This window comes from Salvia splendens, chromosome 5 (genome assembly GCF_004379255.2).
Source record: "Salvia splendens isolate huo1 chromosome 5, SspV2, whole genome shotgun sequence".
Taxonomy (NCBI): domain Eukaryota; kingdom Viridiplantae; phylum Streptophyta; class Magnoliopsida; order Lamiales; family Lamiaceae; genus Salvia; species Salvia splendens.
The window spans coordinates 3,840,543-3,897,034 of record NC_056036.1 but is presented as its reverse complement, the minus strand read 5'-3'; the positions used below and the strand labels follow the sequence as shown (position 1 = coordinate 3,897,034).

Sequence of the window (56,492 nt, the reverse complement as noted above, 5' to 3'; positions counted from 1 at the left end):
ATATAATCCCGCAAAACATCAATATAATCAACACGTGTCTGTCGACTCTATATTGAATAAAGCAAATTTGAAATTACAAATGAGATTATCTTTCTCCCCGTATTTTGTTTTCTATTTCCATTATTCAATCCAATGCAGATTACTCTGAAGCCAAGGACAACACATACAATACTCTCTCAATGTAAATGTCCATTGCATTTTTGATAGACCCTTGATCTATCAGACTAGAGCACCAACGATTTGTAGTGAAACGAAGAATAAGATAATCCTAGTTGAAGTGCTAGGGGCGATTTCCGCCAGAACCGGGGAATGAGAATAAGTTTTAACTTTATTTCTCAATGAATGAAAATACTATAGAATTCTATTATTTATAGAATTCTACTCTAAAACATATCTTGCTAATCAACCAAGACAATTAAATAAAAGTTCACAAAAGATTTAGAAAATAAATAAAGATAACTAACTAAAATAAAAGATATGCTGGATCAAGAAATATATATTGGAGAGGATCTTGTGCGATATTTGCTAAATCGAGATCGAGGACCCTATCAACTCCCCTGCCGATGAAATTCGCCTTGTCCTCAAGGCAGAGGTAATGAAAATGCTGCAGCAATGCATCCTCTGCGTCTACAAGCTTCAAATGATTTCCGATCTCTGGATAGGTAGTTCTGACTACAATTGATGGTGAAATATTGGCAAGTCGCTGGATCTTGTCACATATTCCATTCTTTTAGTATATTTGGAATGCAATATAGGAGAATCATCATTAGTTGTGGAACCAAAGCTAATCAAATGAGAACTATTCACTTCCATCGGCCTATCATCTCTATTGATTGCACAACAGGTGTAGAGCTGCAGTTGCGGAACCGAAGCAAGAAGTTGAGAATGTGAAGCAGCCACATATGATTCCTCTAAAGCTGGCTCCCTAACACATACGCTTGCCATCTCGATTGATTGAATGTCAAGACATTCCTCTGCTCTCCCAAAAGTAAGTGACAGATTGGCCTCGACACCGGGATTCTCACTTTCATCATCTCTTATTATGCTCGTAGTCTCACATAAGTTTGCTACTACAACAATCCAGTTTCTCCAAATGCTCACGTCATTATCAAACTCATCCAAATCAAGAACAAGGACTTTATGCAACACAACTTGAAGGTCCCCACTGGCCGCTTTTTGTTTCGATACATCGGAGGGGTCAAGAAGAAATATGTCAAGAAGCTTCGTATACAGCTGATTCGGTGAACATGGCAGTGTGAGAGCCTTGTATATTAGCCTCTATGATCAAGAGTCTGCCAACAATTCTCCATAAAATAGAAAGCACTGCATAAATCATCCCAATTGAGTGACAACCTGCTCTATCAGCTAAGTCAATACCAAGTGTGGATATAGACGCCTCCCCAACTGATTCATAGACTTCACCATCAAGAAATTTAGGTAGTGCCATAGGATCTCCGATGCCATCATTATCACACATAAGGTCTGCCATACCATTTTTAACCCATAATCTCCTGACATCAACAAAGTTCTCCTCATAATTATCAAACTCAGACATGTTTTTCTCAATACTTGATGCATTTCCAGCAAAATCTCCACCATTTCCAGCATCATCACTGACTTCCCTTCTTACAGCCAACACATGAATCTCCTTTCTATAGCTCTGCATCAACCGAGATGAACAAGCTGTGAGCAAGGTTGTGATGCAGCGCGCACTAGGTATAGCACGGCAAGATAGCATCTGTCTGAACAAGAGAAAAGGCTCACCATCCTTTCCAAGCTGAGTGAGACAACTGACCCTAGAATTCCATGTCCCAGAGTCGGCTTTTAACCCTCCTCCAGATGTAACAACGATGTACGGAATTCGGATGACTCCGAACCCAACAAAAGCTCCAGGGTCAAATATGCGATCTTCCATGCCATCAACCTGTACGTAGCTTTTACCAAAAATTGCAATAGTTTCAAACTGTTGGATAATGAAAACCCATGCCCAAACATAAGATTGGAGGTCTCTGTTGTTGTAAATCGTCCTGGCTGGAGTGGTTTCTCCGAGATCACCCCTCCCATATATCTTCACTACTCGCTGCCTTTCTTCATCCATCAAGTTCGAGAACATAGTCTTCATCACTCTTGCCTTGGCCATAAAATGAGGCTCAACCTCATGAGGATATGTCTGTCGAACAGGACGTTGTTTCCCATCTTCATGCTTCAAAACAGATGAGTGTTCTTGTCCTAACTCCGGCTCCAATAAGTCATCTAGAGCACAACTCTGCTCGGATATCAAATCCACAGTCACTACAGGTTCGACGGGGACAATACCAACAAGGACATTATCTACAACCAACTCCGTCGCAACAACAAATTCTTTCAAAGGTAGAGCATCTAATGTATTTTCTTCACCTACATCTAAGATCTCCTCGTCTACTTCTAAGATCATCGTACCAACTTTGTCCGTGGGCGGGTTAACACGAGCAGTGGTGGTGGCCGAGGGAACAGCCGGAGATGGAGCTTCTGATAAAGTGAGCAGATCCGAAGTGGAAGAGTGAGGCTTCCGAACAGGAGCAGCATTCATATATATTCGTGCAGCCCCATGTGTTTCTTCACCCATTCCATAGGTAGGGACATGTCGGTCCGAGGTAAGAGATAGATCCACGCCAACGACATCTAAGGAGGACGTCTGTCGCAGGGTTGCAAGTCGCCCTTCATACGGATCGGGGTCAAAGCGCTGCTTGACCGCCAATAGAAAATCATCCCAACCCTTGCCGAAATTATTATCCATCCAGTATGCCAACCAATCTGACGCCGGATAATCGAACAAGTATTGTATAAGATAGAGCCGATCATCTAGCAATGTGTAGTGGTAGTTATAGTACTCTTGGATCTTACAGGTCCAAACTCGGGCGTTCTCTCCATCGAAACGTGGTGGTTCGAGACGGATCCATGGTAGGGATTCGGGCCTGACACCCAAGGGTGCTTTCGTGACCGACGGCGGCAACGACCAACCTTGCGCAGGCGTCGCGACTGGGTCGGGTGGCTCTTTCGCTAGCGCCCCGGTGACCGTGGCTATGAGCTTGGCGAGGCTTTCCTCAATTCTTTTGTGAACAGAATCTTGTCGTCGTGCGAAAGATTCGTGCTCGAATTCCGACGCCATCGGACTGTGGGTGATTATGATTTGAGAGAAAGTGGCGTGAAACCTTTGCGAAAATTTGAGAGGACTTTGGAGGTAATGGTTTGTGGTGGGAGATGAGTAAATCAATGGAAGCACCAGTTGATAGACCCTTGATCTATCGGACTAGAGCACCAACGATTTGTAGTGAAACGAAGAACAAGATAACCCTAGTTGAAGTGCTAGGGGCGATTTCCGCCAGAACCGGGGAATGAGAATAAGTTTTAACTTTATTTCTCAATGAATGAAAATACTGTAGAATTCTATTATTTATATAATTCTAGTCTAAAACATATCTTGCTAATCAAGCAAGACAATTAAATAAAAGTTCACAAAAGATTTAGAAAATAAATAAAGATAACTAACTAAAATAAAAGATATGCTGGATCAAGAAATATATATTGGAGAGGATCTTGTGCGATATTTGCTAAATCGAGATCGAGGACCCTATCAATTTTTAAAATTTAGTTAATTAAAAAATAGACATTGTACGTAAAACATCACTCTTGAGTCTTAATAATACTCCTAGTAATGAGCTAGTGTACAGATTTATGAACAAATACGGATTATTGAATAAATAATTTTTAATTTTATCCTAACAATTAATTAAAAAGAAGATAAAAGTATAATTTAGAAGTATTCATAAAAATTAAAATTTATGTTTTAATAAAAGGAATATAGCCTGAAAAAAAAGAAATTTGATTAAATTCTCCTCATAATTTTAAAAAATGACGTATTTAATCATAATTCTAAATCGTTCCATAGTTAAGCATGGCGTGGACCAAGAGAACATATAACGTGGATGACATGGATTAAACATCCGGATTTATTAGCAGGATTTAAGATTGTGAGAAAGAGTTCTCAAATTCTTGTCTATCAAACACGATTATTCACTAATTTAGAAATGATCTCTTATAAAAAAATAATAAGTTAAATTTCCATGCCACGTCTATATTTTTAATACACATCACCGCCACATCATTAAATAATGACATAAAATTATCAGAGTTTTTATTTAATCGTCAAACTTATTATTATTGATAGGCTATTTTGCTATTTTGAAAGTTATTGGATATACTAGTAGAATTTGATCCAAATTTATAATATTTTTTTTGCTATTGATCCTATAATAAAATAACAGTACAAGTAAACAAATACTTCTCCGTTCCATAATAGTGGAGATATTTCTTTCCAGCATGGAATGAAGATTAAGAAAAATTGTGTTAAATGAGTTAAATAAAGGAAAAAATAAAAAAATGAAAAAAGGTAGAGAGATGAAGAGGGATTGAAGTAAGACTGCAAGACAAAATAAAATAATAGAGAAGAAATGTGTTGACTTTTACTAAAAAGAGAAATGATTTTACTATTATGGAACATGCAAAAATGATAAAATGAATTAACTACTATAGAACGGAAGGAGGAGGAGAACATAAAAATTTTAAATAAAAACCTATAAATCTGAAATAGTTATTTGTGGGAAACAAAATAAAAGTTACAAACAGGAATAGTAAAATATTAAAAACTTATGCAGTAATTGCTCAAAAAGTAGAAACGCAAAGAGTGGAGTAATGTAAACCGAACTACCGAGAGAGAGGGGATCGCTGACTAAAATATGCATACTTTGACTTTTTTTAATTCTTAGTGCGGAATAAGTATTGCATTATCTCATAAATAATGCCAAAAAACTAATTAAAGATTACAAGAATAACCTCTTAAAGTAAATCCTCAGATCATCTCCGAAACTCACCACCGATAATAAAATAGCATATCTTCTTCCTTGATTTTGATTCATTTTACATTTCACACAATTCGTTGCCATTAAATTACATTCTTAATTATATCTATTTAGATGGAATTTATAACACAAATTCACTTTAGATTAGGATGAGAGAGTATTGTGTAATTTTGACCCAACCATAATTGGATATCTTTCTAGTGTTCTATGCTCGACTATTGGCATGTATTCTTATAATTATAGCTGGAAAAATAATGTAATCAAAGTCATAAGAAATACACATCTTCTTCCATTGGGTGGTAAAACTTGCCATTTATATATGACTGAGACTGAATTTATCAGTATTTATTGCAACTCATTTATAGTGTAGCTAGTTAAACCAGATAAGGATTTCATATCCTTCTACCCAACTTCTTCGATCATACATAATATATGTAAATTGATCATTATCTGCTGCCCGTTTGTAAGTAGTAGTATCTTTCAATTGTTTTTTGAGTAAATCAACTTGCGCTAATACAATTTCCTGCGTAATCTCACCATCAATCCTCCTAACCGCGGCATATTTATATTTAGGCAGTTTCACTTGTTCCACGTCTTGTATTAAAGGTTTAGGAAGACCACCATTCTGATACTTGTTAGGCACATACAAATAAACTTTATAAGTTGAATTCACGACATCCATCATCAACAGTGGGCCTGCATTGATAATATTCTCGTTTCGCTCATTCTTGCGATAGAAGTAATCCCACAAACTGTAGACAAAACATAAATTATTAGAAAATGGAACAAAAAGAGTTTTAAATTTTAACATAATTTAATTTGTTACCAATTAAATACTATAAATATAAATATAAATTGAATTTGGTTGTTTAATTTTCAAATAGAACCTACAATTGGTTGACATAAAAATAAAAAAACTAAACTTACATTTTTTCACCTATTCCAATACCACCCATGATTGAGTATTGTACGACGCTCGGAGCTGTTACCCATAAAGCTTGACTGTAATTTCTTATTTCAAATTCCTTTTCACTGTGAATAATAGTAAATGCCGGACATTCAATTTTATTACATTGCACCGGAGGACCATCTCCTCCATATCCTCTTGTTTCATGACTTTTGCATTTTTGTACAATAATGCAAGAAAAAATCACCAATAAACCAAATGTCATTCTTGAAAGAGACATTGGAATAACTTGATTTGATAATGTTTTCCTCTCCTCGATTTAAGAAGTGTATATATAGTCACAGAAAAATCAGATAAACGTAATTATAATTAATTAGTCATTACTCTTGTAATACTAAAACAGTGTGTTGTGTTATAAGAGCTGGAGTTAGAAAATAACTGAATAATTAATTAGTCATTACTCTAGTAATTTATTGTTCAATTAATGCATTGATCACGGCCGTTACATAATTTATTTAGAAAATAAGAAAAGAATGACAATGCCCTAACTCTATTTATTTAATTGACATTTTGACTTAGGGTACAAATCAGATAATCGGAGATTATCCGCGTGATACCCAAAATCATAGGTAAGTCGTATGTTAGTTAGAGAGGTTGGCGAACTACTACGATCTATAGATTGTTAAGGGTAAATCCCTTAACACGAATGTAGAACAAAGTAAGGAAGTCGCAAAAGTAAAGTCCGTCTATCAACAGAGATTGAAATTGTAATTTGATATTTCTTGAATGATTCAAATGAATAACAATGTCCCTATTTATAAAGCTAAATACCCTAATTTAAGAAACAAGAAAATAATTATAAATCAAGAAAATAATTCTGAGCATGTATGACAAGATATGATAAATTATTAATTAACTAAATAATAAGCAATGAGGGATAATCACCTAGATTTGACTGTATCAAAGTTTCCCATCTATACTGTTATCCAATATTTTGGGTATCAATCATAGGTAAGTCAATATCCGATTCCATACCTCCTATCCGATTTTTTCAATATCTAGTACTCCATAATTTTTGGATAGGGTCGGGTATACCCTATATCCAAATTGACAACCATACTAGATGCAATGGGTCCCATTAATGAATTTTCCTTCTAACCGACAATGAATTTATTCCATTATTTCAATCATCGAACAAGAAAATTCGCAATGGGAGTCTTCTAACTTCATTAGGTAACACATCTCACTAAATAGGAGTTGGGTAATTGGAGTGGATTTTGAAAATTTATTATTGAATATTTAATTGATTAGGCCAACCATGTTAGGGGTATTAATAAGGGTGGAATTCAGCGCATTGTTTCTAGAAATGTTTCTAATGGTACAGAAAAACCAAAATATATACGAAAATTTGTGCGATGAACGACATTTGAGAGTGGAGATGTAACTCATAAATATTTTCAACACGTAGTGTTTGTCCATATCAAAAAAAGATACAGTTGAAATTACATTAGTTATATAATCAACGTGTCTGTCAATAGTCAATGACATAGTAGCTACATTGTGGCATGTGGCCATGGTCCCCAACACTTTATATATGTACAAATTAGTATTCCTTCGGTCTTCAATCTATAATTAAATATCTCATATTTGAACTTTACGAATTTTAATAAAATTATTTAATTTTATAAATTAAAGTGGGTGAAAGAAAATTATTGGAACGCGAGATCTGTTTGTACATATTAATTTTATATTAAATTAGACAATATCAATTATGCTATCTCATCATGCAGCAACAGCCAGCCATGCAACTCCATACAACTCCCATACGTCTCACTCACACAAGCTCAGCCATGGATGCGAAGAGGTTGAGTTAGTTAGATAAGAGTTAGTTAATGACAGTTGGATGTTAGTTAGTTAGTTAAATGAGTTAGTTAGATATGCACCGGTTATATAAGGTGTTTTGTACTCATTTTCATTCATTGAATAAGATTTGAATATTCTCTCCAAAATATCTCTTCTCTCGTCTTCTCCAACTCCTTCATGTTTATGGAGTTAATCTTCATAGATTTATTATGGTATCAGTGACAAAAGCTTCCACATTCTCTTTCTAATCTCCTCCAAATCTCAACCTTCTTCGATTTATCATCTCTCTTGTGTGATGGCTAATCGCAATCGTGCTGCTCAGCTACCTACCGATGACACATCCAATCCATACTTCCTTCATCCTAGTGATAATCCGGGGATCATCCTTGTTCCACAACAACTTACTGGATCTAATTACGTCGCATGGAGCAGATCCTTCAGCACTGCTCTGCTCGCCAAAAACAAACTTGTATTTGTTGATGGATCCATCCTTCGTCCAGCTCGTGATGATCTACTCTATCAGCCATGGATTCGTTGCAATAGCATGGTCATTTCATGGTTACGCAACTCTGTATCTCCACAAATATGCTCGAGCATTATGTACCTCGATGATGCATATGCAATCCGGTACGATCTGAAGGAACGTTTCTCCACATGTGATCCAACTCGAATCTATCAACTCATGCAGCAACTCATGTCTCTCTCTCAAGGATCATCTGATGTCAACACTTATTTCACCAATCTCCGCATAGTATAATCTCCGCATAGTATGGGATGAATACAAAAATTCTCAACCTATTTCCTGGACGATCAATTCTTGCTCATACTCAGTCATTCTCAATCCCGAAGTCGGCCAAATCCAGTCTCAGTCCCACTACAATTCATAAATTCGCATTAATTTTAAAATATGCGGCTATCAGCACCGCGCGATGCCACTGATGACGATAAGGTCGAACGGTAGTTCAGGAGTAGTGCATAAGTATACGACGCCTTTTGAATAGTTAAGCGCTAATTTTTCCATTTTATTTTACAAATAATTATACTCTCTGAGATCATCTGAATTTATGAATATATTTTTAGAAAGAAAACAATTGGTTAACCTCGTTTTAGTAGCCGGACTAAATTCATATTTCTAAAATCGTATACGATCTCTTTTTATCATAATAAATTTTAATATCGATTTACAAAAGTGCATATCTATACTACAGTACATAATTATCTCGTTTTAAAGTATTGGAAAAATATACATGTGCATAACTCATGTGCTGAAGCAATATTAACTACAAAATGGCCCCCATATAATGCCCAAATTTGCTAGACGAGTTCAATTCTTTGGCTATGATAAGCTGTCTGTTAGTGTTTGAGCTCATCAAGATCAGATTGAGCTGGTGGAAGAATCAAGTCAGGAAATAGCCGTTGGGAACCAAAACAGGAACTAGCCGTTGGAAACGGTTATAACCGTGTTCGGCAAAGGAAGCTGTTCGGCGGTTTTCTTGATCGATACTTCTTAAGGGAGTTGCGATTCATTCCGGAACCAACAACAACAACAGAAATCAAAAGTGATAGAGAGAGAATTCAAGAGAGGAAGTGTTATCTTTCAGCTGTGCGTTTTTAGCTCTCGAAGCAAGAAGTTTTCGGGCGAGTTGAGGGTTTTCCATCTTGTAAATTCTTGAGAGTTTTGAGTGCTCTTATGTTTGTAATTTCTCGAGTGATCAATAAAGAAACACACCAGATTCTGCCCGTGGATGTAGGCTTACGCCGAACCACGTAATTCGCTTGTGTTCTTCCTTGCATGTTGTCATTTCATTAATTTTGCATTTCGATCATCACAACCGTAGGTTCGTTCTTCACAACGTGGCGCCGTCTGTGGGAAATTCGTCCACTGAATTGATCGAGAAGGCATAAAGTTTTGGGAGTTCTTTCTTTGCTTCCTCAAGAAGGCGCTCAACCTGTTTGAATAATGGCTGCAGCAAGGTTTGATGTTGAAAAGTTCACAGGCCGAAATGATTTTGGCCTATGGAGGCTGAAGATGAAAGCAATCTTGATGCAACAGGGTTTATGGGAAACCCTAAATGGTGGAGGCAGTAATGAGGAGAAGAAGCCCGAGCCTGATGAAAAGGAGAAGGCAAAGGCTCAAGACAGAGAGTACAAGGCATATAGTACCTTGATACTCAACCTCAATGACAGAGTCCTCAGAGAAGTTTCAAAGGAGGAGACAGCGGCTGGAGTTTGGTCCAAGTTGGAGTCATTATACATGGCCAAATCCTTGGCAAATCGGCTGCACCTGAAGCAGAAACTTCTCACTTTCAAGATTGCTGATGGAAAAGGTGTGTTGGAACAGCTCGAAGAATTTGGGAAATGCATCGATGATCTTGAGAACATTGATGAAGAGATTAAAGATGAGGACAAGGCTCTGATGTTGTTGAATTCCTTGCCACCAAGTTATGAGCATTTCAAGGATGCTATACTTCTTGGTAGAGAGTCCAAGATTGGATATGAAGAGGTGTACTCTGCTCTAAAGCTCAAGGAAATCCAGAAATCTAATCCAAAGTCCACTGAAATGGTGTCTGAGAGTCTGAGTGTTGCTGATCACAAGAAGAATGTGAAAAGAAAGTCACAGAAGAAGCCATGGAAAAACAAGACAGCTGACTGGAAAGAGACCAGATCATGCCATCACTGCAAGAAACCAGGCCACATAAAGAAGAATTGTTGGGTTTGGAAGAAGAAGCAGGCCGAGGAAGAGAATGGCAAGAACAATGCTGATATTGCAGAAGAGTTGGTGGTCCCGGAGGCTCTGTGTGTGACTGAGGACATGGAAGAACTTCCATGGATCATGGATTCTGGATGTAGCTTCCACGTGTGTCCAACTAGAAGTCATTTTGAGGAAATCAAGAATGCAGCTGGATCAGTTTTGTTAGGAAATGACCAGATATGCAGAATCAGAGGAATTGGGTCCATCAGGCTTAGACTTCATAATGGCTCCATCAGGTTACTCACTGGTGTGAGGTTTATTCCAGAGATTAAGAGGAATTTGATCTCTATTGGAGTGTTGGATGCAGCAGGATATAATTGCATATTATCTGATGGGATTATGAACATCGTCAAGAATGGTGATGTTGTTATGATGGCTGAGAGAAAGAGAAGTCTATACTATCTAAAGGCAAGTGTGGTTACTGGATCTGTGAATCTGGTGCAGGTATTAGACTTAAGAATGTGGCATCTCAGACTCGGACACTTGGGAGAAACTGGAATTAAAGAATTGGCCAAGAAGGAGCTGATTAAGCTGGAAAATCCCAATGAGCAGTTGGGTTTGTGTGAGCAATGTGTGCTCGGAAAGAGTAAGAAACTGCCCTATGGAAGAGGAATTCACAGCTCAAAGTCACCACTAGACTATGCCCACAGTGACTTGTGGGGCCCAGCTACACCAGCTTCATTGGGTGGAGGTAGATACTTTCTATCCATTATTGATGATTTTTCTAGAAAATTATGGGTGTTTATCTTGAAGGAAAAGTCAGAGACATTCATGAAATTCAAGGAGTGGTGTAGGGAAGTGGAGGTGGAGAAAGGGTGTTCTTTGAAGTGTTTAAGAACTGATAATGGGCTGGAATTTCTGAGTGGGGAGTTTGATTCTTTCTGCAAGCAGAAAGGTATGAAGAGGCATAGGACATCTCCATCTAATCCCCAACAGAATGGAGTTGCTGAGCGCATGAATAGAACCATCCTAGAGCGAGTTAGATGTATGCTCTTTGGCTCTGGAATGGCTAAGAGATTCTGGGGTGAGGCTGTGAGTATGGCAGCAGTTCTCATCAATAGAAGTCCTTCTTCAGCTATAGCTTTTGACACTCCTGATCAGAGATGGTATGGAAAGGCCATGGATTATTCGAATATGAAGATTTTTGGTTGTATGGCTTATGCACACATCAAGCAAGGTAAGTTGGAGCCAAGGGCCTTGAGATGTGTGATGATTGGATACCAAAAGGGAGTGAAGGGCTACAGACTGTGGTGCATAGAGCCAGGAAATCAGAAAGTTATTATCTCTAGAGATGTGCAATTTGAAGAAAGTAGGATGCCATTTCTAGAAAAGGCTCAAGAGAGCCAGAGGCCATCTCATTCTGAGAAAGAACCAGAGCCTGAGAGGATGGTGGAGATGGGTGTTCCAGAACCTGAGGAGGCTGAGGAATCAGTTCAGGTGGAGGTTTCTGGAGCAGATAGAATTGCTGAGCCTGAACAGCAGATGGGAAATCATAGTGAACAAGAAGAAGCAGATGCTGATGTCTTGAACCCTGAAGAAGTGCAGCAGGATTTGGGTGACTATGTTCTAGCCAGAGATAGGGTCAGAAGAATCCCTAAACCATCTACAAGATACAGTGAAGAAGAATACTTGCTATATGCACTATGTGTTGCAGAAAACATAGAGTATGCAGAGCCTTCAAGCTTCAAGGAAGCTATGAGTTCTAAGGAGAGCAAGCAGTGGATGGGGGCTATGATAGATGAGATACAGTCCCTGATCAAGAACAAGACATGGGTGCTTGTGAAGAGACCTTCCACACAAAAACCAGTGAGTTGTAAGTGGATATACAAGAAAAAGTTGGAGGTTGGGAACAAGATTAGGTTCAAGGCTAGGCTTGTAGCTCGGGGGTTCACACAAGAGGAGGGAATAGACTATAATGAAGTATTTTCTCCAGTGGTAAAGCATGCCTCAATCAGAATTTTGCTAGCTATAGTTGCTCAAAGAAGTTGGTTTTTGGACCAACTTGATGTGAAGACAGCCTTTCTTCATGGAGAGCTTGAGGAAACTATATACATGAATCAGCCAGAGGGATTTGTGATACATGGGAGTGAAGATAAGGTTTGTCTACTAAAGAAAAGTCTATACGGTTTGAAGCAAGCAAGTAGACAATGGCATATCAAGTTTGATGAACATATGCAGAGTATGGGATTTATAAATTCCAGATATGATAGTTGTGTCTACTTCAAATCAAAGTCTGAGGGACCTGCTGTGTATTTGCTATTATATGTAGACGACATCTTGCTTGCTGGACCAGATAGACAGGAGCTAGATAGGGTGAAAGCCTTATTGAAAAAGGGATTTGAAATCAAGGATCTGGGGAGTGCTAGCAAGATTTTGGGAATGGATATATTCAGAAATGCAGATAAGAGGGTGTTGTGGTTGTCCCAAGAAGGCTACATTCAGAAAGTACTGCGCAAATATCAGATTGACAAGAGTAGAACAACCTCAGTTCCACTATCACAACAGACTAAGCTGTCCAAATCACAATGTCCCAGAAATCAGCAAGAAGAAAGAGAGATGAGCCAGATACCTTATTCCAACATAGTTGGGAGTGTGATGTATATGATGATATGCACAAGGCCTGATATTTCTCATGCGGTAAGCGTGGTGAGCAGATACATGTCCTGTCCGGGAAGAGAGCACTGGTTGGCTTTGAAAGGGATTCTCAAGTATCTCAAAGGAAGTAGTGATCTGGGAATAATGTTCAAATCAGAGAATGAAGGAGATAAGGATAGCATTATTGGGTTTTGCGATTCAGATTATGCAGCTAACCTTGATAATAGGCGCTCACAATCTGGGTACATATTTACCTTGTTCGGCTCCGCGGTGAGCTGGAAGTCTAATCTCCAATCTGTGGTGGCTCTATCGACGACGGAGGCAGAGTATATAGCTCTTGCTGAGGCAGTAAAGGAAAGCTTCTGGCTTAGGGGTATAGTTGGTGATTTTGGGGTGAAGCAAGAGAATGTTGTGATCAAGTGCGACAGCAATAGCGCGATTTGTCTCTCGAAACATCAGACATATCATGAACGCAGCAAACATATAGACGTGAGGCTGCATTTCATTCGAGATGAGGTTGAGAAGGGTGCGGTGAAGATTGAGAAGGTCAGCACCGAGCACAATGCGGCCGATGCACTTACTAAAGCCCTACCAAGATCCAAGTTCCGACATTGCTTGGATTTGGTTGGGGTGGTCCGAAATTTGTAAGTATGGGAAGGAAGGTGGAACTGGTGGTGATGGATCTTAGATTGCTCAAAGGTGGAGGATTTGTTAGTGTTTGAGCTCATCAAGATCGGATTGAGCTGGTGGAAGAATCAAGTCAGGAAATAGCCGTTGGGAACCAAAACAGGAACTAGCCGTTGGAAACGGTTATAACCGTGTTCGGCAAAAGAAGCTGTTCGGCAATTGGAAGCTGTTCGGCAAAAGGAAGCTGTTCAGCAATTGGAAGCTGTTCGGCAATTGGAAGCTGTTCGGCAAAGGAAGCTGTTCGGCGGTTTTCTTGATCGATACTTCTTAAGGGAGTTGCGATTCATTCCGGAACCAACAACAACAACAGAAATCAAAAGTGATAGAGAGAGAATTCAAGAGAGGAAGTGTTATCTTTCAGCTGTGCGTTTTTAGCTCTCGAAGCAAGAAGTTTTCGGGCGAGTTGAGGGTTTTCCATCTTGTAAATTCTTGAGAGTTTTGAGTGCTCTTATGTTTGTAATTTCTCGAGTGATCAATAAAGAAACACACCAGATTCTGCCCGTGGATGTAGGCTTACGCCGAACCACGTAATTCGCTTGTGTTCTTCCTTGCATGTTGTCATTTCATTAATTTTGCATTTCGATCATCACAACCGTAGGTTCGTTCTTCACACTGTCAATAAACCATACACATAACAATTCATTTAGTTACTAGTAGTAGAGTATTGTATTTATGCTTTTGTTCTGGAACGAAAAATTAGGTACGACTTATATATCAATACAACAAGCAAGCACAACTCTATCTACCAATTTTCATTTATGACAATCATAGTGTCCGGCTCAAAATTGCATATAATATTTTTATTTTTACTTTAATATAAATCTTTAAAATTTAAAATAAAACGATATACTCATATTCTAATTTTTTTGGTTTATTATTTGGTCATCAAACTTAAAATAATCAGCTTGAAAGTTTAAACATATTATAGGTTGGTCTATAAGAAGACCTTTAAGCTGAAAAGCAAAATTGGTCCGACCTTCAAAAAAGCTTTAGAAAAACTTAGAAATTTTGAAAAAGTTGCAAACACAACCCAAACCTAAGGTCAACTAGAACTTAAAGTCACTTTACTTTTATCAATAAAGTCTATGCAATGAAATGTATGTCATTTGTCCAAATGATCATTGAACATGGAAGTAGCCTGCGATTTATCAGTGAAAAATGCACCAGATATATAGCATGACCAAGATTCCTTACGAAGCCAAATACGAACAGCCATCATCGCTGCTTACTTTTACCATGGCAAGTATGTATTAGCATACAAAGGTGTGATGACCATTATATACGCAACTCAATGTGAAGCACATATTTTAATAACTCGACCATTCATCCTCATCGGCATAAAGTACTACATCCTTGGAAAGAGCTACCCTGTCAATGAATGGACCAATCCCACTGGGAGAAGCAATGGCAAAGATTAACAAATTTTATTGCAGCAAGCAGGATACAAGGTCTCCACACAGCACTATTTACTTCATACAAATTCATGTCTGCATTCTGAGGTTCTACATGTAACAACAGTGTTAACGAGGCATGGTTTCTATTAAGCACTAGACAGAAAAAGATCAAGATTTAGTCACTACTACACAACTAGAAAAGATTTCCAACAATTTGTCAGCTGAATAAGGTGAGACATTGGGTGGCAGCGCTCAATCCATGTAGGAAGAGAAAAGAAAAACAGTAAGATGGTAAACAATGTTCAAGTCATTCTACCTTAGCAAAGTCACGAAAAAACCATGTATTCACTTATAAACTGATTAACTCAATACTACATTAAATACACAGAACATAAAAAAATTGTCATAAATTTAGAGCTGGTTTTATTCTATGCTCTATTCAGGGTCATTTTAACAAGCAGGTAGCGAAGACCAGTCCAAAACACTACAAACATTGAAACAATCTGCAGCCAAGCTATGCATTATCTCCTACAAATGATAAGTTATTTAACAATTAAATTTCCACGGCGTATCAACAGACCAATGGATCACAATATCAAACTTCCAAACTAATAATTTAAGCAATAGATAAACAGTTTCAAGAAAAACTAGCGCGATTGAATAAATCAACAAGATCATACAATTGAAACTGATAATTCAGTCCAGACGAGCTATCCAAATGCAGAATAAGCAAATTGACCGTCAATACACCAAACCTTAATAGAAATGCAAATATTCGTTTGGGGCATGAAAATTGGAGGGTATAACTGTTAAAATGATTAATTGGTTATTTTTAAAAGCATAGCTTTATCCTTTCCTTAGTCTCTTTTCAACATAAAAGATTTGTGGGGTGTAGACTGGAATAAATAGTCTGGAGGAGGTCATTTTGTGATAACTTTTAAGATTTGGGGTTCTGACGAAATAAATAAATTAGGTTATGGGGTAAAGAATATGATATCTTAGAGATTGAGGGGGTTATTACTTAAAATGTTTTAATACTTCATGTTTCTTATTTAAAAGACTGATTCAGCTCAACCTAAATTGCATGCCTTTTTTAGTATTTATTGATCATCTATGGTCATTTCTAGTATCCAATAGTTATATAAAACTACAATTGGACAAAATTGACATCACTAAAATCCATTTTATTACTAACAAATTACAATTAACGTTTATAAAAATTTAATTAGTTTTTACATTCTCGTGCGAATTTCAAGTCTTTCTGATAAAATCAATATTTTCAACACTGTCGACTCATCTTCTAGAATAATCCAATTTATTTGTTATTTTAAATCTAGTTTACTTCATTACAAAAAAATGATTTTAATTAATCACCTTGTTTACTGCACCGTGCAATTTCAAGTCTTTCATAACATTCTCGTTTGAAATATTATTTTCGCTTTCTTTGAGTTTTCATTGCCTCTGTCTCGTGTGTGTTCGCCTTTCGTCAATATGATAACTAATTAAATCGCTGTAAATTAATTAGTCATTCCGATAACTAATTATTTGGCCAAACAATTAAATTAGTCCATCTAACCCAATGTATTAATAATATAAGGATTTGCAGCCTACTCCAACTCCCTATTCCTGCTGGCCCAAAGTGTAATAAAAATAAATAAAGGATGAAAATTATTATTCCTCCTCCTCTCTTTAACTCCGACGTCCACCCCCTTCACTTATCCGGTCTCCTACACCGACGCCAAAACAGGCTCCCCGCTCTTCTACCTCTCCATATTGGACCCGTGGGGAGGGAGGTGACGATGGACGTCCGCGCTAGCTTCACGGTGTCGGAGACAAGCGTCAACGGTTGCGAAGGCGCCCACATTCAGTCACCCAGCTGCTCCAAAATTACCCTATCCGGCAAGGTAATTCATTCGTACTCCGACTCCCCTTTTTAGGTTATATCTCACCTTCTAATTCTAATTACTTTCAGCTCCGCAACCTCTCTGCCGGCTCCGATGAGGAATCCCGGGCGAGGAAGGCTGTTCAAGGCCCACCCGGCCTTCAAAGGTTTTAATTCTTCTTTTACTCTCTCTCTCTCTCCTCTTTTTTGAATATTACTTACGTCGAATTGGTTTCTTATTTGCTGGCTTCCCCAGTTTGAACGGAACTTTTTCCGTTTACAAGCTCGAGATCAAGGATATCTTCCTCGTGAACAAGCCGGCACCTCCCCGCGACCTGACCGTGGAGGCGTACTTTTATGCGGAGTAGTGTTAATTACGCTTTTATTATTATTATTATTATTATTATTATTATTATTATTATTATTATTATTCCATCTTTAAGGAAATAATTCGAGTTTATTTCTACAACTACCTTCTTTTCCAGATTATAAACAGCCTGGAATCCGCGCATTTCAAATGGAACGATCAATCTCTACATGAATGAATCGACATTCTTTTCTTGAGAAATGAGACTAAGAAACACACTCAAAATAACCGAAAATACAAAACAATCGCCAAAAGTATAGGGCGTAATGGAAGAGCTGAGGTAAAAAAGTAAGGGAGTAATGAAATTTATAGGGAGTACTAGTATTACTTATAAGTGAGCTTGGTAAATGGTAATAGATCTCAGGATTTATTTTAAGAGGTTGGGCCGGAGATGATGGAGTTATTATGGGCTGTGTATTTTACGTTAAAGAATACGATTTAAAGTTGTAAACCATGTAATATACGTATTCCACTCCATGAATCCATCAACCAACAATAATTGATAGTTAGTTATGTAAATAAAAGGTAATGTTATAACCGTGCGAATTTCAAGTCTTTCCAATATAATCAATGCGTGCAAATTTCAAGTCATTGCAATACAATCAACATTTTCGATGTTGTCGACTCTTCTTCTGGAATAACACATTTTTATTTTTATTTTATATTTTAAATCCATTTTACTTCATGGTGAAGAAATGATTTTAACTCATTGGCTTGTCCGCAAAATACCCTATATGGGCTCGCATTTGCTCTTGATTTTTTTGTCATTAACCAACTACATTTATTTGTGCATGTTTTACTGTGTTTCCTTCTTGTGTTGCAAACAAAAAATATGCTGCTTAATTTTCACTTCACCGTGCACAAATATCTTAATTTTAACTATGAGATATACGGATTCGGGTGGGTGAATCATGGCAAAATCGGGTGTGGGCACCCGTTTCGTCAGGCCTAGCTCCATCGTCCCCATCTCACAAGCTCGCCGTGTCATGCATCTCCTCGACTGGCCCATCATCCGCAAAGGAGCCGTCCCGGTGCTAATTCATCCGGCGTGGCCTTCGTATGCTCCCACCACACCGTCCTTGACGCCGTAAGAATTTTATTGCACAATTGATAATGGTTGAAGTGATATTAGTACTACTAATTTTCAAGAACGGACAAATATGGGAAAAAAAAACATGACTAAATTCCATATGTACGGAGAGAGCGTCTATAAAAACACACACCTAGGGTAGCACATCGTTTATTAAAACAACTACGCCACTAATCATAAGCCAATTTTACTAGAGGAGCTATCGGGTGTATCACCACCAGCTCGTTGAACCGGCAACCACTCCTTAGATTTATCCCCTGTTCTCGTAGAGATTGGTTTCCCATTACCTTCAATACTGCCTGTCTTAGGAGCTCTGGGGATATTGTTCTTGGAGAATTGGGTTGCAGCTGCTCTAGCGCCAGCAATTGCTGCAACGAGGCTAGGAGGTTTCTCCTCTGCTGAGGTGCTTGTGCAACTCGGAAAAGAAGCAAGTGAACCAGGTTTCAGAGAGAACCGGTCTCGTGGCTCTGGAAGGGGGAAAGTAACTGGCTGTGGTGCTTTGACGGAAGAGAGACCTCTGACAGCGGCTTCATATATCTACGTGCACAACGAGATTAAATATGAGGGAGGGCTCTATAAATATGGAAGAACATAAAGGAAATAATTCAAGTTGATTTCTACAACTACCTTCTTTTCCAGATTATAAACACCCTGGAATCCGCGCATTTCAAATGGAACGATCAATCTCTACATGAATGAATCGGCATTCTTTTCTTGAGAAATGATACTAAGAAACACACTCAAAATAACTGAAAATACAAAACAATCGACAAAAGTATAGGGTGTAATGGAAGACCTGAGGTTTCTCGCAGAGCCAACAAAAAGCTGTCTGTCCTTCTACTCTCACCTGCAGCAGCAAAATCCCAAGTTTATAAACATAATAAATAAAATACATTGATGCATGAGGAGGGACTTATACCAATGATCCCGTTATTGCAGGTAATCGTAAGTAAAAGAACAAGAAGTTTTGGTGTTCACCGATGCAGGTATAGCTTCCCAATTTACTAGCTCTTCACAAGTAAGGCAACCTACCACGTCAACACAGCCTATGGAAAAATGAAATTTATGGTTACACGATTTCTAGTGGTTTTCAGCATCTAGAAAGGAAGAGGTTTTGCTTCTTATTTGACATCATATAAACATAAATTAGGATTAGAAAAATTTAGACGTAAAGTAATTTACACTAATGCATCTAATATGCTACCGAGAAGTCTGGAAACCGGGTAATGCTCAGGGAATTTAATATCTGTTACTCCATTCAGTTTGTAGATCTCCCTGTAAAACTCTTCCATAGCTTTGACTGTCTCTGGTTCGGGAACCTTACCTGCTGCATGAATCCACAGCCGTCCTTTGGAAAGAAACAGAAGACAAAGATATTCATGACTCCAATGTAACAATTGTACAAACAATCACATTTGAATATAGACACTTATAAAGTAAAAACAACAACCATTGGACTTGAATACACATGATTCCATGACACATAGGTGTACAAAAAATGGCTTTGGAAATCAAAACAGAGTAGAAACTTAACAGAAACTTAACAGAAACATGACTATATACCTTAATGATCAAAGTAATGACCGATTGCACGAATGATCACAAAGGAACTTAAACCAATGCTGCACCCGAAAAGCCACTAGTTTTTCTAACTTCTCTGTCTCTAAACACATAGGTTGATGTAATTAATCTAAGGCCAAATCAGCTGAAAAGTACTCATTGAAGCTTCCATATGCATCATGATTCCAGATAAATTCATAAACTGAACACTAAATCTCTTCATTCAAGTCGATCAGAGGCATATTGAAAATCGAACTACATAGTCTTTCAACCAAGCAATGTCCTAAAGCCCAAATCGAGCAATATCCATAATTCATTACAATTTCCACCTTGATTGCTATGCACCCTAACTAGTCTCACTACACAAAAATCATAAAGACTGGAATTATTTTGTCCAACTATAACTTGTTCAAAAATAAAAAAAAGTTAACTCTTAAAGTCTCAATTGGCATAAAAACTAACATCAAAAGGCTAGAAATCAACTGAAAATGTCTCCTTTTGTTCGATCATGCAAAGCAATACAACCAAAATTATCAAAATTCAAATCTCAACAATAAAATTTTTGGCATGAAGCATATACAGAACTAACAGCTAGTACCCACAAATTCAAACTTCATAAAAAGAAGAATTAATTGAAAGCGTTACCTCGAATTGGGGAGGGCCAAGATCTGCCTTCAATCCGTTTGATGCCATACACAAGCAGAGACGCCCACGGTTGGTGCATTGTTATACATGGGTTTCTGTAATTCGACGACTCTATTCTTCTGCTCGCCATATCTTCGAGTTTTCAGCGAATCTTGACACTAATTTCTTCAATGATTTGAGAGAAGCTGTTGTTTGGAAGTTGGAAGATGAGTGACTGTTTTTTTCCCTTTTCCAGTCGATGATATCGATTGGCAAAAAGGAATCGTTCTTTCTTTGTTTTTACTTTTTAGGGCGAGCATAAACTACTTGAAATTATTGAATTGATTACAATTTATTATAATTATTTTATTAGTATTATTGTTGTCAAACTTCGATAATCAGAATTATTTTATTATATGATGTTTTGTCTTTGGAAACTTAGAAGAGGATTTCGATCGGAACGGATGTGAATCTATCCGGTCAAATATACCATGGAATTTATTTCTATAAACTTTGAAAATTGAAGATGATGAAGTTTAAATTAAATTGTCCGAAGTAATACTCCTACATTATACAATTATCTTTAGCAAAAGGGGTGATTTGGTTGTGACATGTGAATCGTGTGCCCTCCGTTCCCGATTAAGAATTACACTTTGACCAGACACGAGTTTTAAGAAATGTAAATAAAAGTTAGTTGAAAAAGTTAGTGAAACGTGAGACCCACTTTTTTATATTAGTTTTATAATAAAATATGAGTGAAGTGAGTTAGTGAAATGTGAGACCTACTTACCATTTATGATAAAAATGAAGTGTAACTCTTAATTGGGGACAGACAGAAATGGAAAAGTGTGACTCTTAATCGGGGACGGAGGGAGTATAATTTTCAAATTTCGAAAATCGAAATATATTAGTACTAGTTTTCAATAAAATATTATCATTTTTATTTATTTAAATATGTTTTGCATCATAAGGAATTTTAAATAAACAAAATAAAATATAAGAGCTGGTATACATCTTTACTGAATTCAAAATCATTAATTCTTTAAAACTTTTATACACGTCATAATTTTTTATTGAACTCGATTGATCAATTTAAAATAATTCAGTTTAAATAATTCCTTCGTAGGAATCTACCGACTGCCATCTTCCTGGGAGTGGCGACGCCATTTTCAAAACTATAAAGAATTGCTAACAAAAAATCCAATCCAATCCAATCCACACACGACCTGGGTTTTGGTTAAACGAAGAAGAAGGGATGAATCAGATGGATTCAGCGGCTTTGGATGATATAATCAATCGATTGCTTGAGGTCAAAGGGAGACCTGGGAAGCAAGTGCAGCTGTCGGAGTCGGAGATGAGAAAGCTCTGTTTCCATTCCAAAGAGATTTTCCTCCACCAGCCTAATCTTCTTGAGCTTGAAGCCCCCATTAAAATCTGTGGTCAGATTTTCTCCCAAGTTTCGATTTTTTAATAGTATATTTATTTTGGTTAAACCGAAATGTTGTTAAATCGAATTAACTGTCCTATCGATTTAGTAGGGTTTTGTTTCATTTTGGGTTTTTTTTATCTTCCTGGTTTTTTGTGGTGGGTTGACTTGAAGTGGAATTCGTGATCAGCGTTGACTTTTGAGCTGTAGTTTGGGAATGATTGAGTTTATTGGTGTAGGAATGGAATATGTGAAGAGTTTTACTACTAAAGAAAGAAAAGCATTGCTGTTTTAAGCTTTAGCAGTGAACTTAGTTTATGGTGATTACTGTTTGTGAGTGTGGTGTTGTTTGTGTTGGGAGCTTAGACAGCCAAATACTCCTATCTTACTTGAGTCTGCTTTTATTGTTATGGAATTACTGTGTACTTCTTAAATAGTGGTGTTTGAGTATACAGAGTTGCATATTCGGTTTTTGGTCTTGATTAGGGTGTTTATAGTTTCAGAACAATTGGTCTGCGGTTATGAATAATGATACGAACCTTGGTTTGCAAGCCAATTTTGGAAGGGGCTATGAGAATTGGAGAGTTTGAATGTGCTGTTATTCTCACTCATCAGATTTTTCTTCCCCGTTTTTTAAAATTTATGACATTGCTGTTTGCTTCATTCCATTCTTCTTCAGTTTTCTCCACAGCTTTTTCTGTTTTAACCCAAAAAACTTGTGGATGGCCTTCTACAAGTGCTGTATGTATTCAATATTCATGATCAGTGGTCTCCATAATTATGGAACCAGTCTCAACAATCTATGGGATGTTAAAGAAGTCGAATTTTCTTATTTGTTATGTGCTTGTGTGGCAACTCGGAAACATTTGCATTTCTAGTATGGACAACAAGTGAGGTCTAGAACGCACATGAGATTAAGTATCTTGTCTGCATTAGTAGGAGAGACATGCTTCTTCAATTTTCTTTAAAATCACTACATTAGATGCTTAATGAGTCTCTGTTCCAGTCTTTTAGCTGTATACGTGCGAGCTGCCTATTACCCCGGTCTTTTTTAAGTATCCACCGTGCATCCTCTTACTACTTCCCAAATTATGTGGTCTTATTTAGTTAAAGATCCTGTGCTGAAAAGACACACAGTGATCTTCAAGAAAAAGCTCTTTTGGTTTTGTTAATTCCTCAGTTCCAAGTTTGAGTTTGTAGTGGAACACTTGAAAATTAACGGTCTCACACATCACTCTTTCATACCCAATTTCTGTGGATTACGTATAGTACTGCCAAAATCCAGTCTTAGCTCTTCATTTTCTCATTCATAACTTTGACAGGTGATATTCATGGCCAATATTCTGATCTTCTTAGACTTTTCGAGTATGGTGGGTCACCCCCTGAATCAAACTACTTGTTCCTGGGTGATTATGTGGATCGGGGGAAGCAAAGCCTGGAAACAATCTGCCTCATGTTTGCTTACAAAATAAAGTACCCTGAGAAGTTTTTCTTACTGAGGGGCAACCATGAATGTGCTTCAGTCAACCGCATATATGGATTTTACGATGAATGCAAGAGACGGTTTAATGTAAAACTATGGAAAGTGTTCACAGATTGCTTCAACTGTCTACCTGTTGCGGCTTTAATTGATGGGAAGATACTGTGTATGCACGGAGGACTCTCTCCGGATCTCAATACTTTGGATCAAATCAGAAATTTACAGCGTCCTGCTGATGTCCCTGAAACTGGTTTACTATGTGATTTGCTGTGGTCTGATCCTAGCAGAGATATCAGAGGGTGGGGGATTAATGATAGGGGAGTGTCGTATACTTTTGGTCACGAGACGGTCAAGGAATTTCTTGAAAAGCATGATCTTGACCTTATCTGCCGTGCCCACCAGGTTTGAACTGTCTGTTGTTCTGTCAATTACCTTGTCCACTTTGTCAAATCTTAGTTTAAATGGCTCTGGCAATTTTTAGGTGGTCGAAGATGGATATGAGTTCTTTGCTGACAGACAACTTGTGACAATATTCTCGGCCCCAAATTACTGTGGAGATTTTGACAATGCTGGTGTGATAATGAGCGTGGATGAGTCTTTGATGTGCTCGTTTCAGATTTTAAGGCCTGCAGAAAAGAAGGCCAAATTTGGATTTGGGAGCACTACTACAGCTAAGCTGGGAACTCCTCTAATGAAAACAAAGGTAGTCTCCTAATCACAACTTTGACTCTATAGAATCCGACATCTTAAGGGACTTCCCGTAGGCACAATAACGTTCTCTTTTTAGGCATTCACTCTACCTTGTCATAGGCACAATCTTCGTACTTCATGTAGTTTATCTTATTTCGTACAATTTAAAGAACCTAAATCTCTACTTATATTTTGCATCATTGCAGTCATTTCTTGGTGCTAGAATAGGATGACCTTAACCAACTTTGGGGGATCGAGAATACTCTGATCGACGGCAATAATGATCACAGACGTCACTGAACTGTAGAGGGAAACAAGTCAATGTTGCATATAAAAGATCTCTTCTGTGGAGAAACTGTGAAAAATTGTAATAGCTTCGACTAATGTGTGATTTTTCGGCCATTCAGACGACGAATGATTAATCCACCAGAGATTTTCTGAACTTGTGCTTTCAGTCAGTAAGGCAAAGGTAGACCATTTTGTTTGGTCCTTTACATTGAAGATTTCCTTGTCTGTATATTATGTATAGTGATCGACTTGTTAGGTTTTAGCTACGTGTTTGTTGTTAGTTTCATCACTTTCTTGCAATTGGTGTACAGTGGAAAGAGTGAGTGAGATTTGTTGTTTATGCTCTTCTCTTTCTCATATTCAAGATGCAAGCCTATGGGATTTTAACTTCATATGAAAAACGATTTCTTCATCGATTAGAATTAGCTATAACTTGGCTTTCTAAATGCCAAAATATATACATACATACAATGGATTAATATTAGGCCATCCACAACGCTGTTCATATACCGTTCCTTAAACCACTATTTGAGGGCCCCACTGTACTTTTTTACTCCATTCCTTAACTAAGGAACGGAACCTGCAACTCTCCGTTCCTTAAATTACTATTCATTCAATTTCATTTTTTTTATTTCCAACTCAATTCAATTTAAATAAACACACTTTAATAAAAAAACAAACACACTTTATTAAAAAACACACAACATTAAAAACAAATTCAACTTAAACTTAAAAAAAATTAAAAAAGCACACATTAAAAGTCCTAAAAAAATAAAAAACACAAAATAAAAAACACACAATTAAACGTGGGAAAATAAAAAAACTACTCCGCTGGCGAATCATCCTCCGGAGGCGGTCGAGGTTTAGGGGGAGGAGGAAGACCAAGTAGTCCTGTCATATGCACAATTCCGTTCCACCAGGCCGTGAATTGGGCGTACGAGAAGCGGGAAGTGTCCGCCATTGTGGCGGTTATGTACGCCACCATAAGTGTGTCCGAGCCTCCCCGCGAGCCCGATCCCGAGGCCGACTGGCTTGATTCGCCTCGGCCCTTTCTCACTCTAGCCGCCTTCGCCGCCTTCGTCCCTTGCGGCCGACGGCGCCCACGGCTGGATCCCCCGTATTCGTCGGTCGTTGGATCCCCCGACCCCCAAACACCTGCGGTTCACCCTCGCTGGCCTCACCGGTGTCACCAGACGAGTAGTTGCCGCTCGCCGTGTGCTTCGTGCGCTTTGAGGTTGAGCTCGAGCTCGAGCGGACACCGCCGGCCCACCTTTCCTCGTCCTTGACGAGCTGCCAAATATCAACATATTTGAACTGTAGACCGGTGTCCTGGTAGAAGACGCGCAAAGCCGCCCTCAGAATGTCGGCGCCCGAAGCTCCGCTTTGGTAGTTCGCCGCTTCGGCCGAGTAGATGCCGCAAAATTTTTTGACCTGTGCGTCGACTCGGCCAAAGTGAGCACGGAGCATTGTATATTTGCGCTTCCGGGCCCCTTTCGGCTTAGTCTGGTGGTAGACATCACGGACCTTTTCCCAGAAGCACTTGGCGGCTTGTTGGTTCCCGACGATGGGATCGTACGAGACGGTGAGCCAGGCGGTGTACACCGCCTTAGTTTCTTCGTTGTTGTACGGATGCCGGCCCAGATCCTCCAGTTACACCTCCTCCTCCTCCTCGGGTGCCTCAGACGCAGCCCTAGAGCTTCCACCGCCTCGGCCTCCTCCCTGGGTGGGTTCAACGGGGATATCCTCCCGAATCTGGGACAAACCCTGAGAAAGCCGCGAGCCGGGTGGTCGAGCGTAGGCATCCACATCGAAAGTGGGTGGTTGGTACCCACCCGGCGTCGCCGACCCCTGGGTGCCCGACGTCGACGACCCGGAACCACCAAGTGTGTTGTACATGGTCTCCCAATCGCCGAACGCGTTGAGATCCCACCCACCGGAGCCGCCATCGCTGTAATTCCCGTCGCCGGACATTTTGTGAAGGAGATTGAAATAGAAAATTGGAGAGGAATTGATGTTGGTTAAGGAAGAGTAGATGTGTAGTTGTGTGTGAAATGTAATAAATTAGGTGTATTTATAGAATAAGAAAATAAAAATAAAAATTAAAAAATTAAAAAAAGTTAAAAAAACGATAATATTACCGTTTAAAAAAAATTAAATATTGCGTCATCGCTGACGTGTCCCACTCGCGGGCCGGCGAGTGGGAAGCACGCACGAACCGGGGAGCGCCACGTCGCCCCAGCGCGTGGCGGCACAAGCCGTGCCGCGTTACGTGCCGTCGGCACCCGGCACGGAATGGGAACGGAATGGGAGCGGAATGGTGCGCCGCAACGCGTTCCGCGGCGAAACCGTTCCGGCGAAACGGCACGCGGAACGCCGGCGGCACGCGTTGCGGGTGCCCTTAAGAGACGATATGAACGAGGATTTTTTACTAATTCATATCTTTATTTAGTTTTTGAATCTTGTAAAATCTAAGATTAAATAAGATTCACAAGGTGTTCTTTGTAGAAATGATTGATCCAAAAATACGGGGAAGGCCCTTTGCATTAACGCAAAATTCAAGTGAAGCTTAACATTTGTTTCTGAAACAAGGCGAATACTCGAAGATTCTCCACGTTAGTACAAGAAAATCGAGGAAGCATATTTTTCTAATAAAACTTTAAGACTAAATCTCAAAAGACACTTCCAAAATTGTTTTGGAGCCAATCTGACAAGAAAAATCAATGAATACATATAAGAGATTATCTTTTGGTCAATTGACATTGATATCCGTAATTGACATTTTTTTCCCTATGAGTTAGCAATATAAGAAGCCTTAAACCTAATATAATAATACACGAACAAAGACGAATAAACAAACAATCCATAAAAAATGATATAATGATACACCAACGAAAGACAAATAAACAAACAATCCATCAAAAATGTAGTGTATCAAACGAACAAAGACGAATAAACAAACAATCCATCAAAAATGATATAATAATACACGAACAAAGACGAATAAACAAACAATCCATCAAAAATGTAGTGTATCAAACGAACAAAGACGAATAAACAAACAATCCATAAAAAATGATATAATGATACACCAACGAAAGACAAATAAACAAACAATCCATCAAAAATGTAGTGTATCAAATAGAAGTATATAATACAAACTTGACACGGTATTCAGTAGAAGTTGAAATGTAGACTTCAAGAATCATAACACGTAACGGGTATAAATATAATCAACAAAAAGTAAAATACATATTCACATATCATAGTATTAATATACTTAATCATCGTATACTATGAATATTGTACAATTTAGTCAACGGTTGATTGATACATTTGTAAACGCATCAAACCAACTCAACAAATTCAATATACATGAAATAGTAAGTGAAAAAATAATACTAAATCCAATGAAATAAATTCTAGTACTTTGATCCTATAATAGATGTCACACTTTCTATTTTAGTTTGTCCCATAAAAATATCACATTTCCTTTTTAAAAAAAGCTCCCTCTCACGTAATCACATTAATATAAATATACTATTTTCTCTTTTCACCTAACACACAAAAACAACATCACCTAAAATTCCATGTCAATCCATAAATATGCCATCTATTATAGGACGAAGGGGGTATTATCTATCAAATTCGGTCATCTTTATATAAAGGTGAAGAATAAATGAAAATTCTTTTCTTATTTTGTACTCCCTCCGTCCCATGCTACTCGCACTTTTCATTTTAGGCCGTAAATTTGGGATTGATTTTTTTGTGTAATTAAAAAAGAATTTTAGGTGTAATGAGACATCACTTAATAAAAGAGCTATTAACTTAAACTAACATATTAATTAAATGCATTAATTCTAACTTAAATTATAAATAGTGTAAGGACTTTGTGACGAGTCGAAAAGCAAACGTGCGAGTAGCACGGGACGGAGGGAGTACTACTTCAGGCAAAAAACATTAACTATATATACAACGAAATTCTTTAATTGCTGTGATGAACAAAGTGAAAATTCTCGACTCTTCTAAAAAAGTCTCTCAAAGAAAACGCAAACGGAAAAGGGGGATTTCAAAATCGAAAAGAGGATAATGATAACAACAAGCCACACCCAGTAGAGAAAAGGTTTAAAGCTAAATTCTTCCATTTAAAACGCTCCTGCAACACGCACGCCCACTTTATTCTTCTCCCTCTCGCCCAATTCACTGGGCTCTTCATTTGTATGAGAGAATTTTGCTGAACAAGAAGGGAATTAGATGGATTCAGCTTCACTCGATGATATAATAAACCGGCTGCTTGAGGTAAAAGGGAGGCCGGGAAAGCAGGTGCAGCTCTCGGAGTCGGAGATCAGACGCCTCTGCTTGCAGTCCAAAGAAATTTTTATGCACCAGCCTAATCTTCTCGACCTTGAAGCGCCAATTAAGATTTGTGGTATGATTTTCTTCAAAGTTGCATTTTTTTTAGTTGGGGAATGTTTGTTTTGGTGATGATCTATTTTATTAGGGTTTTCTTTGATTTCGATTTTGTTGGAGAGCTTTTTGTTGTTTTCATGTGTGGGTTGACTCCAATAGGCTTTGTATACTACTCCCTCCGTTCCATAGTAGTGGAGTCATTTTGCCATTTTGGTACGTTCCATAGTAGTGGAGTCATTTCCCTTTTTAGTAAAAGTTAACACATTTCTTCTCACTTACTTTACTCTCTCTTACTTTATTCTTTCTTCATCTCTCTACTTTCTTAATCTCCGTGCCGAAAAGAAATGCCCCCACTACTATGGAACGGAGGGAGTACTTGTATTATCACGCGCACAGAATTCATTTTAGGCTGAGAGTGTTCAGAATTCGGATTAAATTGGTCTATTTACATGCTAATTGGAGTGAGGAATGCATTTGCATTTAAACCCTACAAATGATTTTGAACAAATTGTTTGCATAAGGAGTTTTATGACTTAGATAAGGAAGTGTGCTGCTAAACTTTGATGTGAAACAAGAAAATGGCAGTATGAAAAGTTCAAATGAGTTAAACCGTAGCTCCAAATTGTGGGGTGTAGTATGCTTAATTTGATTTGGACTTAGCTTGAAGAACCAAGTAAAGTTGGAGCATACTATTATGGAGGTGGACAGCTTGTTGTCCTTGTACTAGTTCCCTTTTTAAGTATTCCTTATCAGTCAACTTCATATCTTTTCTGTGCTAGGCATTGGGCAAATAATCTAAAAATTATAGTGTAGTGATTTGCATAGACGATTGTAGCTATACTATCTTTGCTATTGGGAACTGGAAACATATTCAAACCATCATCAGAGATTTCTTCTACAATTACGTACGAGAAGATATTTTCAGATTTTTCTTATGACGGATGGCATGACCCATTTAATCTTTATCAAGGATAATTGATCCTATTACCTCATGTGGCTTTTGAGATTCTGTTGCTGTTATGGGAAAGTCTTTGGAAAAGTGATTAATTGAATGATATATTATACATAACGTTTAGTTGATCAAAATTGTATGGTCCTCTTGGTTGAAGAAATTTAGAAAACCACATGTAGTATTTTATTTCTTAGACTGAATTCAAATGGAATGTTTGAATTTCGAAAGTTCTGCATATACATATTTGAATTTTGAAATTTCTGCAGTTATTGTGCATGTTACATGTCTCTGGGACTGGCATAAGTCACTATTAGTTCATTCTTCCTTGTGATTATTTCATCAAATTCCATTCTTAACCTTTCCCCATGTGAATCAATTATTCGGCAGGGGATATTCATGGCCAATATTCAGATCTTCTTAGACTTTTCGAATATGGTGGATTGCCCCCAAAATCAAATTACTTATTCTTGGGGGATTATGTGGATCGTGGGAAGCAAAGCCTGGAAACAATCTGCCTTTTACTCGCCTACAAGATAAAATATCCTGAAAACTTCTTCTTACTGCGGGGAAACCACGAATGCGCATCAGTCAATCGTATATACGGATTCTATGATGAATGCAAAAGACGGTTTAACGTAAGACTATGGAAAGTTTTCACAGACTGTTTCAACTGTCTACCTGTTGCAGCTTTAATTGATGAGAAGATATTGTGCATGCACGGAGGACTCTCTCCAGATCTGCACGATTTAAATCAAATTAGAAATCTACAGCGCCCGACTGATGTTCCTGAAACCGGCTTACTGTGCGATTTACTATGGTCTGACCCCAGCAAAGACGTCAAAGGATGGGGAATGAATGATAGGGGAGTCTCATATACTTTTGGTCCAGATAAGGTGACAGAATTTCTTCAAAAACACGATCTTGACCTTATTTGCCGTGCCCACCAGGTTTGATCTGTAGTTGTTCTTGTTGAGTGCATGGTAAAGTTATGGAATTTAAAACTAAGTTATCCCTAATATTCTTGCAGGTGGTTGAAGATGGATATGAGTTTTTTGCTGATAGACAACTCGTGACAATATTCTCAGCCCCAAACTACTGCGGAGAATTCGACAATGCTGGCGCGATGATGAGCGTGGATGAGACCTTGATGTGCTCCTTTCAAATCTTGAAGCCTGCAGAAAAGAAGCCCAAGTTTGGATTCGGAAGTAGCACTACTACCACTAAGCCAGGAACACCTCAAATAAAAACGAAGGTAATCCCCACCCCAATTCTACTTTTCCGATACTGCCCTGTATGCATATTTGTGTGGTCATTTACTTTACTTTGTAGCAAGAATAAGGTGATTACGGATTTAAGAATAGCAGCTGTTTTATGTAACCAAAAATGTTCAGAGCTATATATCAATGGCGAGCCAAGGGTCCAACCATAAAAATACTTATATTTTGGTGTTTCTTGATTCTCTTTAGTGATAAGTGGAGTTTTGCAACAAAATTAGTGTGTAAATGATGTATTCACCTCGGATGTTACTATGATTGTAGTCGTTTCTTGGTGGCAAGATGGGATGAGAAGACGAAGAAAATTGGGTTCATGAAGATGAGCATTGATCTTTGTTTTGAGGGAAGTCGGAGGAGGAGGAGAAGTAAGCTCGGGACTTTTTCATCCTAGGAGACTACAACATCGTAATATCTTGTACGTAATATGTAATATGTAATATGTAATATGACGTCATTTATATTGGGAGTTTGGATCACAAATTATACTTTTGTGACGCTTAGGAATGAGAGAACCCCAAAATAGACACATGAATGAATTGAAACCAAACAAGGGTCCTTAATTTTTTGTGACGCTCGGGATTTGAAGTCAGAAAACCTCAACAAAGTAGTACTATCGCATCTCAGATCTCTCATTCTTCCAGAAACGAATTCACGACTGCCGTCAGCCGTCCCATCTCTGTTCTCCGGCAAAATACAGCACCACAGCAGCTGCTAGCCCACTGTTGCGGCTCGAGGTTGCCTTGGTTCAGCCACCATGCGCCACCGCTGTTCGCTGCTGCCCAACCGCATCGCCTCAAATTGCAATCTCTCCCCCTCTTCTCAAAATATGGAACTCTAAATTCCTTCTCTCAATCCCTCTATCTTCCCCAAAATCAGCACGGCGCCTCTGTCGCTGCTCCGATCCGCCGAAGTCTAAGCACCACCGAATCCATCTCACCCCTCTCGGTCTCGCATCTGTCTCCGTCGCTTCTTCCTTCCTAGTATTTCCCAATATCTCTCTCGTTCTCCATCACCGGCGCTCCTCTCTTCACCCTCTCAACTCTCTCTCGTTTCACCGCACCAAAACAAGCCCCAAATTCCTTTCTGTCTCTCTCTTCCTGGCTGCTGATCGGAGGAGTTGTCACCGTCTAGACCAGCTTCGCTCTATCGTCGCCTGCAACCTCTCGACTTCCTTCCTCATTCTTCATCTAATGGCGTATCCCTCCGCCTTTCCTCGCGTGCTGCTTCAACTCTCCCTCTCCGTCGTTCACTACTTCTGCCATTCTTTGAATTTGGGAACTTTTGTGTGTGAAAGAAGAGATTGAGGGAACTTTTGGCGGAACGTGCCGGATTTTTTGGAACAGAAACTATCTGCGTTTGATTGCGTTGAAGGTTTTAAGTGGGATCAAGAAGAAAAATAATATGACTTGGGCTCATAACAAATGGGTTTTGAAAAGAAAATAAAGGAATTGGGCTCGCATGATATACCATGCTAATTTGGGTTTCTCAAAGAAAGTTGGGCTTAACCCAAAAAGAATTAATTTGATGAAAAAGGTTTCTCAAATAAATTGGCTCAAACAAACAATTACTAGAATACTTCTTGATTGACCGCCAAAGTCCTAAACTCTTTCAATCCTAAAAAAGAAGCAAATATTAAACAAACCAAAAAAAACACTTCGGCTTGAAAATCGACATCCTTTCGAGCTCAATTAAAATGTAAAATGTCGAGGTGTTACAGTAAAGTTTATTTTTAAAAATACTACATACTCATATCTTGGTATTCAAACATGAATCTCTAATAAATAATTATGGAGTATGATTTTTTAAAATTTATTAGTTATTTTATAACATATATGTCCTCTACTTAGATATATTTTTGTCAATCATTATTTCAATTTAGATTTCGTTAATTAGACATTTTTGCATATAATATTTTTAGAATCTCTTTAATCTACATAAAAAATAATCAAATAAAGCCCAAGCCGGCCCGGCCCAACCCACTTCGCACATGGGCCTGGGCTGGACCGGGTTGAACAAAATTAATAAAAGCCCGGCCCAACCCAATCCGACTCAGACATGAGCCTGGGCCGGGCTGAGGCAAAATATAGGTGGGCCAGGGCAAGGGCCAGCCCACTTGACAGCTCCATTTTGAGAGCTGGTTTTATCAATGGAGTTGTATCAGAGTTAGGTCAAAAGAATAGAACAAATGGAGGTTCGATTTGGGGGCTATAAATGAAGACATTAACGAGTCCCCAATTTAAGGACATTTTATAAGTGTATCCTCAATTCAAGAATATAAGAACGCTATTCATTATTGCGTGTCCACTTTAAGGACATTTTATATTTGCATCCCAAATTTTTTAGGGATTTTAAAAATCTTGCGACACAAAAAATTGCGTGTGGAATTTTGCGATGGATTTGTTGTAGTATGTTACTGAGGACGTATTTCTTTCAATAGTCAATTCAACTAGTTATAACATATAGTATAATGTAAATGGGCTACTAATAAAGAGTCATGTACTCGTAGAGTCGGTGAACAACAATTATTCTTTTATTATTTGAATATTTTATGACTTTTAGCATTATTAAAGCATTATACTACTCCTAGCGTATACTTTGTTCCCATACAAATGTATCGTTGTTTAACTAGTCTGGGTTTTTAGGTAATTTCCTATTTATTTAAACATTATTAATACAGTAATACCAGTTATTTTAGTACTCCACATAATTTTAATTATTACTATTACTATTACTTTATAATAAAGGAACTACGAGTAGTAAACATGGTTCTCATTTCTCAATTTCAACCAGTGGCGGATCCGGGGGCCAGGTGGGGCGGTCGCCCCTACCCGACCGTCCGGAGAGCCTAAATTTTTCATTGAATCAATCCGAAAATAGGATATCCGCCCCCTCCATAGAGTGTAGAAATAATTTTGTTTTCAATAAATGGCATATAAAATATAGTAGTCCAATGGTTTGGTTGTTGGATTTTTAACTTAGATGTCTAGGGTTCAATCCTCAACAAAAACATATTTATTTTCATTTTTCATTTTTTATTTTATCAATTCATATTTCTTCTTATTATCAAAATAATACCTTTAAATACTACTAAGTTGCATATATTATGTTGTTATATTTATTCTTTAGTTAAAATCTTTTTTAATTTTGTGTTAAAGTCTTTTTTATCCTAAAGTACTTATAATTTAATCCATGCATCTTAATTATTCTCTATGTAACAAAGTAAACATTTTAAATATTTTTGAAATATGAATATTTAGTGCTCTACTTATATCACTTTTGTATATAATATTTACAGTGATTTTAAATGTACATATATTTACACTAATTTTATATTTTAAAATGAATAATACATATTTGCAAGCTAAAGCATGTTTATATTTATATAATTTTTTATTTTAAAATGAATAATACATATTTGCAAGCTGAAGCATGTTTATATTTTATTAATGAAGCTAGTGCAGTAATGCTACTTAAATATTAATATAATATTTATTTATTTTATTATTAAAAATAATATTAAATTAAATATTTAATATTTAAATATAAGTTCCGCCCCCGCCATTTTCGGGTCCTGGATCCGCCACTGATTTCAACCAACTTTATTCATACAATCATACCCAAACGTGATTGTCCTCATCAACAAATATTCAATTACTAGTACTACTTTGTTTAGTTGTAACTTGTAAGTATATGTTAATTAAGTTAGAAGACTCCTACTGCTAATTTTCGTGTTCGATGACATCATTGGTTACGAGGAATTAAAATCCACTAGATATATGGAACCCGTTGCATTTATGCTTGGATAACCAAAAATTCTTAAAAAGATATGGTTATGGTTATGGTTATGGTTATGGTTATGGTTAGAAAAGAGTTTGTTTAAAATTTTAAAGCATTACATAATTTGCATTGACGCTAGTGAAAACTCATGAACATTACTGGTCTAACACTATTCATACAAATAAAATAGAAATACTATTTTCTCTAATAATTTATGATTCTTAGGTGTATATACTAAACTATAATAGATATCAATCTTTCCTAATTCAAACCTCAACCGTTAGCAACGGATCAGTTAGAGATAAATAAGGGTGACTATTAGAGTCAAGTAAATAAATAAATACACCAAGTTCTTATTTGTTTGGTAAAATAGTGTTTGTAATTAAGATTAACTTATGGTTTGACAAAATTGACCCCAACCAATAAACCTAGCTATTTACACTAATAACAAATGTGAATTATGCCTCAGCTACATGACCTCGATGGATTGATGAGAGACTACAAACGGTAAACTCATTTCGGCAACTCGCCTTCTTCCAATATTATTTGAGCTGCCGTGGCCCGGTGAACTGAGCCATAATTATCATGATGTAATAAGTAATGAATAATCTACAAAATGAAAATTGTGTTAGTTTTGACTTTTGATTGAACAATACTCCTACCAAATTATGTACATTAATTAATTCATTGAATTTGAGCCATATTAGGATTTAATACTCTTAGCTTCTAATGAATTAGATCCTGAAATAGTCCAATGATATTAATTAAAAAACATTTATATCCAACCAATTTGGAATCGTGACAAATGCCTAATTTAATCATAGTGGCCTTGTATTATGTCAAAATGCTATAAAAAATGTAAAGTTTGCACGATCATTAAAACAACTCGTGCTCTACATTTAGAATGCTTTGGGAATTTTAGTAAACCAGAGGTCATGCCAAATTCTTATATTTCCAATTTACACGTTAAAAGAATAGATTGTAGTCTACAAGTTTAAGCATATTCCTAATTTTGTTTTGCTGTGATGTTAGTTTGGGTTTAGTATTTTGCTTTGGTAAAAAATCATATTGGAGCGAATTTGGGAGCATTTAGATGCTAGTATGTTTTTTTTTAATTGTGAATATTTCTGTCATATCGCCAATCACCGTAATACAATTTCAAGTCAATCCAATTTTTTCAGCTTCGCATTGATCCAAACAAAAAATAGATACATATGAATATTGAAGATTGGTTTTAGAATTATCCTTATTAGAAATGCAGTTGACGCTACCCTTTCAAGTTTCAAATATCAATTGATGCCATTGAGACCCTTTCAAGTTTCAAATATATGTGCAGACTCTTTCTACTAGTCCGACATTAAAAAAATATCAAAAAATAATTAAATCACATTATATAAGAGTTCAAAATTGCAAGAAATATGGGTTTTTAAATTTGATTAAGAAAAGTAGCTAGTACTAGTATAATTTAAATTAATGAAAAAAATTATATCAAAACCAACTTTAAATTTCAAATGATAACATTTTATTATTTCGAATCTATATTTAACAATCTTAGGTAAAATTAAAATTATTTTCATGATTTTTAACTTCATATATGTAGATTTATTGCTGAATGATGTCGATATTCAAAATATTGTTGTGACGCTCCTCCTTTATTGCACCATTATATTTTTAATTGTTATCGAAAGAGTGTTGAATGTTTAGCCGAAGGTTGTGTTTGTTATATTTTGACAATTAATGAAATACTATTAACAAAGACGACATTCAGTGATAGGGTTTATCTTCCCTATCAGTTGGTAGAGCACAATTAGAGATGATTGGCGTGAATTGAGAGAGACTGAGAGAGCAATCAGTTTTAATTCATTATGATTAATAATAATAAAATACTTTGCACATATTTTAATATGTAGGATAAAAAAGATCTCTATAAATTAGGAAAACAAATAAAATCCTAACTATTAGAGAAAGTAAATCAAAACATAATAACTAAATAATAAAATATAAAATAAGCTAACTAATTATACAGAGATCATCAGGAATAAAATAAAATAGCAAATCCGTATCATTCAGCTATATAACAAAGACGATATTGGGCTATAAGAGTATTTGAAATAGCAAATGATTTGGATTGATTACTCGATCGAATATAAGAGTAGCTTTTTCTGATTTTTGGATTGACCGATGAAAGTCATGGGGAGAAGATGAAGTCTGACTTCTTCCTCTTCTTCTTTTAATTAGATTGGGCCGGGCCGGGCCGGGCCGGATAAATAAAAAAGAAACACCGTTTAAACTTTATTGTTTAGAGGATTCATATAGTAAACAAAATCTATCGGTCTATATCAATAATACTAGCTAGTATAATATTTGGGCATGGTCAACGATAGGGATGTCAATTTAGCCCGCAACCCGTGGGCTGGCCCGAATAGCCCGCCAAATTTATAGCGTTAGGGCTGAAAATTTCTAGCCCGATAAGCCCGCACCGATTAACCCGCAACCCGTTAGGGCCAGACCCGAAAACCCGATGGGCTGGCCCGGAAACCCGATAAAATTTATATTGTTCTATTTGTTTTACTCTAATTCGACACTTCATTGATTATTTTATAATATAGATTACTGAAAAAATAACTTTCCATTTTATATATTAAACATATAAATTATATATTAAGTTTTTATTAAAATAATAATAGATAAATGAATTAGAAACTTCAATTTCACTAAAAATATATTTAGTTTCACTAAAAATATATTTAAATTTCTAAACATGCTTTAAAATATCTTGTTTATGTTTTATTTTGCATAAATCTCAAATATTAGTATTTGATCATGTTTATGTTTGAGTTTAAGCATATATCTCAAATTTATAATAATTAAATATTTTACATTTGATAAATATAACTAATTTTCACCATTATTTATTGGATTGATCACATGTTAATTTTATCGATAGCAACCCGATTAACCCGATGGGCTAGCCCGAAACCCGAGCTTTTAGGGTTAGGGTTGAACTTTTATAACCCGGAAAAATAACAGCCCAATTAGCCCGCACCCGATTGACCCGCAACCCGAATAGGGTTAGCCCGAAACCCGGTGGGCTGGCCCGATTGACATCCCTAGTCAACGAGATCACCTATTTACAAATTTTGTCACTTGTATTTGGACAATAATGCATCTCAATAATAATATTTGGGCAGAGTCAATCAATAAGAAGAGTTTTAAGACTGTAGTATAAAATTCTAGTAGTATTAATTATCAATCAGTTTAATCGCATCTCAATAGATATCAGTAATCAAAGGGCATTAGTTGAATCGTGCAATAAGAATTTATCAATCAGTTATAAAATTTTGGCACATCAATTATTCTAAATAATTAGGCGACCATTATATTTGCTCTTAACTTTTTATATATATATATATAATTTCAACTTTAATTTTTATAAGTCCATGTTGACATTTCTCTTTACATTTTACTTGATCGAAGAACAATTTTCGGATTCGGGTAGTGCGATTTCCCAATTTAATAGCCCTAAATGACGACAACCTTTGTCCACATTTAAAACTCAAAGTGAGATTGGATTAAGAGGAACAATAATAGAAAGTTGGAAACTCTCGTAGAAAACACACAATACCCAAGTGTCCGACGTCGATGATGTACATAAAATTTGTATGGTATAAGTTGTAGTAACTCGTTACCATTAAACGAGAAAATAGGAATATGTATTCGTGATGTGTTGGCGGCACAATCTACGTCTCAATCCATCCTATTTAAATATATACCCACGTAATCGCCCGTTTTTGATCAAAATATGGATAATTGATATGACACATGAATTAAGATAAAATTGATAAAGTCAGAGAGATTAGCAGAATGATAGTAATTAAAATAGCATTAGTGGATAGTATGACCCATATTATGAGTAGTGTTTAATGGTGGTATCAATTGTAAATAAGTTGATGCATAATGATAATAAATTGGGATAACTTTCCAAAAATAAAATGCACATATTTTTGTGGGACATATGAAAATAGAAAGTGCATATAGTTTTATAGGACGAATGGATTGTATCATATATCAACCACCACCGCATAACAGAATACTATCAGTTAAAACATGTTTAACACCCCATAATTTAGATGTTTTTCAGTTGTTATGACTCATTACTAATAGCATATAACTATCATAGAATTTTCCGTCTAGTATTAAGCTGTGAAACCAAACATAATACACATTCAATCTTGCAAACCAAATGTGCCCTTCGTAAGGTGCATTTCCTTTATTATACCGTTTCAGTGCATGTGTTTTGGTGATTAGAAAGAAGCTCTCTAATGCATTTCATGTTTGATGATCAAACATACAGCCAGAGAAGGCATTTAAATATTTTTCTTAATAATAGTATGTTAAGGGTAGTCTTCCTTAACGTTCGAATTCCACATAATCAAGAAACATAAATCGAAGTTGTCGGGCGCCCAAGAGATTTGGGTCGGCGATTCCTCCGGCAGAAAGGGTGCTGGGCGCGAGAGAGGTTCTCGTCGGCAGCGATAGAGAATTAGAGTTTTGCAATTCAAGCCAAGTTAGGCGAAATACTGATTTCATTAATTGGTTGAATTAGGGGTGGCAAATCGTGCGTGTCGGGTCGTTATCGTGTCGACACGATAACGACACGACACGATAACAACAAACACGAACACGACCCGTTAAGAAAACCCCAAACACGAACATGAACACGACCCGCTACCCTCAGACACGAACACGATACGAACACGACACGAACCACTTTGGGTCAACACGACACGATAACAACACGTACATGAGATGACACGATAACGACTCGATAACAACACGACCTGATAACGGTGAAACCTATTAAAAACATCCAATTGCTAATTAAAAAATCTGATCTAAACATAAAAACATCAATAATTTCTTAGTAACAAAATCCAACAAATATCCAACAAATATCCAACAAAATTCAACAAAAATGAAAATAATAAGAATTAATAATATTATAATATTATTTCTTAACGGATAACACGAACCCGACACGAACACGACACGAAATTTTCGTGTCCTTAGCGGGTCGACCCGATAAGGACACGAACCCAATAAGCTCTGACCCAAACCCATTAATTTTGTACCGGTTCGTGTCGTGTTATCGTGTCGTGTCAAAAATTGTCAGCCCTAGGTTGAATTAATAAAAAGATAACAATCTATCCTATTTATAATACTAGAATACTATACCCTAACTTATAGAACAAGATAACAATATATGGAAAGATTTGGTGAATCAAAGATAACTAATTAATTGGGATATGATTGTATCAACTCCCCCACGGTTAAAATCCACCTTGTCCTCAAGGTGGAAACCACGAAGCAACGAAGAGTTGAAAGAAAAAGCTTTGGCGATTTATCTCCTCCGGGATCAAATGTAAACGTGCACGGTCGTTGTTTCAATCTCCAATAACCTACTATTGCATATTCAATGTAAACATCCTCAACGAACATCCTCATGATCGTAACATGAAATGGCTTGTTATCAAGTTCCCCCATCCTCTTCACACCCACACGAGAGTATATGGACTTGTCTTTCAACCCATTAATCGTATCTTCGCGAGCATCCTGTAGCTCATCTTTATACCGATTATGGAGCTTCTCTGGTATTGAAGGAGACACGAGGGACCATGTATCTGCATTCACTCCCTTCACAGATGTCTTTGCGAGACAACCATCGAAATCAAATGTTGCGATTTTACTTAAATCATGAAGACCATTATCGCTGTTGGATATTTTAGTGTAATTGGATTAACTTGATTGATCAACGTGATCATAATGAGACATCAAATAAGTTGGAAGTGCGGAGTGTACACTTATTTGAATTCGTTATGATTAGACGGGGGTTCGGGGGCAGCGCCCCCGAGTAGCGGGGTCCAAGGGGTGGCAGCCCCTGGCTGGGTCCAAGGGGCAGAGCCCCTGGCTGGGGTCGAGCTGTACAGAAAATTCATCCGGAAACGTAATTTCCGAAAGTTGAAAGACTATTTTGCAATTTCCTATTCCTATCGCTGCGGTGGGTTACCATCGAGAAGCGTCGCGATGTATCGCCGCGAAACTCCTGAGCGTTGCCTCCGGTAAGGAGGCTGGCAGGCGGAGCCACGTCATCTGCGCCGTCCACGGAGAGCTCTGGATGAAAGCACCAGTTGTTAAGGGTAGCCTTCCTTAACGTTCGAATTCCACACAATCAAGAAACATAAACTGAAGTTGTCGGAGCCCAAGAGGTTTGGGTCGGCGATTCCTCCGGCAGAAGGAGTGCTGGACGTGAGAGAGGTTCTCTTCGGCAGCGATAGAGAATTAGAGTTTTGTGATTCAAGCCAAATTGGGCGAAATACTGATTTCATTAATTGGTTGAATTAATAAAAAGATAACAATCTATCCTATTTATAATACTAGAATACTATACCCTAACTTATATAACAAGATAACAATATATGGAAAGATTTGGTGAATCAAAGATAAAGATTACTAATTAATTGGGATATGATCGTATAATAGTAGTATTACTTTCTTTTGTGGGCATTAATGTATCATTGTGTTTGTTTCTGTTGGTGCAGGCTATGGTGTTCACTGGGAGTGTTTTCTTTGTTTGGTTTCACCAAATACTTCAAGTCATGATTCTGGATTTGAGCATAATGAATCAAGTGATAAATTTGATTTCCAAATTGCCATTTATCATTAATTTGGGCTTAATCGGAAATAAATCCAGTTGGGCCTAAAGCCTTTTCAGAGAGGTCTGGCCCGATTTTATTATGATAGGTGGCCTGATTTATATCTCTCAGCTTATCAATAAGTAGTGAGAGTTGGATTTAATTCATCATTTATTAGGATAAAGCCATAAGATTTTTAATTGCTGATATTTTTTTGTGATTTTAAAGCCTCCCACCAAACATTTTTTATTTTTTTGAATTTCGTAAAATCGTCAATTTTTTATATTTTCCATGCCAAAGCGTACATCACAATTCAGAAGCGAGTCAGAAAATAAGTGGCTTATTAAAAAATTTAGATCCAGAAGGTATAACTAACATTCAATCTAAATATTTGGCTAATTTTCTTGTTCTTCGTCGGTTACAAAGAAAAGCCTCCAACCAAATTCCTGAAAAAATAAACCTGAATTCTTGATCGATTAAATATTAAGTACTAATTTTCATTCCATCAAACTAAATAAAATGTTTTACTTCCATTAATGACTATAAATGAGTTTATCTTAAATTATAAAGCATTCCATTGCAGCATTTACGCGGGCGAAAACTCATGTACGTCACAGGTCTCAGACAATATATTTGAGATTTGAGAACAAAATATATTTGACGTTATTCATACAAATAAATAGAAGAATAAATATAGAAATAGAGAAGGGATCGAAGGAGAAAGAACTGCTACTCTTAGAGCATCCATAACTGTGCTCTTGCCAGCGGTACGATTGTGGGTCCGACCCCACTTTTTCTGCATGCTCTCTGGCAAGAGCACAACACCCACAGCTGTGCTCTTCCGCAAGGACGAGCACAATTAATTTAAAATTCAATTACACAAAAACATTTCCATAATACTAAATTCATTAAAAACCACAATAAATATTACAAATTACAAATAAAATAAAAAAGACATAATAAAAATCCTAAAAATTAAAAATTACATAATTAAAATCATAAAAATTAAAAATTACATAGTTAAAAAACTAAAAATTAAAAATTACATAATTAAACTCCTAAAAATTAAAAATTATATGATTATTGGCTAATATTACCCGAGGAAGACTACGCATCCGGCGGCACCAACCCCAATTGTTTTTTGAGACCCAATATCATGTCCTCGTGCGTTTGAAGTTGTGTGGGGGTCATAGTTGACCTATCGGCCATATTGAGTTGGGCCAAAAGGGCCCACAACGAGTTGTTCGGGGGTGGAGGTGGAACATAGGGTGCGGGTTCGGGGGAGGGGTAGATGGAGTCGCGGCGCGACGGCGTTCGGCCGCGTCCTTCTTCCTTCCTTGCGGTCGGCATCGGGAACCGCTTGGTCCGGCGTCGGGGCTACCCAAGTTAGCTTCGGCGAGTTGGCTAGCCACTTCTTCGCCGGCGTCGGATAGGGATGCCGACCGTGACCGTTTGGAGGAGCCGCTAGAGGAGGATGTTACGCCTCCCAGATACTTCGGGTGCGTCCTCGTTTCGTGCCAAACATTTTGGTACTTGAACGACTTACCATTCATGGATTGGTAGGTGCTCAGCGCCGCAGTGATGATGTCGATCTCGCTCCGGCCGCTCCCGACATTCCGCGACTCCTGGAGGAAATAGCCATTGAACTTGCCAATTTCGTCGTTGGCTCGGCCGATGCAGTTGCGCACCATACTCTCGTTGCGCTCGATCGTTCCCGGCGGCCGGTTTGCATTGTACCGCCGAGAGACGCGCCACCAAAAGTGATCGCCGGATTGGTTCGTGCCAACCACCGCATCTTCGGAGATTTCCAAGTACGCCTTGAACAATCTATCCATCTCCGCCGGTGAGTACGGTGTGCGGACACCGGCGCGAGATGGAGGAGTCGGAGTTTGGGAAGGGACGGGAGGCCTAGGCTCCGATGTCCACCCGTATCGCCCATCGGAGGCACCTTGCTCGTCGACCGGGTATGGCCGGTAGCCACCCGGAACGCCCGAATCTTGGGTGAGAGGAGGGGCCGAATAGTTCGTTTCCGGACTAGGAAACGGTTGTGAACCGAACCATTCGGGGTTCCAACCGTGGGAACTCGTAGGGTTATCGTCTTGGCCGGACATAGTGATGTTGTAGGGTATGAGAGAATGAAGATGAAAATGGATATGAGAGATTGAAGATGAAAATGGATATGAGAGAATGAAGATGAGAATTGTGTAGTTTGATGTGAATTTTTGGGAGTGAAATTGGGGGTATTTATAGATGAAAGTGTGTATTTTTGGGGTAAAAAAATGAAAAAAAAATTAAAAAGTGGAAAAAAATGGTTATAAACGGATATATTTTTTTTGGGAAGTGAAAATTTTTTTTATCGGTTTTTTTAATTAAAATTTTTTTTTAACACAACGACTATGCCGTTGACGAATCCCAGCGCGCCGTGCCAGCGGCGCGGACGGCCGTGGCGACGGACGCCACCGTTGTGGATGCTCTTAATTGAATACTACTTGTTTGATCAATTATGCACATAATATTACTTTTCAGTGTAGTGAAAAATTGTAACTAGCAAGAATATTAATGAGTAATAATAGAGATATATTAACGAGTTGGATGCATAAGAAATAGACTCATGGGAATAATAATAATAAGTGTAATAATTTAATCAATTATTCTGATATTTTTTCAAAAAATCAAAATTGCAAATGAAACTAGAATATTGAGTTTTGTATACCTTTTAAACTTTTAAAAAAATATATTTTATTTGAAAATAAATCAAAATGCAGCAGATGAGAAGTCGAGGTTGGAGATTCGAGCAATCGGCTAATGTCTCAAGTCGAAACTAACTGTGCTAGACAAAAAAATATTGCTCATTTGTATTGTTGGCCCCATGCCACAATGTAGCTACGCTTGACGATAGACAGATACATTAATGTAATTTCAAATTGCCTTTTTTGATATGGACAAACACAACACTACATGTTGATAATATTTGTGGGTTTTCTTCTCCACTCTCAAATTTACTCCATCCTACATAAATTCGTATATATTTTATTTTTCTGTACTATTAAAAACACCTCCAGAAACAATACAGTAATTGGCCTAATCAATTAAATATTCAATAATATATTTCAAAATCCACTCCAATTACCCATATGTTTAGTAATTTATTACTCCCCTTAATTAAGTTAGAAGACTCCCACTGCTAATTTTCTTGTTCGATGATGGGCATAATGTAATAAATTCAACGTCAATTAGTAGGAAAATTCACTAAATGGGCTGCATCTAGTAGGTTTTCAATATGGATATTGAGTATACTCGATCCGATATAAAACTTATCGGGTACCTGATGTCCAAAAAATGGGAAACAGTTACGCAGGGGTGGACGCAGAAAAAATTATAAAGTCATAAATTTTGTTTCAAAATATATTTTCGAGTGTTTTAAATTATTTGTAAGGGCTTTCATGCACACAATAATTTACATAAAATTTAGATAAATTTCAAATATTTATAAAAGAATATAATTTTTAAAATAAATCATTGAGGGCTTTAGCCCCTCCTCTCTACCACGTGGATCCACCCCTCCAAGTATGGGATCGGATATTGACTTATCTATGATCGATATACAAAACATTGGATAACGATATATATAGGGAATCTATACATCATAGTAGTATGCCAACCTCTCTTACTAACATCTGATATTAACTTATCTATGATCGACTTACCTATAATTTTGGATATAGTGCAAATAATACCCGATTATCTAATTTTTATCCTAAATCAAAATGTCAATTAATTAAATGGAGTTAGGATACTGTCATTCTTTTGTGATTGCAGAACTGCCTCTTCCTCTCTTTCTCGCCTTTCTTGGCGACATTGCACTTTTATTATTTTCTCTGATTGCACACTGCCACTTTCAAAATCTACCATATTTTCTATTTTATTCCAAAACTAAAAAAATCACAATAAAAATGGAAATCAGTAAAAATTATTCAACGGTCGTAATCAATGCATTAATTAAACAATAAATTACATACGAAAAACTCGATTGCATTTATAACTCAGTGATTTTCTAACTCCAGCTATTGTAACACAACACATTGTTTTAGTATTACAAGAGTAATGACTCATTAATGATAATTACGTTTATAGTATGATTTTTCTGTGACTATATATACACTGTCTCAAATCGAGCAAAGGAAAACATTATCAAATCAAGTTATTTTAATGTCTCCTTCAAGAAAGACACTTTGTTTATTGGTGATTTTTTCTTTCATTGTTGTCCAAGAATGCAAAGGTCATGAAACAAGAGGATATGGAGGAGATGGTCCTCCAGTGCAATGTAAAAAAATTGAATGTCCGAAATTTACTATTATTCATAGTGAAAAGGAATTTGAGATAAGAAATTATAGCCAATCTTTATGGGTGACAGCTCCGAGCGTCTTACAATATTCAATCATGGGTGGTATTGCAACAGCGGGAGACATGTAAATTCAATTTATATTTATGTTTATATTTAATTGGAAACGTACTGAATTATGTTAATTTCTTGAGATTTTTAAACTCCCACATTTTTTGTTTGATTTTCTAATTTATTTGTGTTTTATATGCAGTTTGTACAGTTACTTCTATCACAAGAATGACCGGAAAGAAAATATTATCAATGAAGGCCCACTACTATTCTTAGATGTCGTAAATTCTACTTACAAATCCTACTATTATGTACCTAGCAAATATCAAAATGGCGGTCTCCCAAATCCTCTAACACAAGATGTGAAGCAAGTGAAACTACCTAAATATAAATATGCAGCTGTTAGAAGGATTGATGGTGAAATTATAGAGGAAAGCATATTAGCACAAGTTGATATACTTAAGAACAACTTGAAAAATACTACCTACAAACGAGCAGCGGACAGTGATCAATTTACATATGTTATGTATGATCAAACCATTTGGGTACAAGGCTATGAAATTCTTATTTGGTTCAACTAAACAAATGTAGAATTGAGAATTCCGACAAATAAATTACAATTTCTACTTTATTGCAGATGCATTTCTTTATCATATTCTTTTGTTTTGATTACATTATTTTTCCAGATAAAAGTGGAGGTCCAATTGTGGTTGGGTCAAAATTCTGGATTATATTAACCATAGTCTACTATTATCTTTAATTATGTTCATTGGGTGCAATTCTTAAAACTCTTGTACCGCTACACAATCACTGATATGCTTTCGTATTACAAGGGCAATCACACATAAATTTTTCCTTAACTATATATAATATGTAGTTGATTACAACCTCATCACATCAACTTACCATTGTCTCCTACAATAAATACATTTTGGTTATTGTTGTACAACAAATGGAAGTATCGTGAAACAAAAGGAGGAGATCTCTCAATTCTATAACAACATTGATTGTCCACGTTAATCACATGGAAGAATTTGAATTAAAAAATTAATGTTGTCTACCATTTATTGGATACTAAGAATGGACCAAAGATTGCTGCAATTTAGGTTGGGCGGAACAGTCTTGAAACAGGGCACCTGGATATTCAATTAGGCGTATATGGATAAAGATAGCTTAAAAACTAGTACTACTACTTACTAACTTTTTTCATTATAGTTCTCAATAATATAATTCTGAGGCAAAACTATACAGAAAAAATGGGCTCATTTTTTAATATACTATCCAATTCTATCAAGTATTAAGTTTGTAAGAAATGCAAACGGTTGCCACGAAGGCACTTTCTAAATACAGTAAGTGTTAATTGCCATAAAAATGAACTTACTTCAATCTAAACAAATACTCCCTCCGTTCCATAGTAGTGGAGGCATTTCTTTCCGTCACGGAGATTAAGAAAAATGTGTGTAATGTATTAAATTAAAAGATAATAAAGTAGGAGAGAGGAAAAAGTAGAGAGAAAAAGTAAGAGAGAGGGAAAAGTAAGTAAGAAGAAATGTGTTGACTTTTACTAAAAAAAGTAAATGACTCCACTACTATGGAACGTACCAAAATGAAAAAATGACCCAACTACTAGGGAACAGAGGGAGTAGTAATTAGTTATGTGAGTATTCAAGTCCATAAATAATACAAATATGAATATTAAGAATGGAATTTAATGGCAACGAATTGTGTGAAATGTAAAACGAATCAAAAAAATCAGGAAGATATTAGTACTCCTATTTTATTAAGGGTGAGTTGATCAGATTTATTTTAAGAGGTTATTAGTTTTTCTGGAATTATTAGTGAGTTCCGTTAAATGCAATACTTATTCTGCATTATGAATAAAAAAAGTTCAACTTCAAGCATGCATAACTTTTTTACGTAGTACTTGTTGACATCCTCAAATTAGCGGTTTTTATTTTATTTTTTAAGCTTTTTCACCAAAACTTTGTAAGACCTATGGTACACATATGATAATATGAAGCTCTCAACCACTGCACGACCTTCTCTTTTTTCTATATGGAGTATCATAACTTGAACTTTAATTCCGATTATTTACAAAACCATAAATATTAAATATAACTAACATATCTCAATAATTATTCCAAGCGCACCACCATATGTCATTATGGAATGATGTGGCGATGATGTGTATTAAATACAAGTGGAAATCTAAGTAGTACTACTTTTAGTAACAAGTAAAATGACTTTATTTCGAGACAACAATTTGGGGATTTTTTCTCACAATCTGAAATCCTGCTAATAAATCTGGATGTTTATTCCACGTCATACGTTCCCGGTGTCCCTGTTATGCTTAATTTTCTACATATTCTAATATATGGGACAATTCAGTACATCATCAAATTAATACTGTGATTTAATCGGTCATTTATGAAAATTATGATGTAGACCAAATTTCATGATATTTTTCTATTTACCTTTATTAAAACATAAACTTTAATTATTATCTACTGTCTCTCTATTTTTTTCCCTACATATAAACATCAAAATCAGAGGCTATGCTTTTCCAGGATATGTTCGTTCTATTAAAATAGTAGTCATTCCCAAATCTCCACCATGACGATTAGAGTTGACTTCCTCAAATTAAAACGAAAAGTCTTATTTAAAAAGTAGTAGGAGTAAAACTTTTGGGACTAATAAGAAAGCTAAATAAAAGCTAAAAAAACTAGCAGGAGTATTTAAAAAAATACCAATGATGTGGCGGTCGGTCTTTACTACAGCGATAAACATGGTCTAAGTATTTATATTATGAATAACCAAACAATAAGCAAAATAAAGATAATTAATGATTCTATTTTATAGAGTCATTTTTTTTTGATAATTTTTAAATTTAGTTTTGATTGGTACGCAGTTTCCCTAGCCTTTTCGATAATAACATGCCAAAATGAAAGATAGAGTAACTTTAAAGCTTATTTGTACATGTGAGTATAGTTAATTTGGCATCAAGTATTTTGAGCATGATCTCTACATTTGGTAACTGCAACAAGAGCACGAGAATTCTGAAATTTGATACTCCATATAGGCCTAATTAATTAATGATATCAATCCCTTGATTTCAAAGTAGTGTAATTAATAATTATACTAGTACAGTCGTCAGTCAAGTAATGTGGAGCTTGTTTTCAGTTTAAGGTTTACTTTTTTTAGTCAGTTTTCATGAAATTAATTAAAATAATACTAGTATTTAAATTATTAGTGATATTATTGGTTTGGAGTAAAAAAAAACTTGAAGATCATGTGTTGCAGCTAACACGCATTAAGATTAATATAATACAAAACACACGAGGAAGAATTAATTACTTACTAATTAACTAGGAGTACGGACAAGTACATAATTGATTAGAAACTAAAAAAAACTACTAAGATCCTGCAAGCTGCAAACACTCCTCAAGCTTCAAAGTATTCCTCCACCGAGAGGGACCGGGGCGGCGCCATCTTGTTGACGAGGAAGATCTCGTCAACAATCAATTTGTAGACGGCAAATGTGCCGTTCATCTTGGGGAAGCCGGAGAAGGAGGGGTGAGCTTTGAATAAAGCCCGCTCCGCCTTGAGGCCCTCCTCCGAGTCCCCCGGCAGCATGAGAAGCTGAAAAAAGAGAGAAGGTGAGAGAGAAAGAGAAAGCAAAAGAAAAAAGAAAAGGAGAGATGGAATGTACGTACCTCGCCGGAGAGAGAGATCTTGGCGCAGGAGGGATTCTGCGCCTCTTGACCGCCGCAGCCGTCAAATGAGATCTCACTGACCGTGAGGCTGGCTCGGGCGTCCGTGGGGACAACCATCCCGACCGGGTCGAGGGTGGAGAGGTAGAAGTAGGGGCTCCCCGTGCCTGCATCCGCGTAGGATGCAATGTACCCTTGGGGTACAAACACGAGGCTGTTGAACGAGATCACCCCCCACTTGCCCTTGTGGACAAGCCACCGGGCAAACTCCGGAACGTTATCCACGTTCGGACGGCTCGATGTGCCGGCGGCACTGAGCAACACTACCACTAGAAGGCAGTAGAAAGAAGGCATGAGAGCAGAGAGTGGGAGATGAAATGAGATGAGAGATGAGAGTAGAGAGTTGATATACAGAGGAGGATCGGAGATACCCTTTTTATAGGAGTATCTAATACTCCAGTCCATATGGCACGGCACGGGTTGGCAAGGAAATTATTGACTTACTTGAAACCTTTACAATGTACTATGTGCCTAAAAGTTAGGTCAATTATATTTTATATCATTTCCATCGAGTTGGCACAAGTCCCATCCATTCACTTAATCAATGACGTCACAGATATTAATTTGTGCGTACATGCTTGGTTAGTAGTACTATATTTATTTAGCGCTCAATCAATCTTACAGTATAGCTAAGTACTAAACGGCTTAGAATTATTTTTGAAAACCATATTTTATTGAAATTTAAATAATCAGAAATAATTTATTTAGAAAAATGTAGATTTTTTTTTAAAAAAAATACTGATAGACGCACAAAGTTGTATCTGAAGGGGAAACTACGTCGATCACGGATTGATCATCATATCCGTCGATAATCACCACAAAACAAGGGACTGGAGAGGCTGTTTATAAGGTAAAATGAAGTAAGAAACGGACGCTTATTTTAAACACAATTTAATATTGCTGATAATATAAGTAATAGACTAATATGAGTACATAACAATAGTCAATATCCTTATGAATATAGACAGACACGTGTTTATTATATTGATGTTTTGCATCCCTGCTCACAATTGTCCTTCATTGGCGTGTATATATATATATAGGCTAGTGATCAAGATATAACTAATCTTAAGTGTATAACTAGAGAACAAATCTCGGCCACACATCTTAATGGAACAAATATTATTTATTTTAATAATACAAAATAGGTCAAGGGTATTTTTGGAAATTACATTATGAAAAAGAAGAGCCCAGCATATCCCGCCTGAAGAGAAAGGGTTTTCCAGTATATTCGTGCTAATACTGCTGGTAAGGATTGAAAGTGCAGAGGCAAACCTCGCGAGGTCAGAGGTAAGCGTGAAAGGAGTGGTGGAGCCCACAGCTCTTGCCGATTACGTGTACAAGAAAACCGGAAAGCTCGCGGCGATCGTAAAGGTCGAAGCGGGGAAGAAAGAGGAGGAGAAAGCGAGGAAGAGAAGAAAGCCGAGGAAGCAGAATCTAAGAAAGCGGAGGGGGACGGTAAGGAAAACAGCTGCAAGGAGGCGGCAAAGAAAGAGGAAGAGGAGGATCTGAAAATGGAGGTGAGGAAGAACGAGATGTACTATTACTACCCGCAGCAAAACTACGAGCAGCAGAGATTTGATGTGCAAGAGATGAATGCGTTTAGCGACGAGAATCCAAATGCATGTGCGGTGATGTAAATCCTCAGAAAAGAAGATTGAGGGGTAGAATGGGGAGAGAATGATCGTGGGTAAATCCGACCTTCTGCTCTGGGCAACATCTATGCTCTCTCTCTACATGGTGGTGGAGTGGATACACATAAATCTACAGGAAAGTTCTAGAATTTTGAACCTTCTGTTTTATTTTAATAGTGGAGTATCAAACTTTTGAAATATTGCTTTCGATAATAGTATTATAATGTGTGTGTCATATCATAGCATGTTGTAATTGCTGCTAGCAAAATTTCACTGTTTTGAAAACCTAGCTATTTTGGATTTTACCTAGCAAAATAAAATTACCTCATCACTTTTAGCATGATTTTACTTCACTCTTGTTTACAAAACACATCACTCTTAGCACGATTTTTATAACAAAAAAATTGTGTTATAAATTCCATCTAAATAGATAATTAAGAATGGAATTTAATTGCAACAAATTGTGTGAAATGTAAAATGAATCAAAATCAAAGGAAGATATGTATGAGTATTTAATATCTGTGAGTTTCGTAGTTGATCCGGGGATTTATTTTAAAAGGTTATTATTTGAATCTTTAGTTTTGTTGGAATTATTTGTGAGTTACGTAATTGATAGTATAACTTCAAATCTGCATAAATAGTCAACGGCCCCTCTATTCAACGTTAGAGCACCCACAACCGTGCTCTTGCCAGCGAGCACGGTTGTGGGTCCGGCCCCACTTTTTCTGCCTCCTCTTCGGCAAGAGCACAACACCCACAGCTGTGCTCTTCCGCAAGGACGAGCACAATTCAATTTAAAATTCAATTAAACAAAAACATTTCCATAATATTAAAATTCATTAAAAAACCGAAATAAGATTACAAATGGCAAATAAAATAAAAAAGACCTAATTAAAATCCTAAAAATTAAAAAGTACATAATTAAAATACTAAAAATTAAAAATTACATAATTAAACTCCTAATAATTAAAAATTACATAATTAATATCCTAAAAATTAAAAATTACATAATTAAATTCATAATTGACCGAATTTCCTCCAAATGGATGATGAATGTGTACATTTATAGATGGTTTTGGGATTAAATTTTTTTTAAAAAATTTCAGAAATATTTTCAGAAGAACGGTAATAAAACGACTATATTTTTGGGAATCCGAAAATATATTTTTAAAATTTTTGGTATTATTTTGGATTTTTAAAAAATAAAGAAAAAAAAAAGAAAATGTCAACGGCCAATAGAAACGCGCTACGTCTCCCTGCTCGCTGGCACGGACGTGCTCTTAGCTAAGAGCACGTCCGTGCCAGCGGCAAGAGCGCAGCGGCGGACAAGCCCCTCCTTGCCAGCGGCAAGGACGGACGGTGAGCATGTGCTCACCGTTGCAGATGCTCTTACTCCACCTTACTTGTTGACATTCTCAAATGAGTATTAAATATCATTATTTGAATATTATTCTAATATTTTCCAAGTCCTATTATAAAAATCATATACTAAGAAAACCCAAAAAAATGATTTTTGGTTCAATTTAGAAAAAGATTTCATAAAAAGGGAACTTTTGTTTGTGCTTTATGAATAAGGGGTAGAGAGTAGCATTTTTGATGTTTGAAAAACGCAATTGATTTTAGGATGGATTATTTAGACAGCGACAGCGGTCCCCTCTCTCTTCTGTCCGACGTCGTTTTAGATGATACACATGCCTTCTCAATTTGTTTTAGAAGTTTACGATAACCGCATGACCAAATGAACTCATAGTAGAGGCAGTAGAGCATTGAAAGGCTGGTGAATGGAGAACAATCAAAATTTTAATATTTTAAAAGTAGCTTTTAATATTTCTATTTCCTTTAACTATTAATACTATTACTCCCCTTTAGTCATTAAAAGTCTCATTTAAATTTGGCACCAATTTTAAAAAATACTATAAAAAAAGAGTTAGTGGACTATAAGGTCTACCTAATAGGGACGGAACTAGAAAAACAAATTAGCCAGAGCTGAAACTTCATACTATATAATAATATTAAAAAATTAATTTATAATAAATACTCCATTATTCAATTTATTGTTTTGTCAATTTTTAAAAATCAAACCGAATTAAAAAAGAAAATATGCACTCAGAACTAATATTTATTTGAAATCCAAATGGATATAGAGAAATACTTCTCGTCCTTTAAAAATAAAAATTAAATTCTATGAATATAAACAATATGACCTTTTGATGCATTTTGCTTTAGTTTTTTTATCATCAACAACCAAAACCTGTTAATTCGATCAAATAGAGTCATAGAGATGATGTAATAAATGTGGCATGATCATTGCAAAGAAATGTGTGATCATTATTATTTTAGGAAGAAACCAACGTATAGTTTGAATTTTAGGAAGGAAAATTGGTGTATTTATGCATATGATATAAAAAATAATAACAATAAAGTTCATTATCTAAATATATGAAATTAGATGCCGAAATATGAAGACAATATTGGAACTAAAAATAACTTAAAAGAATAATTTGAGAATTACGATCATTTTACTCGGGCACTCATTTGACTGTACCTATCTTAGTTCTAGAGTAACACTTCACAATTTTTTACTAATTTTAGTAATACTCGTATTCTAGCAAGTAAGAGAGGATTTTTAAAATATGTTGCGGAAATTAAAAGAAATTTGGTGACATTGTTTGTTTGTTTGTGCGATTTCTTATTATTAAGAAATATGGATGAACACGTACTAGTAGATGCTCCTAGTAGAAATGAGGAAATTATACTCCTCTATATATTGTGGTTTAGTAAATTCCTTCTTTATTCTTTGATAATTTTGTGAATGTCGAGGAGATTGAACTTTTAAGGACATTTATAAGAAATATACTGTATTTCGTAAGAAAAAATGTACACGAGATGGAAATGGCGAGTGATTGGATTGAGACTGATACAGAGACACTTACCGCATTGCCTCAACCCGAAGCAGATCTGCCAGAGGCGATCGGAGAGCACGAAGGGGACAGCAGCGACGAGGAGGAAGTCGCGAGGGATGAACCGCGACGGTCGATGAGGCGCGCCGGGAAACCCGAGTGGTTCAAAGATTATGTTTCACGTTAAGTTAGAGCTATTTTAGACTTTTAGTAGTTTTTATTCTTTTTATTTATTTTACGTTATTAGCATGTCTTTTATTTTGAACTTCTAAGTTGAGTCCAATTCGGGTTTTCTTGTTGGTTCTTTCCCAAATCGAATTAGGTCGAACCAAACCTAGGGTCCTTAGCATTAGAGTGTCCACAATGGTTAGGCGCGGCTATAGACGCGCCTCGGGGCTATCTCAGGGCTATCCATAGTGGCAGAGTTGTCCGCCCCTGAGGCGGACGAGGAGATGGGGGCGGTAGACGGCGGACGGGCGATCGCCGACTCCGGGGCAAGGACGTGGCAGATAGCGCGGGCGCCTATAGTGGATGGATGCCCGGGGCGGCTATAGGCGGCTTTTTTTTAAATTCAGTTTAATTCACCTATAAATACACCTCATTCCATTAATTATTTTCACACCATTCCAACTCTTCATCACACAAAATTTCTCTCACTAGAATTTGTGGTAAAAAATGGACAATTTGTGGAGAGACAGTTGGAATGCTCTGATTCAACAAGTGCAACACCAGGCCTCCCAAGAAGATGCGGCGCGCTTGGCGGAGGAGGCGGAGGCTGCGATCCCTCGTGCGATTACGCATCGGCGGACCATCCCACGAGACCACGTCGTTGCGCACCAGCGTCTAATGGCTAATTACCTTGTGGATAACCCCCGTTATCCACCCGAGATATGCCGCCGGAGATTCAGGATGTCGCTACGGTTGTTCAACTATATAGCGACGAATTTGGCGGAGCATTACCGGTGCTTCACCCTCCGGCGTGATGCCACTGGCCGGATCGGGCTGTCTACGCAACAGAAGTGCACCGCTGCACTTCGGTAGCTTGCCTACGCCGGACCAGCCGATATGTTCGATGAATACCTATAGATGGGTGAGACGACTGGCCTCCAGGTGCTTAGGCAGTTTTGTAAGGGGATCCGAGAAATTTTTGGTGGGGAGTTTCTACGTAAGCCTACCCCTGATGAGTGTCAGAGCCTGCTGGATATGCACGGTTCGATCCACTGCTTTCCAGGAATGTTGGAAAGCATCGATTGCATGCATTGGGAGTTGAGGAACTGCCCAGTGGCATGGAAAGGCCAGTTCACAACTGGATTCAAAAGCAAACATCCAACGATGATTCTGGAAGCCGTTGCGGACTACCGTTTGCGGATCTGGCATGTGTATTTCGGTGTGGCAGGTTCGAACAACGACATAAATGTTCTTCAGTCATCGCCGCTCTTCAACGATGAGTGCCAGGGGGAGGGTCCAGAAATCAGCTTTGTAGCCAACGGCACGCAGTACACTAGGGGCTACTATTTGGCAGATGGGATATATCCGCGGTGGCCTGTATTCGTCAAGACTGTCCGCCAACCGGTTGGACCGAAAAAACAATATTTTGCGCGCAAACAAGAGGGTGCTAGGAAGGATGTTGAGCGGGCTTTCGGTGTCCTCCAATCGCGGTGGGCTATTATACGGTGTCCGGCACGAGTTTGGCACGAAGATGATGTCGCGAATATTATGTTAGCATGTATCATATTGCATAATATGATAATATAAGATGAAGGATTTGCGGCAAAGCGCTGGGCACCGGAAGAGGGCGCAAGTACAAGTCACGGTGTTGCCTCCGCGTCGATCCAGATGGGCGTACCACGGAGCAATGAATATTTGATCTAAGTTTCGCTGATATGCGCAGGACGACATCACATACCACACTCCAGGCCTATTTGATTGAAGAAGTGTGGGCACGTAGGGGAGGTGGCAGCGCCGTGTGAATTTTTAGTTGTATTTTTTTTAATTTTCGTTGTATAATTTTACCCTTTTGCAATACAACGAATATCCGTCCCCAATTACCTCTTTTTCTAATTATTTACATTGCGATAATTTTAATTATACCTGATTGAAACTAAAAACATTTTTAAATGAAAATTGATTATAAAATTTGGGGGCTATTGGAAGTGTCCACCATAGTGGGCGGAAACAAAATTTTGGGGT

General features: G+C 37.1%; 7 protein-coding genes across 7 annotated transcripts; 4 read left to right on the top strand and 3 right to left on the bottom strand.

The window, feature by feature from the left end:
- Positions 1-5,268: 5,268 nt before the first annotated feature.
- Positions 5,269-6,071, bottom strand: LOC121802894. Its single transcript, XM_042202582.1, has 2 exons — positions 5,826-6,071; positions 5,269-5,650 (listed from the first exon to the last, which is right to left on the bottom strand). Exons 1-2 carry the CDS (start codon positions 6,068-6,070, stop codon positions 5,269-5,271), a joined length of 627 nt encoding a protein of 208 aa, XP_042058516.1. The 5' UTR covers position 6,071.
- Positions 6,072-7,963: 1,892 nt separating this feature from the next.
- On the top strand, positions 7,964-8,425 carry LOC121802892. Its single transcript, XM_042202579.1, has one exon. It carries the CDS (start codon positions 7,964-7,966, stop codon positions 8,423-8,425), a length of 462 nt encoding a protein of 153 aa, XP_042058513.1.
- Positions 8,426-18,504: 10,079 nt separating this feature from the next.
- On the bottom strand, positions 18,505-20,894 carry LOC121805745 (activating signal cointegrator 1-like). Its single transcript, XM_042205727.1, has 6 exons — positions 20,641-20,894; positions 19,640-19,783; positions 19,414-19,481; positions 19,232-19,282; positions 19,063-19,122; positions 18,505-18,972 (listed from the first exon to the last, which is right to left on the bottom strand). Exons 1-6 carry the CDS (start codon positions 20,768-20,770, stop codon positions 18,610-18,612), a joined length of 816 nt encoding a protein of 271 aa, XP_042061661.1. The 5' UTR covers positions 20,771-20,894; the 3' UTR covers positions 18,505-18,609.
- An 835-nt stretch (positions 20,895-21,729) lies between these two features.
- Positions 21,730-24,848, top strand: LOC121805219 (serine/threonine-protein phosphatase PP1-like). Its single transcript, XM_042205015.1, has 4 exons — positions 21,730-22,058; positions 23,368-23,927; positions 24,007-24,228; positions 24,422-24,848. The coding sequence occupies exons 1-4, from the start codon at positions 21,875-21,877 to the stop codon at positions 24,446-24,448; spliced, it is 993 nt and encodes a 330-aa protein (XP_042060949.1). The 5' UTR covers positions 21,730-21,874; the 3' UTR covers positions 24,449-24,848.
- Positions 24,849-28,498: 3,650 nt separating this feature from the next.
- Positions 28,499-31,706, top strand: LOC121804598 (serine/threonine-protein phosphatase PP1 isozyme 3-like). The gene is made up of 4 exons (XM_042204204.1): positions 28,499-28,929; positions 30,250-30,809; positions 30,890-31,114; positions 31,401-31,706. The coding sequence occupies exons 1-4, from the start codon at positions 28,755-28,757 to the stop codon at positions 31,425-31,427; spliced, it is 987 nt and encodes a 328-aa protein (XP_042060138.1). The 5' UTR covers positions 28,499-28,754; the 3' UTR covers positions 31,428-31,706.
- A 17,586-nt stretch (positions 31,707-49,292) lies between these two features.
- Positions 49,293-50,190, bottom strand: LOC121802996 (protein CREG1-like). The gene is made up of 2 exons (XM_042202697.1): positions 49,712-50,190; positions 49,293-49,637 (listed from the first exon to the last, which is right to left on the bottom strand). The coding sequence occupies exons 1-2, from the start codon at positions 50,171-50,173 to the stop codon at positions 49,440-49,442; spliced, it is 660 nt and encodes a 219-aa protein (XP_042058631.1). The 5' UTR covers positions 50,174-50,190; the 3' UTR covers positions 49,293-49,439.
- Positions 50,191-50,623: 433 nt separating this feature from the next.
- Positions 50,624-51,408, top strand: LOC121802880 (heavy metal-associated isoprenylated plant protein 7-like). The gene is made up of 2 exons (XM_042202568.1): positions 50,624-50,628; positions 51,036-51,408. The coding sequence occupies exons 1-2, from the start codon at positions 50,624-50,626 to the stop codon at positions 51,406-51,408; spliced, it is 378 nt and encodes a 125-aa protein (XP_042058502.1).
- The last annotated feature ends 5,084 nt before the right edge of the window (positions 51,409-56,492 follow it).

Bases quoted from the DNA above. Each gene is read 5' to 3' on its own strand.
- LOC121802894 (XM_042202582.1), bottom strand. From the start codon at position 6,070: ATGACATTTGGTTTATTGGTGATTTTTTCTTGCATTATTGTACAAAAA. The intron at 5,651-5,825 runs GTAAGTTTAGTT...TTTTGTCTACAG, and splicing joins ATTGGAATAGGTGAAAAAAT to TTTGTGGGATTACTTCTATC.
- LOC121802892 (XM_042202579.1), top strand. From the start codon at position 7,964: ATGGCTAATCGCAATCGTGCTGCTCAGCTACCTACCGATGACACATCC.
- LOC121805745 (XM_042205727.1), bottom strand. From the start codon at position 20,770: ATGGCGAGCAGAAGAATAGAGTCGTCGAATTACAGAAACCCATGTATA. The intron at 19,784-20,640 runs GTAACGCTTTCA...TTCTTTCCAAAG, and splicing joins TTGGCCCTCCCCAATTCGAG to GACGGCTGTGGATTCATGCA. The intron at 19,283-19,413 runs GTGAACACCAAA...TTGCTGCTGCAG, and splicing joins GGGAAGCTATACCTGCATCG to GTGAGAGTAGAAGGACAGAC.
- LOC121805219 (XM_042205015.1), top strand. From the start codon at position 21,875: ATGAATCAGATGGATTCAGCGGCTTTGGATGATATAATCAATCGATTG. The intron at 23,928-24,006 runs GTTTGAACTGTC...GGCAATTTTTAG, and splicing joins TTATCTGCCGTGCCCACCAG to GTGGTCGAAGATGGATATGA. The intron at 24,229-24,421 runs GTAGTCTCCTAA...GCATCATTGCAG, and splicing joins CTCCTCTAATGAAAACAAAG to TCATTTCTTGGTGCTAGAAT.
- LOC121804598 (XM_042204204.1), top strand. From the start codon at position 28,755: ATGGATTCAGCTTCACTCGATGATATAATAAACCGGCTGCTTGAGGTA. The intron at 28,930-30,249 runs GTATGATTTTCT...ATTATTCGGCAG, and splicing joins AGCGCCAATTAAGATTTGTG to GGGATATTCATGGCCAATAT. The intron at 30,810-30,889 runs GTTTGATCTGTA...ATATTCTTGCAG, and splicing joins TTATTTGCCGTGCCCACCAG to GTGGTTGAAGATGGATATGA.
- LOC121802996 (XM_042202697.1), bottom strand. From the start codon at position 50,173: ATGGACTGGAGTATTAGATACTCCTATAAAAAGGGTATCTCCGATCCT. The intron at 49,638-49,711 runs GTACGTACATTC...CTCTTTTTTCAG, and splicing joins AGATCTCTCTCTCCGGCGAG to CTTCTCATGCTGCCGGGGGA.